Source organism: Coptis chinensis, chromosome 4, assembly GCF_015680905.1.
Source record: "Coptis chinensis isolate HL-2020 chromosome 4, ASM1568090v1, whole genome shotgun sequence".
NCBI lineage: Eukaryota > Viridiplantae > Streptophyta > Magnoliopsida > Ranunculales > Ranunculaceae > Coptis > Coptis chinensis.
In genome coordinates this window covers 96,039,419-96,110,915 of record NC_141459.1, presented here as the reverse complement: position 1 = coordinate 96,110,915, position 71,497 = coordinate 96,039,419, and the positions used below count along the sequence as shown (strand labels likewise).

General features: G+C 35.6%; 5 protein-coding genes, 1 long non-coding RNA gene and 1 pseudogene across 11 annotated transcripts in view; 5 read left to right on the top strand and 2 right to left on the bottom strand.

Moving 5' to 3' along the window:
• The window catches only part of LOC147505922 (uncharacterized), a 2,017-nt gene extending 278 nt beyond the window's left edge, over positions 1 to 1,739 (top strand). The window contains exons 1-3 of the long non-coding RNA XR_015193512.1: positions 1 to 185; positions 350 to 780; positions 1,479 to 1,739. The exon at positions 1 to 185 is cut by the window's left edge and continues 278 nt beyond it. This is a non-coding gene — a long non-coding RNA (uncharacterized LOC147505922). The remainder of the gene's footprint in view (positions 186 to 349; positions 781 to 1,478) is intronic.
• Positions 1,740 to 18,325: 16,586 nt separating this feature from the next.
• On the bottom strand, positions 18,326 to 23,828 carry ABCI19 (P-loop containing nucleoside triphosphate hydrolases superfamily protein). 3 transcript variants are annotated; one of them, XM_086558311.1, is made up of 7 exons: positions 23,614 to 23,828; positions 20,744 to 20,907; positions 20,392 to 20,443; positions 19,801 to 19,937; positions 19,125 to 19,211; positions 18,702 to 19,021; positions 18,326 to 18,624 (listed from the first exon to the last, which is right to left on the bottom strand). In XM_086558311.1, the coding sequence occupies exons 1-6, from the start codon at positions 23,762 to 23,764 to the stop codon at positions 18,737 to 18,739; spliced, it is 876 nt and encodes a 291-aa protein (XP_086414437.1). In that variant the 5' UTR covers positions 23,765 to 23,828; the 3' UTR covers positions 18,326 to 18,624; positions 18,702 to 18,736. The 3 variants fall into 3 exon arrangements, with proteins under 3 accessions (XP_086414437.1, XP_086414439.1, XP_086414438.1); XM_086558313.1 differs by lacking the exon at positions 23,614 to 23,828 and adding an exon at positions 21,856 to 22,087; XM_086558312.1 differs by lacking the exon at positions 19,125 to 19,211 and having other exon boundaries at positions 18,326 to 19,021; positions 23,614 to 23,816.
• A 6,434-nt stretch (positions 23,829 to 30,262) lies between these two features.
• Positions 30,263 to 32,590, top strand: LOC147505920 (uncharacterized). Its single transcript, XM_086604193.1, has 7 exons — positions 30,263 to 31,165; positions 31,255 to 31,413; positions 31,549 to 31,662; positions 31,750 to 31,822; positions 31,904 to 31,999; positions 32,135 to 32,236; positions 32,396 to 32,590. The coding sequence occupies exons 1-6, from the start codon at positions 31,128 to 31,130 to the stop codon at positions 32,225 to 32,227; spliced, it is 573 nt and encodes a 190-aa protein (XP_086460319.1). The 5' UTR covers positions 30,263 to 31,127; the 3' UTR covers positions 32,228 to 32,236; positions 32,396 to 32,590.
• Positions 32,591 to 36,643: 4,053 nt separating this feature from the next.
• On the top strand, positions 36,644 to 42,337 carry ABCI18 (non-intrinsic ABC protein 4). The gene is made up of 3 exons (XM_086558310.1): positions 36,644 to 37,462; positions 41,165 to 41,452; positions 42,049 to 42,337. The coding sequence occupies exons 1-3, from the start codon at positions 36,974 to 36,976 to the stop codon at positions 42,115 to 42,117; spliced, it is 846 nt and encodes a 281-aa protein (XP_086414436.1). The 5' UTR covers positions 36,644 to 36,973; the 3' UTR covers positions 42,118 to 42,337.
• A 361-nt stretch (positions 42,338 to 42,698) lies between these two features.
• LOC147505918 (H/ACA ribonucleoprotein complex subunit 3-like protein) lies at positions 42,699 to 46,280 on the top strand. Its single transcript, XM_086558309.1, has 3 exons — positions 42,699 to 43,122; positions 45,118 to 45,160; positions 45,901 to 46,280. The coding sequence occupies exons 1-3, from the start codon at positions 43,069 to 43,071 to the stop codon at positions 45,996 to 45,998; spliced, it is 195 nt and encodes a 64-aa protein (XP_086414435.1). The 5' UTR covers positions 42,699 to 43,068; the 3' UTR covers positions 45,999 to 46,280.
• Positions 46,281 to 47,663: 1,383 nt separating this feature from the next.
• Positions 47,664 to 54,046, top strand: LOC147505917 (diphthine--ammonia ligase-like; annotated as a pseudogene). The gene is made up of 12 exons (XR_015193511.1): positions 47,664 to 47,862; positions 47,946 to 48,017; positions 48,226 to 48,305; positions 49,142 to 49,367; positions 49,483 to 49,515; positions 50,002 to 50,084; positions 50,161 to 50,233; positions 50,683 to 51,022; positions 51,128 to 51,459; positions 52,084 to 52,421; positions 52,816 to 53,177; positions 53,685 to 54,046. The product of XR_015193511.1 is annotated as a diphthine--ammonia ligase-like (transcript).
• A 1,349-nt stretch (positions 54,047 to 55,395) lies between these two features.
• Positions 55,396 to 61,534, bottom strand: LOC147505916 (Pentatricopeptide repeat (PPR) superfamily protein). 3 transcript variants are annotated; one of them, XM_086558307.1, is made up of 5 exons: positions 59,155 to 61,534; positions 58,992 to 59,063; positions 57,246 to 57,413; positions 57,040 to 57,141; positions 55,396 to 55,574 (listed from the first exon to the last, which is right to left on the bottom strand). In XM_086558307.1, the coding sequence occupies exon 1, from the start codon at positions 61,517 to 61,519 to the stop codon at positions 59,201 to 59,203; it is 2,319 nt and encodes a 772-aa protein (XP_086414433.1). In that variant the 5' UTR covers positions 61,520 to 61,534; the 3' UTR covers positions 55,396 to 55,574; positions 57,040 to 57,141; positions 57,246 to 57,413; positions 58,992 to 59,063; positions 59,155 to 59,200. The 3 variants fall into 3 exon arrangements, with proteins under 3 accessions (XP_086414433.1, XP_086414432.1, XP_086414434.1); XM_086558306.1 differs by having other exon boundaries at positions 57,040 to 57,135; XM_086558308.1 differs by having other exon boundaries at positions 57,040 to 57,135; positions 57,246 to 57,295.
• Between the last annotated feature and the right edge of the window lie 9,963 nt (positions 61,535 to 71,497).

The window sequence follows — 71,497 nt, the reverse complement described above, 5'->3', positions numbered from 1 at the left end:
TCGAACTTAAAATGGGAAGAGGCAATTTTGAGAAGAACGACTCGGTGTTTGCACGAAGGGGTTTTCAAAGCGTGGGAGTGGAAAAAGAAAAAACGAGGTAAAGATGCAGAGAATAATCAAAAGCCAAAAAGATCTCAACTTCAAGCTAATTGTTGCTTTCATAATTACTTTCCCTAAATTCTAAGGTACCCACCGCGAAACCCCAACTGAAATCTCACCCTTTTTCTGTGCTTGTTTGTTATTTGATGTTTTTTATTTCATTACACCTTTTATCAACATGAATTTCGTATTACACTAACACCATACTGATCAAATACTGATATGAATTATTGATTTCTATGGTATTTAGATGGACAAATCGAAAATTGGAGTACTGGTTGGTACATGCATGGGGGCTTATCAGCTTTCAGCAATGGAGTTGAATCTCTTACACTAAAAGGGTTCAAAAAGATCAGTCCTTTCTTCATTCCCTACTCTATCACCAACATGGGATCAGCGCTATTAGCCATTGACCTGGGACTAATGGGTCCTAATTATTCCATCTCAACAACTTGTGCAACTGCAAATTACTGCTTTTTTGTAGCTGCAAATCACATTAGAAGAGGGGAAGCTGATATCATGGTAACAGGGGGGACTGAGGCTGCAGTCATTGCTACTGGGGTTGGTGGGTTCATAGCATGTAGGGCTTTGTCTCAAAGGAATGATGAGCCCCAAAGAGCTTCAAGGCCTTGGGATTAAGATTGCGATGGCTTTGTCATTGGTGAAGGTGCTGGTGTGCTGGTAATAGAATACTCTCATTCTCTGTCTTGAATAATACTGCGTACTAGTGTTGTTTCTATATTTTCTTATGATGGTAATAGCCAGCCATTTGTTTATCAATTTGTGTTCTAATAGTCACAATATGATTAAATTACATCCACCTAGAACTCTCCCCTTGCCTAAATTAGAGGCACTAGTATAGTTGCCAATACACTAGATTATGTATCATCGATTCCAGCTTTATAACTTTATAATAGTTATGACATGAAACATGAGATATAAAAGAATAATTGGGATATGTATCCCCTAGTCAGACTAACAGATATAAAGCCCTTAGGAATGCATTTCAGTTTTGTGCTCAAAGGTCTCTTCCTATTTAGCTTTTATCATGTCCTAAGATTTTATATTCACTTGGGCATAAAACAAATGCAGGTTGACATAGTGGCATACCATTTCTCTGTTTTAAAAAGTTTTTTCCCCCAATGGAATCACGTTATTATCTCTTTTTTTTGGGATTGGAGGTGCGGAAGTTGCACTACATAGACTCGGTATACTATTGAAGATTGTTGTTTATGTAGAAATATCGAAGGGCAACGACTGTTGTTTAGCTAGCATTGTTTTTGGATTCTTATATAATTACATTTTTAGTATACTTATTAAACAAGCTAACATATAATTACATTTTTAGTTTAATAATTCTTCTTCACATTGTTTTTTAGGTTATGAATCAATGGCGTTCGAGAAAGGAAAGAGTTATAAGGAAACACCAGCTTGGTATCTCGCTTAAGTTTGTTTGAGGTGGCGGATCAGTATCATCAGTTGTTTTGCATTTTGTTGGATGAGTTATTTAAATTGAATTATTAGGATTATGCGACTTTGTTCGAGTTGTTTATTATTTTCTTTGTGAATATATCATGTAATATGAACAAGTTGTTGGAGTGATTTATGTTGGTAATAAAAGTATATATGATTCTAGTTTCTGTAATGGAGTTTGATTTGTATGAAAGTATGTATGCATGGGTTTACTGGGTATCTCCAGATTTGTATGAAAATTTGTGGTGCAAAAACATTTGCAGGATATATGCACTATGGGTGCGGAAAAAAAAAGAAAAATGAGACAAGGTTATGACGGTTTTCAAAGAACTGTTGTTACGCATGCTAGTTCTTGACATTTTTTAGTGTTTAGTTCTTGACGTTTTCCTTAAAACTATCATAATCCGATTGACTTCTTGACGGTTTTCCTAGTAAAATTATGACAGTTGAGTAAAAGTTGTCATTGAAACTGACCAAGTTATGACATTTGGAACTGAATTTATGTCATGTAAGTAGGAGTTAAGATGTCGACTTCTCGAGAATCGTCATCAAACTAATGACGGTTTTGTAAAATTTTATGACGGGCTCTATAATGACGATTGTTTTTTTAATGAAAAAACGTCATTAAACCTAATTTATGACAGCTTTTAGCTGTCATTATAAGTGATTTTTTTAGTAGTGAATTTACAAGGTTTCAGTATTGCAATTAACCAATTTGGAGGTACATTACCAGTTTCAATTGCTAATTTCTCAAAGCAACTTACAAAGAATGTATATAGGGATTTAATCAAATTTATGGAAATATTCCTAATGAAATTGGGAATATAAGAAATTTGATTGATTTGGATTTGAGTTCTTATCTTAGCTCGTTAAGAACAACAAATTCATTTAAAAACAGCAAAGAATAAAATACAGAAGGAACATAACTTTTCAAATGAAGAAAAAAATGAGTGAAACCTGGATAATTTCTCACCTTAATTGAAGAAAGAGATGAACCAAATCTCCTTGCGAAATATGTTAATTCAATCACAGTAAAAATCCAAAGAGAGAGAGTTGAGGCAGCTAACTTTCACTTCACATAGAGAGAGTGAGAGAAGCTAATGATTCAAAACTAGGGTTGAATTATTTGAACAGTAGATTTGGCGAATGTTGTGTTTCCCAAATTTGTGTTATCAAGCAGAGGAAAACCTGACAAATGAAATTTGCCAATCGTTTGCCATTGACGAAACAAGCAGCGACAAATTAATATTTTCTCGCTAGTTAGTTTGCCGGTAAATTTTGAAGTGGGAAAATATTTTCCCATTACATATTTGCCCCTCAAGTGGGAAAATTTAACAAGCACGCCCTAAGTCTCACATTCTATCAAATCTTTATATATATATATATATATATATATATATATATATATATATATATATATATATATATATATATATATATATATATATATATATATATTTTATTTATTATAGCTCTACCCTCTTCACTTGAGGAAGCGTTTCTAGAGTGTCCACGTGTCATGACTAATTAAGAAAAAGTATGAGATAAAATAGGAAACAAATATTTATCTTTATCCTTAGATATATATTATAGTTATATCCTTATAGAGATTCTAATTTTTTCTAAACTCTATTACTAAATATAAAAAAGTAAGATATAAATAAGGAAACAATTCCATCTATAGTTTCACAGACTCTCTAACTTTTCCTAAACACTATAGCTAATTATGAAAAAACTATCTCATCTAGAATTTCACCGAATCTCCAACTTTTCCTAAACAATATAGCTAATTACGGGAAAAAAAATAGGATACAAAAAACTAAATTGTTAAAAACAATAACTTCCACCGAAAACGATTTTTCTAAAACCCTTTCGATTTGATGCGCCATCCACTGTGTGATTTAGATATTTATTTAGTTAAGGATTCGAAAAATCACAATTACGGCCACAATAATTACGATGTATTCCAATTCCTTAGATCTATATTATAGTTATACCCTCACCAGTCTATTTTGACTCCAGTTTTTTCTAAACTCTATTACTACTTATAAAAAAGTAGGATATAAATAAGAAAACAATCTCATCTAAAATTTCAGAGAGTCTCTAACTTTTCCTAAATACTATAACTAATTACAGAAAAATAATCCCATATAGAGTTTCACAAAGTCTCTAACTTTTTCTAAACAATATAGCTAATTACGAAAAAAAAAATATGAGACAAAAAACTAAATTGCTAAAAATAATAGTTTCCACCGAAAACAATTTTTCTAAAACCCTTTCGATTTGATGCATCATCCACAATAGGATTTAAACATTTATTCATAGTCAAGAATTTCAAAAATCACTATTCTGACCACAATAATTACGATATATTCCATATATATATATATATATATATATATATATATATATATATATATATATATATATATATATATATATATATATATATATATATATAACGAGATTCAATTAAAGTGGACGTTGGGCTTAAATAAATTATATACCAAACCAAAACAAATTACATGTGGAAAATTAAATTACACAAAAAATAACATCACAAAATATATAATATAAAATGAAAAAAAAAACGAAAACTTGATGCAAATGCATCGAACTAACCTCAAATAATATTTAACGAGAAATCAAAAACTGGATGCAAATGCAAGCATTGAACTAATCTTAAAAAGTAATTAATAGAAAATTGGAATATGGATACAACTGCATTAAACTAACCTCAAAGAATAATTAACGGTAAATCAAAACTTGGATGCAAATACATCAAACTAATATCAAAAAATAATTGTCGGGAAATCGGAAACTGGATGCAAATGCATTGAACTAACACTCAAAGATTAAATTAACGGGAAATCGAAAATTGGATGCAATTGCATTGAACTAACCTCAAAGATAAATTAATTATAAATTAGAAACATTATGCAAATGCGTGTAACTAATCTTAAAGAATAATTAACGGAAAATCGGAAATTATATGCAACTGCACTGAACTAATCTTAAAAGATAAACTGGATGCAAATGTATTGAACTAACCTCAAGAAATAATTAATGGGAAATTGGAAACTGGATGCAAATTCATTGAATTAACCTCAAACAATAATTAACGGGAAATCGGAAACTATATGCAAATGCAATCTTATCAAATAATAAACGAGAAATCGGAAACTGTATGCAAATGCATTAAACTAATCTCACAAAATAATTAACGTGAAATCAGAAACTGGATACAAATACATTGAGCTGACCTCAAAGAACAATTAACAGGGAATTGGAAATTTGATGCAAATGTATTGAACTAACTGCAAATAATAATTAACGAGAAATCGGAAACTAGATGCAACCGCATTGAACTAACCTAAAAAAAAATAACGGGAATCGAAAATTGGATTCAACTGCATTGAACTAACCTCAAAATATAAATAACGGAAAATCAGAAACTGGATGCAAATGCATTGAACTAACCTCAAAACATAGTTGGATTATATGTTGTGAAAATGTTTCGATAAGTATAGTTTTGCATTTAGAATTGTGTTTATCTTATCTCTTTTCTCAGATGATTGGTAACTTCTTGCTATTCAAGTAGTGTCAATATATATGAACTTCGCCTTATTAGGCAATCTCACAAAATTTCAATCAAACTTCTATTATTAAACAACAAAATGAAGTTGGAGGGTTTTATCAAATGTGAGTCTTTTTTTTAATAGAGAGTGAGATTTTCACGTTATAAGAAATTTGGATGAGTGATCAATATAATATTAATATATAATAGTTATGCATATTTGCAAATATTTTTTAGAATAATTAATATAACAATACCCGTTCATAGATAATCTTTGCAGATTTCACATAGTGAGTAATGCATAATTTAAAGAATAATTAACGGGAAATTGGGAACTGGATAATCTTTGATGATCTAACATAGTAAATCAAATATAATTATTTTTTATGTCATGTTTGCAAGGACACTACAGATGGATTAGTAGAAGTTGGTATTACACACCACATTGGATAATTAAAAGGAAATCGAAAATTGTATTCAAATACATAACTGATCTCAAAAAGTAATTAACGGGAAATTGAAAATTTTATGCAAATGCAATAAACTAAACTCAAAAAGTAATTAACTAGAAATTGGAAACTGGATGCAATTGCATTAAATTAACGTCATAGAATAACTAATGAAAAATTAGAAATTGGATGCAAATCCTTGAAAAATATTTAATGGGAAATCGTAAACGGTATGCAAATACATCAAACAAACCTCAAATAATAATTAATGGGAAACCAGAAACTGGATGCAAATGCATTGAACTAAACTCAAAAAATAATTAAGAGAAAATAAAAAACCGAATGCAACTGCATTGAACTAACTTCATAGAATAATTGGTGGGAAATCAGAAACTAAATGCAAATATGCATTGAAATATCCTCAAAGAATAGTTAATGGGAAATCAGAAACTGGATGTAATTGCATTGAACTAACCTCAAAAAACATAAATAATAAAGGTATTTGTTACTTTTAATTTGTTTGTGTTGGGCGGACTCACAAAAAACTATTATTACAATTGTGTCATTGGTTTCAAAAAATCTAAAAAAAAAACAATTATTACAAGTATGTCATTGGTCTCCAAAAAATTGAATTCGAAACCCCAAACTTAAACGACCCGGCTAGGTCGTTTGGACTAAGTCCCAAACGACTTGGCCACACCGTTTGGGACTTAGTCCAAACGACCCGGCCACACCGGTCAAGAGCCCAAAAAATAGAACTTTAAATTTTTTTCAAAGTTCAAATCCCAAACGACATGGCCACACCATCTGGACTGAGTCCAAAACGATGTGGCCATATCGTTTGGGCTTTGGACTTAGAAAAAAATGGCCACACCGTTTGGACTTAGAAAAATCCCCAACGATATGGCCACACCGTTTGGACTAAGTCTCCAACGATATGACCACACCGTTTGGACTTAATCCAAAACGATGTGGCCATGTCGTTTGGAATTTGAACTTTGAAAAAATATAAAGTTATGTTTTTTGGGCTCTTGACCGGTATGGCCGGATCGTTTGGACTAAGTCCCAAACGGTGTGGCCAAGTTGTTTGGGACTTAGTCTAAACGACCTAGCCGGGTCGTTTAAGTTTGGGGTTTCGAATTCAATTTTTTGGAGACCAATGGCATACTTGTAATAATTGTTTTTTTTAGATTTTTTGAAACCAATAACACACTTGTAATAATTGTTTTTTTTGGAGTCTGCCCAACACAAATTGGGGTCCAGCAGTAATAGGACCCATAATAAATTGGATACAAATGCATTAAACTAACCTCAAGAAATAATTAATGGGAAATTGAAAATTTGAAGCAAATTCATTGAAATAAGCTCAAATAATAATTAATTGGGAATCAGGAACTAAATGCAAATGCAATCTTATTAAATAATAAACGAGAAATCGAAAAATGGATGCAAATGCATTAAACTAATCTCACAGAATAGTTAACCATAAATCAAAAACTGGATGCAAATACATTGAACTGACCTTAAAGAATAATTAACATGAAATTGAAAATTGGATGCAAATGTATTGAAATAACCGCAAATAATAATTAACGAGAAATCGGAAACTGGATGCAACTTCATTAAACTAACCTAAAAATAAATAAATAATGGGAATCGGAAATGGGATACAACTGCAATCAACTAACCTCAAAATATAAAATAACTAAAAATCGAACCTGGATGGATATATTAAAACTAATCTCAAAAGTAATTAACGGAGATTGGAACCTAGATGCAAATGCATTGAACTAATCTCAAAGATTAATTAACAGAATATTGAAAACTGGATGCAACTGTATTTAATTAACCTTAATGAATAACTAACGGGAAATTATAAAGTGGATGCAATTTCACTGAACTAACTTCAAATAATAATTAATGGAAAATCGAAACTTGATGAACCGCATTGAACTAACATCAAAGAATAATTAATGAAAATTAGAACTCAATGCAATGTACTACATTGAACTAACTTTAAAGAATAATTAATGGAAAATCGAAAACTTGATGTAAATGCATTGAACTAATAACCCTAAAACATGTTTGTATTATATGTAGGAGAATAAATGTCTCGACAAATATAGTTTTGCATTTTAAGAAGTGTTTATCATAATTTTTTTATTATGATTAAGAATGTCATGCTATTCAAGTAAACTTCAATATTATCTTCGTCACATTGGGCATTCTTACAAAACTTCAATCAAACTTCTATTATTAAACCTAACAACAAAAGAAGTCGATGAGTTTTATCGAGGTTTGATCTTCCTTTTATAGAGAGTGGTCAAAAAAATTTGAATAACTAATTAATATAATTTTCATATCTCATAGTATGTATAGTTCTTTAATATTTTTACAATAATTTAATATAATGACACCCGTTCATAGGACGGGATCGAAAGCTAGTTTTCTACTTATATACTCTCTATTTAATCTATTTCAACAATTTTATTATATTCTTGAAAAAAACTCTATTGGTTTTATAACGATTTGATTTACAAGTATGTATATATCAATCTACAACTATTTATTTTCCATTTATCAGCTTGGCATACACGATTCACTATGCGCTTTATAACATACCACAATTGATAAAAAAAAAATAAAAATAAAATGGCTTTACGGTTTAGGGCCCTTTTTCGACATCAGTAAATCTCAAATCAGCCCTTTGTTCTCGAGTTTGAGTATTATCTTATTATATGGTATGGGGATCACGTCGGGTCTTCCCCGGATAAAAGATGGACTCTTATTGTGTCGCAATCCGTTTGAATGTTTTTTACGCGTCTTCTTTTAGATGATGGCCTCTTTGCGACTCTCTAGTCGACACGTCCCTCTGTTAGTCACACTCAGCAGTCAACATAATCAATCAATCATCTAATCATCTAATCATATTAATAATTTTTAGTGGAGCGAAAAAAGATCCTTGTTTATTTAGAGTTTTCACATTTGGACGGTTTCATATGCTGTATGTTTTTGGTAATAGTCCAACCGTGTTACAAGAAAGTGAAGAAGCCCTTTAACTAAACCTTTCCACAACAGAGTTGGCCGGTGCATCTGAGTCATTCTCATGGAATTTTTAGCAATTTAACCTCCACGTGTATATAATTCCAAAAGTATGCAAACCAAAATATATTTTCTATGTAGGTTGACATTCTAAAATATATAGAAGAGAAATTGGAGATATATCGAATGAGATGGCGGGAAGTATATACCATTCTGGCTGAGCTGGACACTCAAAAGTAATGGGGGAAGAAGAAGACTTGTCTGAGAATAATTGCCTCTCAACTACCTCACTTCTTAACGCGTTTTCCTTTATACTCAAAGTTTATAATATATTCGTATATGTTTTAAAGCTAAAGATTAATGTGGCACTTCTCTAAAGAAAAACAACCCATATTTCAACCAAATTTACGTTTCCTTTGGTATTCAATAGTCAGTATCAAGTAGGCATGGTCGTTTTTTACATCAATCAATCTAGCCTATTGTATAAATTTTTTAATAAACCATCATTCATATTGATGGCAGACTGCAACAGGAATTGTGATCATATAGCAGCGTCCACTTAGACATTCTAGATCTTTGTTGAGAATGTTGTTTTGTGCTAAAAATGGTCATTTATTGGCATACTATGATGACCAATTATTGTTTTCAGTTAAAATCTAAAACGAAATTTCATTGGTTCAGCTTGCTACGTAACTAGAAAGGCTTAAATCAGGCATACATAGGAATTATTATTCTGTTAGAATACTGGGGACTAAATAAATGAAAAGAAGAAGGGAAAATGTTTTGTTACTAAGGTACACAATGGGCTTAATGCGCACCACGAATGTTAATGCATAACAACAACTTATATAAAACCATATACTTAGACAATGACGGTTTCAATGTCTGATTGTCTACCTTCCTTTTTAAGAAAAGGAAGTGAGTTGTCACCCAAACCTTAATTGAAGGGTAAACTTTGATAAGAGTAGGACCACAACATGGGCAACTTGAGTTTTGGGATGTAGTTGCCTTACACTAAGGGAATAGTTGGGACCATACTCAAAGTTTCAAACTTCATTTGAGTAGACCATATGGGATTAACAAATGGGTCTCCAAAGCCCCTGCAATAATTTATGAGTAAACAGAGTTACATGCATTGGTCTATGTATTTTCTAATAACTAATTAATGATAGTTTTTTATATACTAACTCTGCAAAATTTGGATGGCAGTTGTAGATTAGCAACGTTATAGCACCAACTTACACGGATGTACGTGATGATGTAAATAAATCAAACATTCTATATCTGAACGTCGTGGTTGTGGCTTTGACAAGTCCACCAGACTAACTTGGAACGTCGTTTAGTGCTTTTTCCTGAGCATAACAGCTAGTGAAAGGAGGTTGAGCATAACAGCCAGTGAAAGGACTTGGTGGATTTGTTTAGAGCTAATCCTCTTAATTAGTTTCCTTGGTCCCATGTGTTGACATTAATGGAAGTTGAAGCCAGAACAATTGAAATGGACAAGTGCAAAATTATGATAGAAGATAGGAACAGACGATTAATTTGATGTCGAAGGGATGGTTGAATTGAGAGAGTTTAAGACACCCAAATGCAGGGGAAGGATGAAAATTGCAGCAATAAGCTAAGGTCACAATATGAATATAAACATGAAGCATCAAAGCGATAGGGAATGGATATATGCATGGACATGACTGCACGAGGACATTTCAGAAGACATCAGTGTATATGTCTCACTTTTAAACGATGGGCTTGCAATGTGAACACAGGGCTGATTGGAGATGATTAACACCCCATAATCACAACCAAACGCCTCAGCATCCACGTCTCACACACTCCCATATAACATCAATTTAAATCGCAACAAAGAAGTTCCAATCATTTATTTTCGCAAATAGTCCACAATTTTTGATTGAAAAAGAACTCGTTCACACCCACTGCCTTGGTAACAAATACGGCGCCTAGGTTGTCTGCTATCCTGTGATTCCGTGAAGACCAGTTTGTTACCCACCTAATTATGATAACACGCCATTACTATTTAGGGGATTAGGGGGACCCAAACCTATTTCTGTATTTATTTAGGGAGGGGTTAGGCCTCGACATTTGCCACACGTATTTTCTCTAGACTTGCTTCCTAAGGCTCTGTGACTGCCTGCCTGTGATCGACTTCTATACTTTTTTTTTTTTTTTTTCAAAAAGGAAAGAAAAAATACCGTGTTTCACGAGGTCGGTTTTAACCGGGTAAAAAACAGGGAGGTTTTGTGGTAAGGACGGGGTTTACATGTAACTGGACAGTGGGGCTCAGGCACATGTCTTGATTATATTAAGAAGATTAGCCGGAAAAGGGTGAGGATATTAGGAGAAGAGAGACACAGATGACGACTGAAAGAGAAATCTACTGTCGATGAAAATGTCCTTACGTCCACAGAACCAACGGCATCAACAACAATGATCGCTGATGATAAGAAAAAGAAGAGGAAGTAAAACAAGTAATATCAATATATGGACGACAAGACCAGGCCAACTTAGTAAACTTTTGTATATTAGTTAAAGAATGGGACTTAATTAACTAGTCGTTAAGATTGGTATGTCCTAAACACAAACGACGATGATGAATAATATGTTCCTAGTTTCAAAAAAGTTTCAGATATGTCTTGTCCTCGATCGTTATGAAACAGGTAGTTATAAAAAGGTTGTTCCACACCATTTACCTCGGGTCTTTAGTTCCGTTATCTTCAACTCCAAGTTATTGGTTCTTAGAGGTCAACCTGGATTGTAAAGAAGCGTTTTAGTTCTACCTTACAAATGTGATAAGAGAAGAGAAAGGGTTTGGAAATGGGAAATACCAAGTTCGTTGTTGAGCGAACTGCCTACGTATCTATCTCTCGATTTTGGGGGGAGAGTAGAATCAGGTCTGGCGTAGTTCGGGGTATTTATAGCTGGTGAGTGTGGAGATCTATTGAACACGTATACTGACAAACACAAATGTATGGTTGAGATTGAGAAGGAGTGTTGGAATGGCGTTGGTAGGAATTCGGTAATGATGGGGAGTGGTTCAGATGGTTCGTGATTTGCGAATGGAATGTATAAAATCGGCTTTAGCAATGATTGCTTCTAGAAGATAGACTGTGTCATGAGATAGAACGATCTGTGTGAGGATGTGCGAGTTGATCTGTTCTGGAGTGATCTCATAGATCGGGTGTGTGAGCTAATGATGTAGGTCGCTCTGAAGGCAGTTCGGGGAACGAAGTTAGAAATCGGTATAGTATTTCCGCTATGCTGAACACGTGTTTGATATTCTTGAATGAGAATATCACTCCCTCATATGGATATAATCTCATTAACGAAGTCCAAATTTTTAACACTGAAACCAGAAATTGGGAGCCTTGGAAATCCATACTGCTAGGGCTTCTCCCCTAGTCATTCCTCTTAAGGATAGACTTTATGTATTTGGAAGTGGCGGTGATAGATGAGGAAGAGGAAGAGGATGAACATTGTGGCCGTCCTTGGGCTGAATACTACAGCTCCGAATCAAGCGAATGGGCCCTCCTGTTGAAAAACGATGAATTCTCTGATTTCAAGTTTAGTTGGGCTTGAGTGGGTTGATTTGAAAGAGCTTCTGTATTAGGAAATAGGAATCTAATAGTTTGGTGACCTTAGATACTGTTGGAGTTTAAATATTGAAAATATAGTGGTGACAGCCTAACCTGAATCCTAGGTGTCCCTCTTCACCTTCAACTCTCTCTCCAACTTTTCAACCACTTTGAATAATGAAATTTAATTGAAACTACAGTACATCACTTAGATCCATTGTCCCCAAATTCCTCGTTACGCGTTTAAAACCAATTATATTGGCCTAAGGCGTAGGGCATGAAATGGAGCGGGTTTGGGTTGGATTCTCACTCAAAACTCTTTATCATATCCGGATCTATCTGGATTCGGGTTGGATTTCAGATATCCATATCTACTAAAAACACACAAAAAAATAGACTATTTTAATTATTTTCATATATAAACGTAAGATATAAATTATTTTTAGGCATCAAAATATGAATCTTGTTAAAATAGTTTGGGTTTTCGGATATTTGGGTCGGATAATTTAGATTCGGATATGGACTATTCGGATATGGGTCGGATTCGGGTTGATCCCGTACCATTTCCAACCCTACCAAGGCGTCTTGTTCTTCAAAATATCGCATTTAAAATCCGAGATTTTGAAAATCTCCCGTTTATTTTTTATTTTTTTTTTTTTTTTAACCTAAAAGAAAACGCAAGAAGAAAAATAGGTTTTGGAGTTTACTTTTTTGAAAAGTAGGCGTTAGATTGACTTATTGATAAAGTTCTATTTTGCTTTGAACTATTAATACTTTGAAATTTTAAAGTTATTAACTTATTTGTAGTACTTGATTATGCAATTATAGTTGGTAATTAGTAGTATCTTATTTAGGGTCGTGTTTTGGTACTGAATCTAAAACTTTTAATATTTGGATGAGTAATTGATAATTTGATACTTTCATGTATTTGATTTTTTATTTTTTTTTTTTTTTTTTTTTTTTTTTCTATGCCTATTCTTTTTTCCACTCTTATAAAAAATCAAACTCCTTATCTATCGTATTTTTTATCATCAGTTTTTACTGTTTAATTTACGTATTATACGTTTTAAACCCGTTTTACCGTTTTAAACCCATTTTTTATGCCCCACATTTTTTTACGTTTTTTTTGCCATTTTTTTTTCCGAGACGTTCCGTTTAAAACCCGAGCTAAGTTTTTTTTTCAAGTACGTGGTTTTAAACCCGTACCGTACTTGGTGACAGTGCTTGGATCCTTTTTCTCAAGAGTTGTTTTCGTCTATGTGATAAGACCGTTTTTTCAGAAGTCGTTCTTAGTGCATGAAGTGCTTTGATAATTTTGTGTACTTCAATGTACCTATCAATTTTACCCTATGCTTTTTTTCCTCATACTAAACACTGAACTGGAGGGTACAATATAATTGTTGTTGCCAATGTCTATAACAAATCAACAATCGTGTCTATGACCTATTATTAAAGCATTTTGCGTATGCACTTATTTTTACTAGAAAATTTGTTTACTGTGTGTTATTTGTTAGAAATATGGTCTTAATTGTAGCTAAAGAAGAGTAGTTTTTTTGTGGAACGCAAGCGGATGCTAGCAGAAGTCATGAGGAAGATTAGTGAAGCTAGTGCTCGTGCTGGTGCTCAACTTGAAGTTGGTGCTTATATCACCGTCTCTACCCAAAATGTCTCTGCCCATAATTACCGTGTTAAAAAAATGGGGGGTCTTCAAGATGGTAATAGGCTATGTAATTATTTGTTGTTTGTCATTTGTCTTCACCTTTGAATTTGGGATGTTGCTATACTTCCATCTTCGCGATAATTCTAGGTATAGATATTCTGGGCAGAGACGGTGATATCAACACCAGTTTCAACTTGAGCACGAGCACCATCTTCACTAATCCTCCTCATGAATTCTGCTAATATCCTCTTGCATTCCACAAAAAAGCTCCTCTCCTTTAGCTACAATTATTGATACCATATTTCTAACAAATAACACACAGTAAACAAATTTTCCAGTAAAAAGAAGTGCATACGCAAAATGCTTCAAGGAGCAGGGGAAATCATCAATTCAATGAACAACTAACTTCTCTAATATATTATTAGTTTAGATTAGGTATCAATACTTGCATATTAGATTAGGCTTTGTACTTCTTAAGCCTTTTCTCAAAACCCCTGAAAGAATTGGTTCTTGACAAGTTCGACGTTTACTTTCCTAGTTGTGGTGTTTGTATACATTTTGGTCCTAAGATGAGATCAAGCTATTATCCGAGAGTTGTTGAATGCATATGAGTTCCTCTCCAAAAAGGGAATACATTACTTGAAGGGCTCCGATCAAGGAGATATTGTTTTCTTTGAAGGAGTAGAAAATATAGTGCCTAGATTAGTTCACTCAAATTTGCTGGTTACATATGAGAATTTTATCTCCTTTTTTTTATAGGTTATGGAGGCGGTGTGTGTGTGGTGTGGTGTGTGGTCTTACATTATTACATTTCTCACAAATCTATATAAAAACCCGTCTCTCGAACTACCTGAGGTGGCAAGGAGGTGAGTGTGGGTCTCTCTCTCTCTTTGTTTTTTGTTTTATGATAATAAGTGTGTGTATCTTCATATGCATATCTCACTTTTTATTGGTTCGCAGTCACAATACACCCGACTCATTTAATTAGGTCTTGGATTGGCAGTGGGATGTTGTTGAAACAAACAACACCTAAGTTTGAACTAATAGTCACTAATAAAGACCTATATATATAATTAAAAGTAACAATTTATGGGGAAAAAAAACCGTGTTTCTTCACCACTTTTCTTATTAAATACCTTCTTTATCTCTAGACCATATGAGAACCTCCCCCAACAACCAAGTAGCATATTTTCGTCTTCTATTTTTCATAATTAAGAAGCACTTTCCTCACGAATCATCACGTCATTGAAAATTATATAACCAATCAATTTCTTCAATTTGATACTACTTTTTGAATTAGATTTAGAATTCAAATAACTAAAACAAATAAATGATCTAAAGACTTAAAAAAAAATGGTGATTAATTATAGAGTTTTGGCTGGGCCTTCATATATCCAACTGTAACAGTAGTGTTTTTGGGTCGACCGGATTTTTTCTTCTAATTTTATCCTCTTTCATATTTTCTATTTACAATACTCTAATATAATCTTACGTGTAATTTGTTATATTTAACAAGGATAAATATGTAAATGTAAGATTCAAATCTAATTAGAGTGGTCAACAAGTGCGACTGGGATTCTGCTGAAATTCGATGGGCGTTTTTGGTACTAGATTTCGGTTACAATTTGGTTGGGCTTATTTTGACTAGGCTTCGGTTGCAATTTTTTAAAATCAACATTGCCACATAGACTAGACTTTTGTTGGGCTTGTTTTCATGGCTTGGTTAATTGGACAACTCTCAATTTCATGCGCACAGTGCATGCCCAAAGTGCTAGTCATAATAATTCAATAATTCATCGTTTCATACAGAGCCAGAAGTTTCAATAATTCAATATGGATAAAGTGTGTAGGGAATTTTGGTGGCATAGGCATGATAAATCTAAAAGTATCCACACTATTTAGTGAGATAAACTTTGCAAGCCTAAGTCCCTTGAAGGACTAGGTTTCAGGAAATTTTTTGATATGAAAAAAACTCTGTTGGCCAAATAGAGTTAGAAAGCTTTAAAGGATGAGAATTTCATCTGGTTTAAAACTTTTCATGTGACTTACGGAAAAAAATGTATGGGGACAGAACAAAAGTTACCACCTAATGCCTCTTACTTCTGGAGAGGGGTTAATAAAAGTTTTGACTTGGTGCATAAAAGGTCTATCTAGAACATCGGTGATAGATGGTGCTCGCACCTCTGTGTTCAATGATCTTTGGCTTATGTTCCATGATCATCCTATATTGATAAAGGATTTGCACCCACCAGTGGGAATCCAGAAATACTAGAAAGTGAAAAATCTCATGAAGAAGGAAGGATCAACATGGAATGATCAACTTATTAACGAAGTGTTTGATCCTATAGTAGCAGGGCTTATCAAGGGAATACACATCAGACTACAAGATGGAAGGGCAGATGAGTTACTTTGGTGGCCTGCTACTAAAGGAAAATTCTTTGTCAAATCTGCTTTTATTTCATCTGCTCAAAGCAAAGGATTGGGAGGGATGTGACTCTACTTTTCAAGCAAAAACTATCAAGGGAGGGATGTGACTCTACTTTTCAAGCAAAAACTATTAGAAGGATTTGGAGAGCTCGTCTGGCAATAAGGGAACAAGTTTTCATGTGGAAATTATACATAGACATATTGCCATCTGGAGAGAAGATACAGAAAAGGATTAGGAACAATGATACTATGTGTGGTTTTTGCTTCGAGAAAAAAGAAATTGTATAACACATCTTTTTTGAATGTGATTGGGCAAAAGCTTTGTGGTTTGCTTCGCCACTGGGTTTACGAACAGAGGTCAACAGAGGATGGTCCTTTAAAAAATGGGTGGACGAGATCATGGAATAGTATGAAAACAAGGTCCCTGACATAGCAAATTTGGGTGTGTATGCATGCACCCTACTGCAAACTATGTGGGATAATAGCAATCTGGAAAAATTTAATAAAGGAGCAGCGGATATAACTATAATGATTCAATGGGAAAGAAGACTCAAAGCTTTTGACAGGGAGAATCTAAACCCTACTTCTTATGTTAACACTACAATTAGGAATATAAATTCAAAACATAGCACACATGCCTCAACATCTACTAGTAACAATAATAATATAACTACTTTGCATTATCATATAAATAACATCACTCACATGCCTGATTCTGTAAATGTTAGGTTTGACGCTGCTTTCAATAAGATATCTCTATCAGGTGTTGCTACTACTATGGCTTGGAATGAAAAAAGAGTTTTACTCGCTGCTGCAGTGAGGAGATTCACAACAAATTAAAGGATCAGAGGAGTGAACTTTTTGCAGCCAAGGTAGCAATGAAGCAGGCACAACTCTTAGGAGAAGGAAAATTTCTTTTTGAGGATGACAACATCAACATTATCAAAAGTTTGAGCATCCAGGAGTCTAGTATTGTTTGGTCTTTACAAAGCATTACGAAAGTAATTATCAAAACTGCTAATAAATTTAATTTTTTATGTTTTAGATGGTTAAAAAGATGTTTTAATGGTGAGACTTATAATATAGCTAAATGGGCTTATAGCTCCTCTGACCATGAGTACTCTATGAAAATGTTGCTCAGACTTTTAGTGTACCCTTTTAATTCTATAATATATATATTTGCGTGGTAAGTTTTGTACCGGAAAAAAAAAAGGACAGAGCCAGAAGTGGTGGAGTTATCCCATCACTGTGTCTTTTAACTCGAAACTTGGTGCAGTAAACTTCAATATTTCTGTATTCATCTCCTGTTGGGAGTTCAATTTCATTGTACCAAGCAAAACTCTTCCTTGGATGTAGTAAACAAATAGGTTGAGTTACAATAATATGTGCTCTGGCAATCGTTCAAAGGAGTACACTGGATGATCAAAGCATTTGTTCTCAGCTAAATCGTAAGCAAAAATATCCCCAAAGTACCAATACATGGTTTGATTTATAACCGCAACTCTAGTGCTAAACATGATAGTGCCATGGGGTTGATAATAGTTGGGAGATTCTGTAAACTCTAACCATTTTCCTTGATCAACATCAAACATACAAAAGAAGCACTGATTCCAAAGAAGTAAACGAGTTCCAGCACCAGAAACCACATTTCCAGATAAATAGCCAGAGTCCGTAATTTGAGAAGGAGGATCAGGGAGGGCGACCCATGCACGTAATTCAGAGCTGTAGCATTCGGCCCAAGGAAGGCCACAAATTAAAGGGTCATCGATTTGGCCTTCCTCGTCACAAGCACTTCCAAATACTAAAAGTCTATCCTTAATTTCTTCTTATTATCATCAGCGGTCACTGTAGATCTCTCTTCTGCTCGCTCTTAATATTTTGGCTAATCTTCTATACGTGTGCTAATGTTGAGGACCTAACCTAACCTAACCCATCTTTTATGAGACATTGTATGCACTTAACACTTTCGCTCCACAAATTAATTAAGTTGAGAACAAAATCATACCACTTTTGTGGAGCTTAAGAAACAACAATTTCATTGGTTTTCAACCTTCCTGAAGGTTAGAATCACATATTTGATTGTTCCCGAACATATATAAACAACTCAACAACATAAACAAATAGGCAGCAGTAAAATATACGCAGGGCATAATACAATTACCAACATGTTTTTCCAAACTTCTAAACCATCAGAAGAATCAAGATATGGAATTATGCCCGCTGATAAACACCTAAACTCAATGACCATAGTTGCTGTAAGAAGCGACGTGAAAAGAACAATGACCTCAAATAATTCACTCATGCTACCTATATGGAGAAACACCAGAAAGTCAGTTCGACGCTTCTTTATCCGCACAATGTTATTTTTAAAGACGGGATCTGACCTATAGACCTTTGTCCTGAATAACTGAAAACAATATTAGCGGTAGTAGGCCATGTGCCTAGATGATCTGAAAGGAGAGTTATCAAAGGCAGAAGCCTTTTTAAATTGTGGAGAAGCGGCTACAAGTTTCTGTTCCCTCTTGGTTTCAGAGCGGAGCCAGGACTCAACCACAGAAAGAAGATTGCTGGCATTCTTCAATTCAGGAAGCTCAACGAGCTTCTGCGACCTTCTCAATTCTCCATCCTGGATGTACGCTACATCTGTGGCCCATGTCTCCAACCCATCAAATATATGTGTTGCATAGACAATTGTTGCTCCTCTCTGAATGGGAGTTAAAACATCCAAATTAAATGGGAAAGAATTTACTCAATTTAGCAATCAGCATTTCAGAGTTGGCTTAAACCGAGGAACTTATTACACATGCCTGTTCACACTCTTCCTTAAAAAACTCAAGCAAATCCATCCTTGCAACAACATCAAGATCAACTGTAACCTCATCTAACAACAACACCTGAAATTGGGGCTTAGCAATGGTCATAATCACTGCTGAATTAAATTTGAAAGAACATTACAAACCAGTGTATGTACATAGAAGCATAGATTGCCACCATAGTAAAGTTAACTCTGTTTGTAAACCACAACCATGTTACTGGACACCTGGTCATACAAAGTTACAAACAATGTCCGCTAACACCAAAGAAAAAAGAGAAGCACATCCTGAAGAAAGAAGTGAGGACATGATTTTCCATCAAATTGATGATAGCGAAGTACACACACAACCTAGACTAACACATATGAACAGCCTCCTATTATCAACGCATAAGATGAAGTGAAAACTACTAAGATATATTTATTTAAGTCGGGTAAATAATTACATAGAGTCACTTACCTAAATAAGGATAGACCATGACACGAGACTCCTAGCTGTTCAATGTGGGACTAGATTCCCAAACTGATTTCTATTTTCAGCCAAAACCAGACAGATGCATGTGTTTGCTAAGCCCATAAATCATGTATACCCCAGAAGCGCAAAGTAATATGCTCACTCAGTTATAAAAAGCTTCTAGATTTGTGAGTGAGGTAACAAAAGGTTTAACCACCTGAAATGGATGAAGAAGACCCATGCAGATTTGGACTCTGCGTCTCTGTCCATCTGATACTTTATGCATTCGCCACATTAGATCAATATCGAGAAGCTCAATCAGATTCTCCCTCCTAACAGGATCTATGCCTTCAACTGAGCATTTTTAAACAAAAGAAAATTGAAAATCATGAAAGGAGACTATGATCCTAAAACAAACAATATAATTAATATACATATATAAATCAACAAAAAACTCCTTCAATCACCATTCACACATCAAATGAACTATCTTTGCCATTGGCCTCATACAAGTAGTACAGAAAACTGTTTCCAAGAGAGCTAGACGTGTCTATATAACTTACAACTTCAAAAAGTATCACCAACTCTTTGATTAATGATAAAAATGGCATCTCTTAATCATGCATGGAAGATAGCAGCCTTGTTAGTGAACACATTGCAGGAGAGCCCTTAGCACTAGTGAAGTGTTTATGACATGGAAATACATCGTTATCCAACGATAAACACTAGGAATCAACTATCATGCTGTCTAAGGTAAATTGTGGCAACAGTTACTGTATTAAAATGGCATGCAAGAGAGGCATTCTACCTCCAAATATCATGTGCGCAGCAGAGAAATCTCCTTGGAGTGGGATATCACCCTGAAAACAAGCCAACCTTGTAGATTATTTTTGGTACAGATTCACTGTAAGGACGCACAGGTAAAACGAAACAAAAGTAAGACACTTAAGATCATTCATAGTGTTTCTTTTGTCAGGAAAAAGAACATCATTTCAAGAAGAACAATGAGACATTATCAAAGTAATCTACATTTACTGTTTATCTTATCAACAGATTTTTGTTGATTAGTAATACAGAACTAACATTCAACAAAGTACATGTTTATTTTCGCTTCATTGGGATAACATTCAAAGTAATATGAGAAATAGAGAAGAACTCACAGCTGAACCAACAGTTTTGCTCCAAGAGCCTCCCAAATAGGCTAGATCTCCGCTACATACAAGTTGAGTGTCGTGAAAAGCAGAACAATCTAGTACACGCATTTCTACATCTCTTCCTCCAACCATATGCTTGCCTGCTAGAATCTTCAACAAAGTAGTCTTTCCTGCACAAGTGTAATGTAGTAACATTCACATCAATACAAGGGGACCAAGAGACAACGATACTGAACTCATCTGAGTAACTAAGAAGAACAGTTAAATATATAAAATAGAAAGCATTTAAAATTCCTAACTAGAAAGTGTGTGGTTACTCTTATAGTAAAATGAAAGATACATTATAGTGTCTCGTCAACAGTCACCGACTTGGGTCGCAATTTTTTGGAAAGCTTAAAAATCCATTCTATTCAATTTTTGGCAAGGGAAAAATACCACCAGCAAAGTTAGCTATGCTAGCCAATGTACATGATTCTGCTCAAGCCCATAAATTTGTTAGAATACATAATCTTGGCTTTGATCAAAGTATATGTGATTATCCACATAACAACTATGATTATGATAAGCATAACTATGGTTCTGACTTCTTTCACTATGATAGTGATGCTAATAATGCAGGGTCTTCATATGGTCCTTCAAGCTCAAATCTCTCCTATATGAACTATGACTGTGGAAATGAAAACAGTAACAGTGGCTTTTCTGCTGGACCCTCAAGCTCAAGCTTCCAGAATTTAAGTCATGGTTATGATATATACAGTGCAAGACCTTCTGATGGCTCTTCCAGTTCACAATTTGGATATCCCAACTCACAGTTTCCCTCCGTAAATTTTGCATCAAGCTCTTACTGCCCTTCAGCAAATATTGCCTCCCAAGTCTGTACTTATGACTCCGACTCCAAATTGGTATGCCGATACTGGTGCCTCACATCACATTACTCCAAACATTTCAAATATTGGATCTCATGCTCAATACAAGGGAAAAGACAAAGTTCTAGTGGGCAATGACCAAGGTCTGCACATTCTTAACACTGGCTTTTCTAATGTTTATCCTAGAAATTCCAATACATGTTTTCTATAAAAAAAATAATTTGCATGTACTTCAAATGACACACAACTTACTTTCTGGTCATTAATTTGTCACTGATAACAATTGTTCACTCGCATTCCATACAACTGGTTTCTTTTTCAAGCACACTGCCACACAGAACAATATTTCCAAGGCAAGTCTGACAAAGGTCTTTATCCTTTCCTGTTCAGCTGCCACACATCTTCATCTCCTTCAGCACTTTTGAGCAATAAAGCTTCCTTTTCCAATTGGCATCAAAGATAAGGCCATCCATCTTCTCAAATCCTACATCAAGTTCTTAACAGGAATAAACTGGTTGTACAATATAGTACACAGTCTTCTTCATTTTGTAAAGATTGTCAATTAGGTAAAAGACACAAGTTGTCTTTTCCAGTTTCTGTCTCAAAAACTACTTGTCCTTTATATATTTTACATATTTACTTGTAGGGACCCTCCCCTGTATGTTCCATCAGTGGATTTCGATACTTTGCTACTATTGTTGATGATTTCACATGATATTGTTGGATTTACCTTCTTGTTCTCAAATCAGAGTTCTGCAATATATTTGTTCTTTTCAAAACCTATGTTGAAAGCCAACTTGGTATCAATATCAAATGTATAAGAACAGATTGTGGTGGTGAGTTCACTAGTTCTAAATTTCAATCATTGCTAGTTCATTTAAGCATTCAACATCAATTTAACTGTGCCCACACCCCTGAAAAAAATAGTGTTGTTGAAAGAAAACACAGACACCTTCTAGAAATGACTAGAACCTTACTAGCTCAATCTCACGTTCCAACATAGTTTTGGCTTGAGGTTATCCAAACTGTTGCTTTCCTTATCAACAGATTGCCTACACCATCTCTACAAAATATTTGTCCTTGGGAAAATTTATTCAAACAACCTCCAAATTACTCTTTTCTCAAAACATTTGGATGTAGCTGCTTCCCTTGGTTAAGACCTTACTCTCATAACAAACTAGAGATGATAAGTAAACGTTGCATTTTTTATAGGTGTCTGGATCCTACTACAGGTAGAGTTTTTGTTTGTAGGCATGTTTTGTCTTTGATGAAACAGAGTTCCCATACAAGTCAAATATGTCTCTCTCTACTGACACTAACATTTCCTCCATCATTCATCCTTTCCTTAAATCTCGACACAATCACTCTGTACCATCCCATGTTTCTTCTGATTCTTCTCCTATACTCTCAACTTCTTCTCCTTCACCTTCTATTCCTTCAGATCACTTGACTACTCTCTCTTCATCTCAATCTATCTCTCCACCCTATCAATCTTCTATCACTATAAATCCAAGTAATACAGAGTCATTATCAGTCTTAAATGCAAATGACCCCGTTCCCGTCACCAAAAATCATCATGTCATGCAAACAAGATCTAAACATGGAATTTAAAACCAAAAGCCTACACATCGTCAAAAACGTCCTCTACCTTCCTTGTCTTGCTTCTCTTTTACAAAATTAACCACCAACACCAACTACATACACTCAAGCTGTTAAGCATCCAAACTGGAGGTTAGCCATGGCAGATGAATACAATGCTCTTCAAAAGAATAATACATGGGCTTTGGCACCACCAAATGATGTATATAATGACTGCAGTTAAGAGAGTTCTCAGGTATCACCAAAGCCTCCTCTCCAATCATTGGTCATTATAAATATCAATCAGTCATATTATAAACTATTGATAAAACAATACAAATTCCAAACACTATACATCAAATTCAATTAATATCTCAAATGCACAAACATTATAATCAAATCAGGATCAAATAATTAGAAGGAAAAGATTACCGGATCCATTTGCACCAACGAGAAGACAACGAGATCCAGGAGAGATATCGAGATTGAAGTCAGCGAAAATTGGAGGTTGATTATCGTAAGCGAATTGCAAACCACTTACTTGAATGCTTTGATTATTATTGTTATTATTAGCTTTCCCCATTTTTTTTATTTTTTTTAAAGGGAAGAAATGGCAAGTTTTGAATTGGTGTGGTTGGAGAGTTTATATAGTTAACTGTGTAGACCTACGTGTTCTTTAGTTTGAGGTGACACGTGGAGATTTTTTTTTCTTTGGTTTAATTGGGTACTTATTAGCGAGTCCGAATTTGTTCACCAGCTCTAGTGCTGGTAGATACTAGATAATACCAGCGCTCACGTTTAAGGGTGGAATTCGAGCTAAACAAGCCGAGCTTTACTCATGCTGGCTCTCGGCTAATTACACGAGCTTTAAATTGAGCTCGAGCTCTCTCATATAAGAACGAAGCGAGCTCGAAATGAGCTTAAACGAGCCAAGCCCAAGCTAAGCTCCGAGAGCCCCTCGGTTATTGTACACTATAAATATGCTATTTGAACTAAACGAAGCCGAGCTTCATCAAGCTCATTTGTTACACGAAGCTTTTATTTGAGCTCGAGCTCAATATATAACGAAACGAAGGCGAGCTCGAGCCGAGCTTAAACGAGCCAAGCCCAAGCCGAAAGCTCAGAGCCCTCGGTTATTTTACACTATAAATATGCTATTTGAACTAAACGAGCCGAGCTTCATCAAGCTCATTTGTTACACGAGCTTTTATTTGAGCTTGAGCTCGGCTCATATAGTAAACGAGCGAGCTCGAGCTGAGCTTAAACGAGCCAAGCCCAAGTCGAGCTCCGAGCCCTCGGCTCAAATTCCACCCTTACTCATGTTGCACAAACAACTAACAATCACAATTAACATAAAGAACCAATATATTTAAAAAAATATATTTTAATAATAAATATAGAAACGGATTATTCTCAGGAAGCAAACGGACTCTGACTCTCTGACTAGTGAGAAACTCCACTTCTTTAAGGCGTAAGCTTAACAAAGCTTAAAAACTTAACAATCCAACTCCAAATGAATTTTCTTATTAAATATATTTTTTATCTCTATATTATATGATAATCGGACTTCCCAAAACCTCCCCAACAACCGAGTAGCATATTTCCGTATTATTCTTTTCATAACCGAGTAGCACCTCCCTCACGCCCATTGAAAATTATATAACCAGTTCATTCCTTCAATTTTATACTACTTCTTGAATTAGAATTATAATTCAAATAATTAGAACAAATAAATTTCTTCAGACTTAAAAAACCGGTGATTAATCATAGAGTTTTTATATAACCAACCGATCCTTATATCTAAACTACTTTAATGTTTGAGACTCTCATCTACAGTCCCGCAACAGTGAAAAATAATAAATTTTTATGTATCTCTAAAACTCTTGGTCATTTTTTGTTTTGACTATGTTACTCCCTGTTTTTTAGTAGATTGACGATATTACCTTTTGATGTTTTAAGCAAAACGCACAATGTGCGTGCCTCAAACTATAAATAATAAGAGCAACACAAAGTCATAAAGAGCCTCAACTAACTTACTTAAAAGGAGTAGATCCGGTCATCCGGGTCATGGAGCATCATATCGTCTCCCATTTCGTTCGTTAGAAACATTAAAAGGAATTATTTTGAAGAGTATTGGGGAATGTCAGGTGTTATGGTTAGAAACTTAGAATATATATTTTACGAAGGTTTTGTTTTTCTTATATGTTTTTTACTATTATTATTGTTATTACTATTAGTATTTGTATTATTTTATTACTATTGTTATTATATCAGGGTAATGCATGTAGCAATTTGTAAATGGAACTGGATGCTAATTAAGAGTTGTCTACTATATATAATATTGCATATTTGCATTGTGATAACAATTTATTGTCTCTTTAGTCAGACACGAGTGTTTTAGCAGGATTAAAACAGAACCCTTCTCTGATAGGAAAACACTTAACTGGAAGGTACAATATAATTGTTGTTGCCAATATTTAGAACAAATCAACAATTGTATCTATCGCCTGTCATTGAAGCATTTTGCGTATGCATTTCTTTTTACTGGAAAATTTGTTTATTGTGTGTTATTTATTAGAAATATGATCTCAATTGTAGCTAAAGGAGAGCAGTTTTTTGTGGAACGATACTAACATAATTCATGAGGAAGATTAGTGAAGCTAGTGCTCGTGCTCAACTTAGAGCTGGTGCTGATATCATCGTACTCTGCCCAGAATTATCGTGTTCAAAAAATGGGGGGCCTTCAATATGGTAATAAGCTATGTAATTATTTGTTGTTCCTCATTTGTCTTCACATTTGAATTTGGGATGTTGCTATACTTCTATCTTCGAGATAAGAAATGCATCAAGTGAACGTAGTGTGGACGTACTTCTTATCTCGAAGATAGAAGTATAACAACATCCCAAATTCAAATGTGAAGACAAATGACAAACAACAAATAATTACATAGCCTATTACCATCTTGAAGGCCACCCATTTTTGAACACGATAATTATGGGCAGAGACACTCTGGGCAGTAGAGACATTATGGGCAACAGAGACATTTTGGGCGGAGACGGTGATATCATCACCAACTTCAAATTGAGCACCAACACCAGCTCCAAGTTGAGCACGAGCACTAGATTTACTAATCTTCCTCATGAATTATGCTAGTATCCTCTTGCGTTCCACAAAACACTGCTCTCTTTGAGCTACAATTGAGACCATATTTCTAACAAATAACACAAAGTAAACAAATTTTCCAATAAAAAGAAGTGCATACGCAAAATACTTCAAGGAGCAGGGGAAATCATCAATTCGATGAACAACTAACTTCTCTAATTATTAGTTTAGATTAGGTGTCAATACTTGCATATTAGATTAGGCTTTGTACTTCTTAAGCCTTTTCTCAAAACCCATTAAAGAATTGGTTCCTGACAAATTCGATGTTTACTTTCCTAGTTGTGGTGTTTGTATACATTTTGGTCTGAAGATGAGATCGAGCTATTATCCGAGAGTTGTTGAATGCATATGAGTTAGGGGTGGGAATTTAGCCCTAACGACCCTAACCCGGCCCTGACCGACCCGACCCTAAGCCCTATAAAGCCCTCACAACTAAAGCCCTCACAGAGTTTAGGGCCGGCCCGGCCCGGCCCTAATGCCTTCTAGGGCAGGGCTAGGGCTAAGATTCTAAAACATAGGCCCGACCCTAATTCAGCCCTCATTAGCCCGACCCTAACCCGGCCCTAACCAAGCCCTAACCAAGCCCTAACCGGCCCTGTTTCACACTTTCACTATAAATACACATACCATAATTGTCCAACTCTTTGTTAAATATTTTCAATTAAAATAACATTGTCTTTTGTAATTTATCACTTACACCCAAGGGTACTTCCAATAACTTGTCTTATATAACAAAAACTTGTCAACTTAGCAGCCATGAAGAACAATAAGCACTAGCCTAATAAAAAATAAGACTTTATTCCTTTGATCATCAAGTCAAAGTCCATAACTTATTATTCTCAATTTCTTTTCTCACTTATTTCTTATAAATTATATTTTTATTCACATCCAAGTCAAGTCTAAAACTAAAAGTTTCCTTTCACACCATTAAAGCAAAATACAGAGCAGACATTTGTAACATAGAAACCAAAAAACAACATTTGTCAGAAAAATGACATTTGTAATCTCAAACCTTTCTCCATCACTTGTTCAAAAGCCAATATTTTCATTTCCATATACAAAGCTTGAATCACTTTTAAATTAGAAGAAAGGTAATATTATATTTGTTTGAATCTATTATAGAAATAATTTATGATATTACAAATAGTTTAACAACTTTCATGACCCTTAACCAAAACTATTATGTTTCTTCTTTATATCTATTACTTCTTCCTTTAAAATGATAATATAATTATTTGTCTATGTATTTCAATGTTAAATGTAATTTTAGTGAGGTTTTGTACAAGGAAGAACAAATTTCAACTCTCGATGTACTTTAGTTAATTAGATTGTGGATGTGCATTTTAAATTTTTGGACTTATACAGGATTATTACTAGATTGGTTGGACTTTGAGTTTGTAGATTATTGTACATTTTTGTAATATAAATGAGTTTTAAAACTGATGTAGTAAAAAAAAAGAAAATATATAGGCCCGGCCCTAAAGCCCGACCCTAAAGCCCTTAAAGAGGGCTAGGGTCAGGGTCAGGGCTTGAGATTTAGACTTGTGACCCGGCCCTATACTGATTTTAGGGCCGGGCCGACCCGGCCCTAATATTTGAAGGGCTTTAAATGTTTAGGGCCGGGCTAGCCCGACCCGGCCCATTGCCCACCCCTAATATGAGTTCCTCTCCAAAAAGGGAATATATTACTTAAAAGGGCTTCGATCTAGGAGATATTGTTTTCTTTGAAGGAGTATGAAATATGGCGCCTAGATTAGTACGTTCACTCAAATTTGCTAGTTTCATATGAGAATTTTACATTTTATCTTTTATCTTTATCTTTATCTTTATTTTATTTTGTTTTGTTTTTTTGTTTTGTTTTGTTTTTGTTATAGGTTATGGAGGTGTGGTGTGTGGTCTTACATTTTTACATTTCTCACAAATCTATAGTTCGCATAAAATATTCAAGGACATTCTAGATACTATCAAATATAAAAAACCCCCATCTCTCGAACTACCTGAGGTGGCAAGGTGAGCGTGGGCCTCTCTCTCTCTCGCTCTATGTTTTTTGTTTTGCGATAATAAGTGTGGGTGTATCTTTATATGAATATCTCACTTTTATTAGTTACAAGTCACAATACACCTGACTCATTTAATTAGGTATTGGATTGGCAGTGGGATGTTGTTGAAACAAACAACACCTAAGTTTTAACTACTAGTCACTAATAAAAACTTAAATATATAATTAAAAGTAACAATTTATGGGGAAATCGTGTTTCTTCGCCACTTTCCTTATTAAATACATTTTTTTTTTATCTCTAGACTATATGATAGCCAGACTTCCCAGAATCTCCCCCAACAACCGAGTAGCATATTTTCGTTTTCTCTTTTTCATAATTAAGAGGCACTTCTCTCACGAGTCATGCAATTGAAAATTATTTAACCAGTTTTTTTTTTTTTTTTTTTGTAAGTAAGAAAATTTATTAATGAAAGGAATTGTCAAATAAAATACAAGTTACATTCTTTTTCATCTAAATCGATAGTAGGTCCTAAAGGGACTTTCTATCTTAGTTACAAAGTTTGGTCTACTATTGCTCCATACTGAAGTGTTGGGTAATAAGGTGGATCCTTTCCTGGTTGCTGCATCCACACTAAAGTTGCCTTCTCTCCAAACATGGGATAACTTCCAGTGTTGTAAAAATGCAATTGCTCGCTTCCATCTCGCTCTAAACATCTATGGAATTGCATCACTATTGAAGGCCTTTAAAATAGCTTATGAGTCCCCTTCAATCCAAATGCAACCCTAATTCATCTCCACTGCTTTCTCGGCTGCCATGACTATGGATGTGCATTCGGCATGATAACTATCTACCCGACCGAGACCCACATCAAGAACTGCAACCACCGCTAAATCCTTATTCCGACATACTATACCAGCCCCGCTATTACTGGGAACTCCTTGGGCTAATCCATCGGTGTTACATTTGATAACATTGCCCACTGGAGCGACCCAGTGCACTTCTTGGATCAACTGTGTTGGGGCACTTTTCATATGTACATTAAGCCTATCAAGAATGCGAAATTCTTTCATGTCATTGCGTTTTCTTTCTTGTGACAGCCATCGAGACCTTGATCCCCTTAAAAATTTCTCTCTTAATGTTACTCAAGTGAATAGGAATGTCCTCAAAGTGTTCTCTATTACGAGTTTTTGGTACTGGACTTCGGTTGCAATTTGGTTGGGCTTATTTTTACTAGGTGCAATTTTTTTTAAATCAACATTGACACATGGAATGTTGGGGTCGCTTTTGTTAATTGCAGGGAATATTACTTGCTGCTTGTGGTGGTGCAACAGTTGGTAGCTTTTACTACATCGTCTGCTAATTTTACTTCATTTGCTTTTATTTTTTTAATTATTTTTTGTGTGAGCTTGCTTTTTCTTGATGATGTCACTGGCCGTTACACATTCCACACTTTAGATCTTATGTTGTGATTTAAGTTTCTCTGTTCCTGGTTTATCCTTTTAGAAGGCCAAGTTAAGCAGTTTATGCTTTAGGCTTCTTAAATAGATGGATAGTAGGTTGCATCAGTGTTTGTTCCTCAGTTCTAAAAGAAAATGTTTAGGCTTGGATACATAGTTGCTGGATGGCATTTCAGCATGTGATTTGGCAATAAGACCTTTTTGGTTTGACATCTATATATGTCTATTTATACAATCAAGTGTTTCAAGTGGATTTTGATCGTTTTCTTCGATAGATATGATTCGTCGTCTTGCAGATGTGGCAAATACTCAATTTATAACCACAACTTTCCAGCCAGAACTCGTGAAAGTTGTGGACAAGATATATGGGGTAATCCATCAGAATAAAGTGAGCCGTGTAAATGTGATAAAAATGGAGAAGGCTCTAGACTTTATCGAGCATGACCAAATGCCTGATACTTGATTTAGGTGAGCAATTACTGGTATCATTTTTTGCATTTGAGCACATGAGGTTAGGTGATTTATTTGTGGCGCGATACTTTTCGTGCAGGTAAGGGAGAGCACCTTGGCCTTAGGAATAACTCACAATATCTGAACTTGGATAGGGTATAGGATATTTTTCAATTGCACTTACTGTTGTACTTGAGCCATAGCATCAGCTTTGTATTATATAACCATCTTATAATTTGTCTAATCCGTTTGGAACTTCTTGTCCGATCATCTCCAGTTTCAAAGCCATAATCTTGACCTTGTTCTGTAATCTAGACCCCTCCATTGTACAGTGCTACATATTGATTTTCACACCATTGAAATATTAAGGCCGTGGTATATTTCTAGTTTCATGAGTTCTTATACAGGTTGGGTTTTCATTTACACGAGTTGATTCTTGTGTTCTGATTAATTTGAAGAAGACCGTGTTTGGGCTTTTATCTGGAGAATATACAACCATTATTTCCATCAAGTAAATAACGACTCAGTCTGAAGTTTTTCGTATTTTGCACAACTCTATCAACTGCTATCAACTAACGCTATAGCGCAAGTTTTTAGTATTTTGTAGTGTATGAGCAGTGTGAAAGGACTTCAATCTATCTTGTATGGCGTCAACGTGATCAGTTCCAGCTTCTTGTGTTTGTGCATAGGATAAGTGATCATGTTGTGTCATGACTTGCTTACACATTTGAACCGAACAAGTTCTTTAATAGGAGAACGGAATAAAATATAGGAGATTAGTTCTTGAGCTGAGGTAAGTTATCAATGCTTATATTTGAGTGCCTGGCATGATTTTTTGTGATCACCATAACCTATTTTGTAGCGAATCTCCCATGCATGCTGCTGCTACCTACGGCAGTTTCCTTTCAACACAGGTATGAATAATTTGGTGAGCTTATTTGTGTTAGTTATAATTTAACTTTTCATATGCTACGACTTAACAGAATGTATATATATGTTGTAGATATTTATATGCGACTTTTGGAATTGCTCGAGCAAAGTATGCATTTGGTAACCCAGAAAGTTTTACTATTTATACAAAGGATGATGAGAATGTTCGGTATATTCAGAAGTTGACTGAAGAACACGGTGATTGTGTGCTTTTAATTCCTTTCAACACAGGGTAACTGTGCTTATACATTTGCAGTACATATACATTATTTTCATATAATTAAAATTATTTTATTTTATTTTTTTCGATTGGTTATATAATTAAAAGTACTTAATTGAATTTGTATCCACATAACTGGTCATGTAGGGGGCATTGGGTCTTAATGGTTCTTGACATACCATCAATGGAAGTGTACTGGTTGGACTCTTTAAAAGATTTTCAAGGGCCGCCGGATCCAACTTTTAAATTATTAGTAAACATGTGAGTTTAGTCTTTATTGATTGTATTTTTCATTGTATATTTGATTCTATCTTGAAAATAATGAGAATGAAACAAATGCATTTTCAGTGCGATCAAGACATCAAATATGTCCAAAGGAAAGAGAAAGATGAATCCAAATCCAAATTGGAACTATGTGACAGTAAACTTAGTTTCTTTGGAATACAATACAAAGTATCTTCTAATTTGTGTATGTGTTAATGCAAGTATTAATTATGTATAGTGCCCACAACAACAAGGGGGGATTGTATGCGGATATTATGTATTGTGCGTTATGCGAGATTTAGTAGAGGATCCTAGTCCACCAATGAAAAAGAAGGTGACTGTAAAGTAGCATTATTTTTCATATAGTCTTAGCTAGCTTATAAATTGGTGCATTTGTAAATATGGTAGACAATGCATTGTCTGCATTATTCATTTTCATAATATTTATAATATATTTTTCGTCGAACAGGCATTGGAGTTCTCTAGCAAGAAGAGGTACACCATTGAAATAGATGAACTTGGTCTTGAATTATCGACTTTATCTAACAATTTATCTGAGTAGTTAATTTGGGTAAGTTGTCTTCCATATTTTCCCTTTCTTTATGTATATATACTTTTCTTATCGTTTTTTTTTCTTACTTGTACAATATACCCTTCTTGATTCAATTCACTTGCTTTTTAATTTTATATACTAGTCATAGTGGAATGACGACTTCATGATATGATGCAGGTGCCATGGATCGATTAACAGATGAATAGATGGCAGCTAGGTTTTTGGTGTTGGATGTGCGCACAACAAGCCAAGATATTGCTAGGATAGTATTGGTGTTATGTAGTTTTTTATTATTATTATTTTAATTGTGATTCTTTTGGTATTGGAATGACTTCTTTTGTTGGGAGTCAAATTAGATGATAAATACTTGGTTTGATCAATGAAATCAATAGAAGTTAATTGTTTTGAATGTTGTTTCTTTCTTCTCGAGTGGATGTTGTTTTACGTATCATAAAGCGGGGTTAAAGTGATTTTTGGTTGTGATGTTTTGATAAATGTATGTGGATGTTGTTTATGTCATAAAGTAGGTTAATGGGATTTTGGTTTTGACGTATAGGATGCAGGTTAAGAAATGAATACGATCGAATACAAAAATGAGAAAATGTTTTTAAAAAAAATTATTTTCATTTGTCTCACTTTTGGAAAAAGTGACATAATATCTATTAAAAATGACACAACTAGTAAGGGGCTTTTGTGTCACTTTTGACGTACTTGTGTCTCACTCTGGTCCAAAAGTGACACAACTAGTATACTTAATGTGTCACTTTTGACGCATCTTATGTCTCACTTCGGTCCAAAAGTGACACAACTAGTATTAATAATGTCACTTTTGACGTACTTATGTCTCACTCTGGTCCAAAAGTGACACAACTAATATACTCAATGTGTCACTTTTAATGTACTTATGTCTCACTCTGGTCCAAAAGTGACACAACTAGTATATTTAATGTGTCACTTTTGATGTACTTATGTCTCACTCTGGTCTAAAAGTGACACAACTAGTATACTTAATGTGTCACTTTTGACATACTTTTGTCTCACTCTGGTCCAAAAGTGACACAACTAATATACTTAATGTGTCACTTTTAACGAAATTATGTCCTACTCTGGTCCTAAACGGATACAGCTAGTGTCACTTTTGACAAGCACTGTGACACTCTTTCTTAAAAGTAACACAAGAGGCTATTCTTAAGTGTCACTTTTATTAACAAAAAGTGATACATTTAGTAAGGCTTTTGTGTCACTTTTGGTAGAACTTTATGTGTCGGGGGCTTATAGGTCACTTCAGAATTAGTTTCAAAAGTGACACAAGTGACTTCTTGTGTCACTTAAAAAGTGACACAAAAAGCCCTTCTTTTAGTAGTGCGGCGTGTGATTGGGATTCGTGCCTGGAGCAGCCCGTTAGTTTTCTTTTAGGTCTGATTCTTTATTGGAAGAATGTAATAACGTAGTTTACCTTTTGCATGGCATGAGAACATGGTAGTGAGGAATTTTATATTGAGAGTTTGTTTGATGTTTTATTTGGACAGATGATATCTTAATAAAGCAATGGCGGATAATTATTGGGATTATTTTAATTTAAGTTGTTTCTTTTATGACATGACTATTAGGGTTTGTATGTGTAGTATCATCCGTCATAGTCTGGGTTTTTAAACAAGTGAACCTAGTGATGTTTAAGATATTTATATTTCAAATATTCACTTTGTTATTGTTTATAAATTCGGGCTGTGACACAAACGACATGGCCACACCGTCTGGACTGAGTCCAAAACGATGTGGCCATGTCGTTTGGGATTTGGACTTATAAAAAAATGGCCACATCGTTTGGACTTAGAAAAATCCCCAACGATATGGTCACACCGTTTGGACTAAGTCTCCAACGATATGGCCACACCGTTTGGACTTAGTCCAAAACGATGTGGTCATGTCATTTGGGATTTGAACTTTGAAAAAAATTCAAAGTTCTGTTTTTTGGGATCTTGACCGGTGTGACTGGGTCGTTTGGACTAAGTCCCAAACGGTGTGGCCAAGTCGTTTGGGACTTAGTCCAAACGACTCCAGCCGTCGTTTAAGTTTGGGGTTTCAATTCAATTTTTAGAATCAATCAATGGCATACTTGTAATAATTGTTTTTTTTTTTTTTTTTTTGAAACCAATGACACACTTGTGATAATCGTTTTTTTTGGGAGTCCGCCCAACACAAATTGGGGTCCGTCAGTAACAAATACCTTTATCTTTTATCTTTTTTATTTTTATTTTTTTATTTTTATTTTTTTATCTTTTTTTTTGTTATAGGCTATGGAGGTGTGGTGTGTGGTCTTACATTATTACATTTCTCACAAATCTATAGTTACATAAAATATTCAAGGACATTCTAGATACTATCAAATATAAAAAACCCCCATCTCTCGAACTACCTGAGGTGACAAGGTGAGTGTGGGCCTCTCTCTCTCTCTCCCGCTCTCTGTTTTTTGTTTTGCGATAATAAGTGTGGGTGTATCTTTATATGAATATCTCACTTTTATTGGTTGCAAGTCACAATACGCCTGACTCATTTAATTAGGTATTGGATTGGCAGTGGGATGTTGTTGAAACAAACAACACCTAAGTTTTAACTGCTAGTCACTAATAAAAACCTAAATATATAATTAAAAATAACAATTTATGGGGAAAAAAAACATCGTGTTTCTTCACCACTTTCCTTATTAAATACATTTTTTTTATCTCTAGACTAAATGATAGCCATACTTCCCAGAATCTCCCCCAACAACCGAGTAGCATATTTTTGTCTTCTCTTTTTCATAATTAATAAGCACTTCTCTCACGAGTCATGCAATTGAAAATTATTTAACCAGTTTTTTTTTTTTTTTTTTTTTTTTTTTTTTTGTACGCAAGTAAGAAAATTCATTAATGAAAGGAATTGTCAAATAAAATACAAGTTACATTCTTTTTCATCTAAATCGATAGTAGGTCCTAAAGGGACTTTCTATATTAGTTACAAAGTTTGGTCTACTATTGCTCCTGTTAGAAAAAAATGAATTTGCACAAATCCATTAAAATATGAATGAGTAGTTTGTCTCCCCGAGTTACCCCCCATTTGAGATGAAATATGTTTTTCTTGAAACGATGCGTAATGTGAGAAAAACTTTTTCAAAATGATGCACTTGTTGAAACAATTGCATTATGCCAAAAGGTGCGACCTTTCAAATATATGCGGTTCAAACAAAGCTTGATCTGACATGCCGAAAAGGTGTGACCTTCGAAATAGGCACCGGGTTCAAACAACTTTATCTTAAAATGGTGTGTCTTTTGAAACATGTGACTTTTCAAAGAGTTGCTTACTTTTTCCTAAGAGTCATTGTGTTGTTTCGAAGAGGCACCACTCACCTATAAATAGTGGATGAATTTGGAGAGAAAAATACACCAGATCACACAGAGTTCTAATCTTTCTCTTATCCCTCTGTTCTTAGTCAAATACTATGTTGTGTTCACGATTCTATAGTATTGAAGTGCTAGCTTTCTATAGAAGGAAATCCGTTCTATCTTGGGAGGCAGTTTTCCCATCAACCTTCAAGCAATCGCGTGAGGGGAAAATCTGTCTCAAGGACATAGTGTATCTACACTAGGCTCGGATTTAATTAAGAAGTACAAGATACTTACAAGACAAAAGGTTTGTATAGTTTGGTAATTGGTAAAGAGTAAGTGCAATTAAGTTGTATATTCCTAACAGCTCCATACTGAAGTGTTGGGTAATAAGGTGGATCCCTTCCTGGTTGCTGCATCCGCACTAAAGTTGCCTTCTCTCCAAACATGGGATAACTTCCAGTGTTGTAAAAATGCAATTGCTCGCTTCCATCTCGCTGTAAACATCTATGGAATTGCATCGCTATTGAAGGCCTTTAAAATAGCTTATGAGTCCGCTTCAATCCAAATGCAACCCTAATTCATCTCCACTGATTTCTCGGCAGCCATGACTATGGATGTGCATTCGGCATGATAACTATCTACCCGACCGGAGACCCACAAAGAAGAACCGCAAACCACCGCTAAATTCTTATTCCGGATACTATACCGTAGCCGCTATTACCGAACTCCTTGGGCTAATCCATCGGGTGTTACATTTGATAACATTGCCCAATGGAGCGACCCAAAGGCACTTCTTGGATCAATCAGCGTGTTGGGGCACTTTTCATATGTACATTAAGCCTATCAAGAATGCGAAATTCTTTCATGTCATTGCGTTTTCTTTCTTGTGACAGCCATCGAGACCTTGATCCCCTTAAAAATTTCTCTCTTAATGTTACTCAAGTGAATAGGAATGTCCTCAAAGTGTTCTCTATTACGAGTTTTTGGTACTGGACTTCGGTTGCAATTTGGTTGGGCTTATTTTTACTAGGTGCAATTTTTTTTAAATCAACATTGACACATGGAATGTTGGGGTCGCTTTTGTTAATTGAACAACTCTCATTTTCGCGTGCGCAAAATGGTAGTCGTAATAATTCATAGTTTCATAGAGAGGCACACGATTCATCCTGAAGTCCGTTAACTAAACAATCCACTCCCCCAGCCTATCAGTCTCTCCTCTCTCTCTTCTTTCATTTTCATTATTTTTGTCTCCCCTGAACACTTGAAACCCACGTCTTCTGCAACTTGCTTTGCAGATACGTTTAATCTAAATTCACATCAAATTCATCCCCATCTTCAAATTCTAAACAAAAAAAATCCAAACTTTACCATCAAAGAATCAAAATACATTATGTCATCAATTGAAGAAGAAGAAGAAGCATTTGAACACACTCTATTGGTAGTTCGAGAAGTATCTGTATACAAAATACCACCAAGGAGTACAAGTGGTGGTTACAAATGTGGAGAATGGTTACAATCAGATAAGATCTGGAACGGTAGACTACGTGTCGTTTCTTGTAAAGAACGATGCGAGATCCGCTTAGAAGATCCTACTTCTGGTGAATTGTTTGCAGCTTGTTTTGTTTTGCCAGGACAGAGAGACAATGCTGTGGAGACTGTTCTCGATTCTTCTAGATATTTCGTTTTGAAGATTGAGGATGGGAATGGGAAACATGCTTTTATTGGTTTGGGTTTTGCGGAGAGGAATGAGGCTTTTGATTTTAATGTTGCTCTTTCTGATCATGACAAGTATGTTAAGAGGGAGATTGAGAAAGATACTGGGGAGACCAGTGATGATAGTCATATTGATATTCATCCTGCTGTTAATCACAGATTGAAGGTATAACTACTAAACCTATCCTCATTTATCAGTTTCAACTGAATTACTTTGGTTACATAGATGTACTGATGAAATGGTTGCCCGTAGTAGTAAAAGTGCCTCTTAATACTTATATTTATACTTTAGGATTGAATGTGAAAATTATGTGATAGAGAAATAAAGTTAGGCAGAATCTGTTTAGTTGTTAAAAGGGTTGTGAGATTTTAAGGTTGCAACTAGGTTTGGCTAGCAGTTGTTGTATATGGCACTGTATTGTTTAGTTGAATATTCCCAAATTGGGAAGGAGACAGGCGGGATGATTGATGATAGTCATATTGATATTAATTCTGCAGTAAATAACAGATTTAAGGTATACTGACTAAATGATTATTTACGTAATGTATTTTAAAGTATTTAAGAATGAAATAGGCATATGGAGTATATGAGTTTGTTTTAGCAAGAAAATTTTATTGTTTAGGCGATATTTAAGTGAGTTACTTTGAGATGTATTGGTCAAAAGGTTGTCCGTATTAGTAAAAACGATTGGTTTATGGCTTATAAGAAGACATACATTTACATTGAATGTGCATATATGGCATATAACTATATATGAAACGTATGCGGAAGAGAAATAAATGGTAGGCAATTAAGAACTGGTTTATTTGTTAAAGAGTGCTGTTTAGATGAAAGTATAGAGCTAAGTGGTGAGTTTTGAAGGCTGCAATTGTATATGTATAGTGGTAGTTCCGTATGCTGCTGTGTTCATATGATTCGGACTATGTAAGCATAATAGTATCTGTCGTTTGAAGGTCAATGGTCTGATCATCGGAAACTTTATGCAACTAGATTAATTGAAACCAATAAGAGTCTTTCTCTCACAAACTTTTGATCCCCTTTATAAGCTCTTTGAGAAGAAAACTGTCTGCTGCATTGGGGATGGGTTGCTTGATTCCTCTGTCATATGCATGCTACTGTATGATTATGGTGTAGAACCGCCGTAAATGGAACTGAAAAGCTTTAAGCTTAAGTTCATCTATTAGGGTTTAATACCTGATAGCAGGGTTGCTAAGCCCTAGTTAACACTGATTGCAGGGTCTGCAAGCACTAGTTAACTGAATTGATAAGCTGTAAACTTTGGAGCTAAGAAAACTGTGGTTGAATGAAGATCGGTACCAATTTGGACCGCTCTCTGATGAAATAAGGAAATATAGCATAGTATTTAAGTCTCTTATTCTACTTTCCATGTCCAAATCATATTTTCATTGAATGTAATTTGGTTTAGAGGCGTAAAGCTAGCTGTCCTGCATCATGCAGAGTTTGGTACAGCTTACATCTTTTTGTTAATCTTTATTATAACAATTCTTATTGTTCAGGCGATATTCAATTGAATTACTTTGAATCAATTGGTTGCCTCGGAAGACATCTTGATTAAAAGGTTGCCCATTTTAGTAAAATTAAATGGTTACTGGCCTATAAGATACATGTACTTTTAGATTGAATTTGCATAAAAGGTATATATGAAAAAGATGTGGTCAAGAAATAAATGCTATGCAATTAAGAACCGGTTTAGATGTTAAAAATGTGTTATTGAGATGAACATATTGAGTTAAGTGGTGAGCTTGAAAGGCTGCAATAGTGCAATTGTATTTTTGTTTGTTGTGTGTGCTGCTTTGTTGTTTTATTAGCCATGCAGGTTTTTTGTAGTTTAATGGTACTAATCTTTTATTGGAAACTTTATTGATCTAGATTAGTTGAAAGCAATATGAGTCTCTCTCTCTCTCCTAGATTCAAACTGTTAATCACTTGAATAAGCAGCCTTGAAAAAGAAAACCATGTGCTGCATTAGTTGTTTGATTCCACTGTATTATCGGTGCAACTGAATGATTGTATAACCAAAAGAACCACCTTAAATGGAAACTGAATTGACAAGTTAAATTTTAAATGAATGAAGATCAGTACCAGACTACAAGTGGACATCTTTCTATTGAAATTATGAAATGTAGCATGTTGTTTAACTCTCGAAGCCGAGTTGGGTAACTCCTACATTCATTTGTACTCTATTTGTTTCTCAGATCCTCCAGTTGGGAGGTGTATAGGTGTGTGTGCGGGGTGGGGGCGACTTTTGTTGGGTGCCCCAAAAAACCGTACGTGTGGGTCCAGCTTGTGCCATTTAAGTAGATAATATAGTGGAAACAATCAATAAAACTCTAATCATTGCATACATTCAGATTTGTGGGTCCTCAGAAAAGCTTTTTGCAAGGTGCTCAAAGTTGCTCTGAGGCCTCAAGTTAAAGGAATGGGCTGGAGGGGTATTTGCGTTCAGTAATTAAAAATACAAAAGGATATGGAGCATGTGGAAACCTGGCGGGGCAAGATTGTCATAGAGTCTTTGTCTTGAGAAAAAGGAAGAGGCTGCGTTTGATAACACAGGAAAACCTTAAGTTAATTGCAGGGAATATAAATTGGGGGAAGAAATATTTCATGCCTCAAGGAAGGGAAATTGTATCGCCATGGATTTCGTACACCTTGACATGCAAACACATGTTTCACTTCCACATTATGAATGGAATTATCAAAACAGCTTTATGTGCTAAGTTCAGGTTACTATATGGTTGGATGCTGGTTATTGAGAAAGTATGTAAGGGTACATAACTTTTATCGATTAAAAAAAAGTGTGTAAAGGGTACATCCCACTCTTACTCCCTTCCTTTCTGAGGGACCAATGTTAAAAAGATAACACACTGAGGGTTGCGCCTTGAGGCACCTTAAGCCTTTTGGGAGATCAGCGTACTGAGGCTTATGCCTCAATGACAGAGTAACACAAGATATTGAAAACTCAGTGTTTTTTATTTTATTTTTCCGTTTTTTTACATTTTCTACTTTGACCCTCAATTTCTGTTCAAAGGACAAAATAACCTTATTCATCTGGAGAATTGTTCAATTTCAAGAACTAAGTATCTTTTTGCCATTGAGATGTGATTGACGCCTAAGCCTCGAGCCTCCCAGAGGCAGGCTCCCTTGAGGTTCATGCATTTTTTAGAACACTGAGACCCAGATAATGTCCATGCTCAACCGATCTAACTGCACATTGTCTACCCCATCTGTGAAAGATCTAGTCATGAAACATAATCCTGATTCTTTAAATTTTAACCCTCTGAAGTTCTCCCTAAATCTGAAAAATTGCCTGTGTTAGCTGGTTTTTTATGTGAAAGATCGTGAGGTTCATGCAGTTTTTAAAACACGGTGTGGGGCCTAGATAGTGTCCACAGTCGACCACTTTAACTGCACAATGTCTTCCCCATCTGTCAATAATATCGTCAGGAAGCATAATCCTGATTCTTTTAATTTTAATTTTGTGAAGTTCTCCCTGAATCTGAAAAGTTTCCGTGTAAAATTGAACTGTTACTGAAACTTCATATAGTGAATTAACTTTGTAACTGGCTGTTTTTTTTATATTGAACTTACTGTATCTTGGTTGTCTACCATGTATTCTATTTGGTATTATTCACGGGGACTGGGAGTAAAAGTAGGGAGTGTACTCTACGGCTGAAGAAAAGTTTCTGTATTTTCTTATTGATCAATGTTAGGAGTTCATGTATTGTTTTAAGATCACTTTACAATGATATTATGTCATTATATTACATCTTCCTGTAAGTATTGGTACACAATATCTGCTGATCTCTTTTGAGATGAACCTGACTTTTTAACGGTTTTCAATTTAAGGAGGGTGAAACCATCCGGATAAATGTTAAGAACAAACCGTCTAGTGGAACTGGCATGCTTTCAGCCGCTGGGTTGTCAGGGAGTGTTTCTAGCAGTGCAATGCCCAAAGCCTTGCCCATTCCACCACCATCCAGTGGGGCTGTAAAACTTAGATCCCCTCTTCCACCACCGCCCAATGATCCCGCTGCCACTCGGAAGACTTCTGGTGGTCATGATGTTGAACTCAAGGGTCCCAAGGAAAATGCAAGGCGTACCACGGATCCCCTCTCTGATCTTTCTCAAATTGAGGTGAGCTTTCCATAGATCCTTATTTCTTATTTGGTATTGGGTTTTTCACGCGCTGAAACACATTTGGAGTTTCATGTGTCCAATCAGGCTTAAATTTGCATCATAAATTTGCTTATCTTTTATTGTATATGATGAATTAGCGTATGTTGATTGGCAATGAACAATGTCTTTAATCTTGGAATAGTATTTGACGGATAATATGGGAACAATGTAATTTACACCCCTGACTCTTGGAGATGTTGGAAACAGCTCCGAAACTTTCACGTCTGCCTTATTTTCTCTTTTAACTGCTTTTTTGTTCCTTGTCAATGGTTATAAATTTCACAGACCTAGGATCCCTTCCTCCTGAAATCTTTTGTCTTCTACACAATTGAATCCATGCTCTGATGGATAAGTAAAAACATACCAATTATTAAAGTAATACACATTTAGCTTGTTATATAATTTATTTACCAATTTATTATTAACTTTAGCTCACAATTTGAGTAATGAGGTTAAGTATTTTGTAACTTCTGCACATGATGTTCCAGTTGCTTACTTTTTCTGTGTGACAAATGTACAACATTCATCCTTACAAATGATTTTTGTGATTGCAGAGAAGCCTCCCTTCCAAAACAGTGTCTGAATCAGCAAAGAGCACAGCATCAGGATGGGCAGCGTTTTAAGACTTGTCTGAGCTGCTGCCGGATACAACTGAGTTTTTTTGCTTTCCCCCTTTCCTTTTGATAGAAAGAAAAGTGAGAGGAAAAGAGCGGGCTGGAAGTAAATTAAATGGAAGAAAATGTAATTTTTAAATAATAATGGGAACACGATTTGTATTATCTCTGGTCTTGTGTGGATCAAGAGCTATTTTGTAATACTATATATACAGAGACTTACTTTTCATTTGTTTGCGTTTTGTTTCAGTAACTTGAACAATAACAAGTCTAGCCAGATTAAGAAAAACTGCCAACAAAAAATCTGTCTTTCTGAGACAGTCAAACTAAGTAACAGGTTCTCTTGGTTATTGAACCAATTGACCGCATATATAACTTTAAACAGGATTGTGAAGAATCTTAGGCTGAGTCCAATGGCTCTTTACTCTGCATCTCTATCCTTCCAAAAAAAGTGTTATAGGGATAGAGAGGAGGTTTCGCTGAATCAATGGTCTGAACAATCTTATGCTATTTTATTTGAACTGGTGCGCAAACCACTCCACTTCAAATGGCGCCGTATGAAATTGTTTTTAAATTCCACACCATCAATTGGGTTTTTACAAATCACGTGGAATGCACTCTCCATTTCTTGATAATACTCTCTATATATAGAGTTAAATGCGGATAGTGAGAGAAAACAACCACAACTCCCACCGATTTTGAGGGAATGCGAAGCCATTGCACCCAGCCTTAGAAAGCTTGAAATGTTCAGTTGTGTACGTTAGCGGTTAGCCATCATTGGGCTTGGGCCTAATGCGCAACTGGGTACCCAAGTAAGGAAAAGAGCACGCACATGTGTGGCACGTGCTGTAAATCATTCCATAGGGTTTTGACTTTTAAGGGTTTAAGTTGCAAAGGCTTCTTCTCTCTTTCTGTTGTGCCATTTGACAGAGAAACGAGACCCTTGCTAAAGAAAAGAATATGTATCTCCAGTTTTACATCAACGAAGATGGTAATAAAGTCTACACCACCAAGGTAAACTACTTCTTCTTATTCTCCAGCAGCTCATATGTTGAATAACTAGACTTGTATTGGTTGAAACATGCTTTGCAACTTGTATATATTGATGGGGTGGTTTCTTGTTAGCTCATGTTTTGAGTTATCTGAGTTTATTTCTTGGAGTTTCAGCTTTAGATATTTAGGAAATCGAGTTGCTAAGTGAGTCTTTAAGATAAGATTTACCATATCTCCGGCAGTGCTATTCACTTGAGTCATATTCTGATGTCTCTCTGCTATAGTAGCTACACGCTCCAATATTCTTTCATCTTTTATTTCATATTTAGAAGAACAACCTGAAAATAAAACTTAGCTTTCTTTACTGGAGAGTTGGCGTTTCTTTCATTTTGAAAAGGAAATATAAAGTCAAAACTGTTGAGCCTATTAAAGAACAACATGTTAGGGACTCCTATATTCTTGTGATTTGCTTTGTTGGTCTGGCTTAACTTGTTTTTTGCGGGTTGGGAAGGTTCTCAGTTTTCTGTACCCTGATTTTGATCTTGAATCTTTTTTTTTTTTTTGGACTATATCACATTCTTTTAAGCTGCACTATATCTGGGAGGAGAGTAATAAATTTTGCTGTGTTTGACAATTCATTATTATTGCTAAATGTTCATATTATAAAAATAAGAATTCAAGTGCATGATTATTATCTCAAGTTAAGGCATTTAAAAGGTCACCTATTATAAGGGCGGTGTGCGTGTTTAAAGTTTGTCTTATGTGATCATTTGTTTTTTTAAAGATTATCTTGGTAAGTATAAATTGGAGTAGAAAAAGAGAAAACAAGCATATAGTTATGACTTGATGCAGAACAACTCATACATGTTTTCTAATTTACTAATCTGTCTCTGAGAAAGTATAACATTGTTGTGATGGACGCATATTTCCTTGAGATGTCCTTAGCAAATAATTTGAGATCTTGTTGCATAGCTAGTAATTCGCGAATTATAAGGTTTTTAAGTAATAAAACGAATAAGTCGGCGAATTTTTGAATGATTCGGTTTAATTTGCGAATTGGTTGGGCCGGGATTATAATTGCCTAATTATAATGTCCGGATTTTTGAAATTCAAAAAAACGGGTCGGGCCTTAGTTGGAACTTGGAAAGTAGAAAGAACTGGAAACTTTTAGAATTCGGAAATGGAAAGTCTCCCATAAAAATCTCAACCGAACCTGTTTCCTTCTTCCCCTCTTCATCTTTCATCCCTTTCAAGCAATGGTTCTAGCCTCCAACTTCAGATTGACCAGCGGGTTCTGGTGCCATCAGTAGCTAGTGATCCATCCAATTCCGCAGTTGATTAACCAATCCCACGTGGAGATTCTTTAAATTGGTTAATTCACTTGATTGTAGGAAGAGATATATATAAACTTCCGCGATCAACCCGCATGTTGTGCTCAGTGGAGTCAGTGCTCTTGAGGATTAAATCCACATCTTATTTCTAAACTTCTTTACAATTGATTAATAATATATCTTGCAAGTAGTTGAAGTTGAACCTTCAGCAAATAACACATCATAGGAAGGAAGGGAACCTTTTCTTATCTTGTTTAATGGTTGGAAGAAATGTACTTTTATTTCAATCATGGTTTGAATTACATGAAATCTTGGTTGGACTGTATCCATGTTTATTTTCATGTCAGTAAATTTCAACTTAGTATTAATTTGTTCATGAATAAAATTTTTAAAAGGAAAAAAAAAGAAAACCCACTATATATAATTATATATCAAAATTTAAATGAAAATATATATAGCCAATTTCAAAAAGAATGCATTCAGATTATACCCGTTTAAAACACTTAATCATATTTTTTGTCGTTAGTGTTTTTGGACTGAATATTTATAAGTATTATTGTTAAACATTTCAATCGTAGGCAAATAATTTCCGTGATCGAACTTTTGCCGTCCACGAATTTACTAGCTATGTCGCGGTTGATCCATAAATAACTATAATTGACCTTTATTGTGTTTCTACTCACAGAAGGAGTCACCACTTGGGCTGGCAACACAATCTGCTCATCCAGGTATCACTTTTTCCAATCTCATGACACCATATAAATTTTACATCTCACATGTAATTATATGTTTATGATCACAAGGAATTGATATATGTGGTAGATGCTCTGGTGACAATCTCGCTTAGTCTAGGCGTCTGCGCAGGTCTTCAAAGTCTTAACCCTATTTCTGGGGGTCCCATCCATATGTCCAGTACTATGGCCTTTTAGGTTTAAGCCTTCTCTGTTCGTAAATGTTCAGATCTCTCAGATATGCTAGGGCAAATAAGTTTAAGCCTAACCCATAAACAATTTGAGGTCCGAGTCCAATATTTATTTTCTGAAGATGTATGAATCCTTCAAAGTTAGAACAGGTGGACTGTTGAGCTCGAACATCCAGCCTTTCTAGGGAGGGAACAATACCAGTAGCTCACCCAGTTGACATTAGAAGAACCATATGGAATACATAAATAATTCAGAACACACATGTCTCCTTCTAGCGTGGCTGTAAAAACATTCTGCATTGTTAATAGTGTCAACTCTCAACTTCAGCTGTCCATCACGTGATATACTGTATCGCTTGGCTATCCTAAATTTTATTAAGTTCGGTGAGAAAGAAGATATGCCTCTCCTAGGCCCCAACAAACTTACCTGCAAGTACATACTTATCGTTTATCACTGAATTTTAGCGGCAGTCTTTTAGCTCTTTTTTTGCTACAGCGCTTTTGCTTTCGTTTGAAGAATGAGTTCATCTCTTTTTTTTTGTGCAGCTCGATTTTCCCCAGATGACAAGTACTCGAGGCAGAGAATTATTCTGAAGAAAAGGTTTGGATTGCTGCCAACGCAAAAACCAGCACTAAAGTACTGAATACTCGGTTTGTTAGCCTTACCAAATGTGGTTGGAAGATCTTGTCTCTGTGTATCAGAGTTATGCGTAGTATGCGTAGTATGGACTTCATATGTATGGCAAAGTTGTTTTTAGTTTCTTCATTCGGTGACCTAATGCGATGCAGAAATCTCCTTCACTTTTCAGTGTGTAATGACAACATATGATTTAGTCTTAAGTTAGTATCGACATACTGTTGAAAAGCAGCCAATATACTTGGTGTTATGTCCTGGCGTTTTAGTTATTCTATGGATTTGATTCAAATTCTAAGCCTACTTCATGCGATGAGATTCAATCATTGGTAACACGGATCGCATATTATGTAACTCAGTCCGAAAGTAACATCGTCAGACATTGGAATCAATCACTTTAAATATATGTCCAAGGAAAAAGTTTATGGACACCAGTGGGTGTATGTGGGTATATTGAAGTATGAAATTGATACATATCAAGTCCAAATTCTAGAAGAAAAAAAGGCATAGAAGGCTAGAAGCTCAGAAGTCTCAATTTTGGGTTCCACGATGTTGACGAATCGTTGGTGGAGTGAGAAGTCACCTAAGTAGTAATCATGCATTGGGCATAATCACTTTGCACTGCGAATATTCCAACTTCTAATTCTGGGCCCAATATATTTATCGACAAATGCCTACAAATAATGCGAGAGATCCATCTCTTAAACCTGACGTTGAACTCTTTTTCAGTCTTTACTGGTGCCTGGTGGGTGGGGAACCAGACTTGTTATTGCTTTTGAATTGGAGATCATGTACTGCAGACTGCTGTTGTATAATCACTATGTCACAATGACAAGTCTCGAATTGGTGGTAGCAAATACCCAAAGATGCTCTAAGGGGCTATTTGTTTTTTTGGGTTAAGTTATAAGAGTGTTTTATAATACTATGTGTTATAAGAGGGAAAAACAAACCAAAAAAATGTTCAAAATCACTGGGCCACATCTTATAAGAGATTATAAGACCTCAAGGTCTTATAAAAGCATTTCCAATGCAAGTGAAAATAATCTCCCACTTATCACTACCACCTCTGCACTACGGTGAAAAACAAGGTAAAACTGTGCAATGCAAAGGTGAATAAAATATCTTGGACGGGATGTTAGATTAAATCGCGGAGGCTTTTTTGATCAAGAACGTAACATCCCGTCCGTTGATTTTGTCCGGTTAAAAAACCGAAAAAACACGCGAGACAGAATGAAACATTACATCCGAAAAAAAAATCGAAAAAAACACACGAGATGAAATCCAACATCCCGTCCGAAGTTAACAAGTCAGGCACCATCTCGGTGAAAGATTTCACCTTGAAATCAACTGGGGACTAAAATCACCAGTTTTTCACCTCTTCATTGCACAGCTATTTTCCAACAAAATTGGTGACTATAGTCACAAACCTCCTTTATTCACCTGCATTGCAAATGCTCTAAGAGGCAAAAACAAATGACCCCTAAGTCTTACCCCCCTGCCCCTGCCCCTGCAGTCTAAGGAAGGAAGTTGGCATCGTTGAGTTGGATTTCAAAAGTTATTACGTCCCATCGGCCCAATTAGTCAAAGCCCAAGTCCAAGTCCAAGTCCAAGCCCTTACAGCGTTGTTCTTTCCAAAGCTTTGAAACAAGTATAATAAGCGGAAGCGAGACTTTCCAGGGCTTCAACACTCTCCTTATTATTAAGCTTCTTCCTCGTTTTTGGGTCTGACGAGTCTGGAATAACTTTTTAATAATCAAATAATATTAATATAAAAGCTAGTTTTAACGGTTAAAAAAATGAAGGTAGTTGGACTAGTTAGTGGCGGGAAAGACAGTTGTTATGCTATGATGAAGTGCCTCGAATATGGGCATGAGGTATTACCCAATCTCCTTTTCTTCCAAAAAGATTACTTCTTTACTCAAATTTTTTATTTTCACAAATTTTCTTTCTCTGATAGATTGTTGCATTGGCTAATTTAATGCCGCTCGATGACGCTGTTGATGAATTGGATAGCCACATGTATCAAACTGTAATAAGTTGTTCAATGCATTCTCGAGTTTGCCTACTTTTTCTTATAATAGTTGGTGTCATCACTGTGGGCAAACAATCTCTTTGTTGGAGTACGGATAATTTTATGTTATCATTTGAATGAATGAATGAATGAAACTCGACTTTACTGTAGTTTTTTTCAGGTAAACTAGTCTATACTCTAAACCATGTATCTTTTCTATCTTTAGGTTGGTCACCAGATTGTGGTAAGCTACGCAGAATGCATGGGATTGCCATTGTTTCGAAGGCGGATACATGGATCTACGAGGTAAGATACAACTCTTTTGTTAATACGAAACGTCATGTTGGTTGAAATTGCTTTTTTGCACAAGCATAATGTGTTTCTTGTATGGGAGACTCTTGTGCTCTTACAATGGAACAATATCCAGTATTCGTTACATTTATTTGCAGCTTTCTGATACTTTGCGAACATTTGATATTGCTTTTACCAAAAGTATTTTCCTGGATCAACCCTCTAAGTCATACATCATCATGAGTGTTGTCTTTGCACACATGCTGAGTAGATTAGTGATAATGTGGAAGTTTTAATGGAACATTAAGTTATCATCCGCAATTTCAATCTACTTTATTTTATTTAATTTTTGCTCCGTTACTGATAAAACAGTAAAAGAATGAAACAAAAATGGAAGAAAAAGAGTGAAATTTATTGGCAATTTTGAATAATATCTTTGGAATTTATTAAGTGGTTATATGAGTCCCTCATGTAGAGTTTATTAAACTGAATACTTTGTCCTGAGCCTCGAATGGGTATTTAATTGTGTTACTATGTCCCAACAAGACCAAATGCTTCCAGGTTGTTAGTCTTTGAGGAATTCATCTGTCCCGTCCATTGTGAGATTGAATCCATCTCTCATAGGGTCAGAAGACGCTGGTCATGCATTGAAAGAGAGTATAAAGTTCTCTGCATATAATATCTGGAAATCATCCTGTATACTTGTTTGAAATATATTCTTTTTCATACGGTGGTAGCATCCTCTTTTTCTAATTGGCATTGTATAGTAGACATGATTTCTTCTTTTCTTCTTTTCTTCTCTAATTTCCTTGAACACTTGCTTATAAATCTTATGTAATACTGTCACATAGGCATCAAAAACTTAGCTACAGAATGACTCGTGGTGATGAGGTTGAAGATATGCTTATTTTAATAAGTGAAGTGAAACGACAAGTACCCTCCATAACAGCAGTTTCTTCTGGTGCTATTGCTTCTGATTACCAAAGGCTACGCGTGGAAAACGTTTGTTCAAGGTTAGGGCTTGTTTCATTGGCATATTTATGGAAACAAGATCAATCTCTGCTCCTTCAAGAAATGGTAATCCTTCAGAAATTATTTTGACGATGCTTTCTTCTTATACTTGAAGGATTCTGCTTATAGTTATCATATATATATTTGGCTAATAGTATTTGTCTTCTGCGATCATAAACAGATATCAAAGGGAATTGCCGCTATCCTTGTAAAGGTAAACCTACTAATCCAACATTTTATTACTTTGTTTACAAGTATATATTTGATACTTTTTTCTAAAATTATTCAATTATTGCCTAGCAATTTTACTCGTTTCTTTGCATCACTTGTTTGCTAAGACGACTAGACCGGAACTTTTTAAAGATTTGAACATTTAAGGCGTGTTGTTCATTCATGACTTTTGCACTGGACGTGTCTTTACTGGAAAATAACATTTCCTAACCTTTCCTATTGTTCTTTTAGTTTGTATATCTGTGATCAGTTTCCTCTCACTACCATGTATTCTTGATTATAGGTGCTCCTTGGTTTCATTGATCAGTTAAAAGAAAAAGTCAAATATTTGCATTGATTGCCTGTAGTTCTTACCCTATCAAGTCCACAGTCGTCCTTGCAGCTATTTCTCCTGTGTACCAATTGGTTGATTGATTTCCTCATTCGGTGTAGATTATAAAAATTAAATTGAGCTTTTGAAATGTCGCAGGTTGCAGCCCTAGGGCTGGACCCTGCAAAGCACTTGGGAAAAGAAATTGCCTACATGCAGCAGCATCTGCTTCGCCTGAAAGAGTATGTGAGGGTGGACTATCTTACTTGGTAATGGATTGAAAGGAGTCTATCTGAAATCTCTGTGTTTTCTCCGCAGGCTTTATGGTAGCAATGTATGTGGGGAAGGTGGAGAGTATGAAACACTGACGTTTGACTGCCCTCTTTTTACAGTGTGTCTCAACTTCTACTTTCTCCAATCATATTACTGCCGTTTCTTCTTTCTTCCAACATACATGAGATGTTTTGCTGGAAATTTCCGAATTCTTTCTTCATTGAGAGATAATAACATTGTAACTTAGTGTCGTAGGGACAACATTTGTATTTACCTATGTTACATGGACACGCCATATTTTTAAAATAACCCGTGTCGGATAGGTATTCACATGTCCGTGTATGGACACATATTGTACGGGATATACCTTAATATTTTTATATTTTGCATGTCAGACACTTCGTATCCGTGTCGGGTATGGACACACGTGTCCGTGTCAATGTAACTTAGGAATTTACTGTCAGAATTTTCTGCTCTTATGTTATTGTGTTAAGATTGGATCGCCATTTGGAATGAAGTCTTTAAATTCTATAAAAACTTTGTGGTATTTAACTTCCGCAATTTCAGACTGCTCGAGTTGTGCTCGATGGTTTTGAAGTTGTGCTGCACTCCTCGGATTCCATAGCCCCTGTTGGAGTTCTTCACCCCACTACTTTTCATTTGGAACACAAAATTGGACCCACTTCTTCCTGCAGTAACAAATGGAATGGCGTCTCAAATGAAATGGGATTCATATTTGAAGTTCAAGGAGACTTTGTAGCGAACAGTGAGCCCAACTGCAAGTCTCAAGTTTTAGCCTCTGATTTTACTCTGCCAACAACTTCTAAGCTGCACATTTCAAAAACTAAACACAATAATACATTTTCAATGGGATGTTGGGTTCATGATCCACGTGGAACTTCAGAAGGTAATTAAATTTCAGAAAAAATAAATCATCTCCCCTATCATGTTGTACTTGAAATTTGCATCAGCTTGAACTAATTCCCGATGTTTTTCAAATTTCCATTAACAGGTTTGCAGAAGGATCTGGCTACTATTCTCAAGGCAATTGAGTCAGAACTTATTAAGGATGGTTTTGGCTGGCTGAATGTTCTCTACATACATCTTTACATTGCTAATATGAATGATTTTACTTTGGCGAATGAAACATATGTCAGTTTTATTACGGAGGAGGAGTGTCACTTGGGCGTTCCTTCCCGCAGTACAATTGAACTGCCACTGTTGCAAGTGGGTTTGGGCAGAGCGTATGTTGAAGTTCTTGTAGCAAATGACCAGAGCAAGAAAGTTTTGCACGTCCAAAGTATTTCTTGCTGGGCACCTAGTTGTATTGGACCATACAGCCAGGTAAAGGGAACATGATATTTAATTTACGGTAGTCACAGCATGATAATTTTGTAGTGTTGGTATCCTAGTGGGAAGCTTCCTTGAGGATCTTAGAGATGCTCTTGTGAACTTAATCTTCCTATTAAATCTTTTCCGGCTTCATAATGTTGACACTTGAATGAGAGCACAGAACCTCATATCTGAAGACCAATCTGGCCATGATTGTCTATCAGTAATTCAGTGTCACCCTACACTATATTTTAGTGAGTAAAGGTTTGGCTGAATCAACTTAATATTCAGGTTAAAATTTTCACAACAAAGGATCCAGTGCCTACCCCCGCCCCCACACACACAAACCCTTTTTCCTTTCATTTTCCCATTAGCAGTGCACAAACACTCTTAAGAATATTTTTGGTGTGTTTGTGTTAACTTTTGAATTTTAATGCATGTTTGTAATATTGTTACACACCCTTGAATAAATCACTCTCAAATTTGTTTTCTTGCATTGACAACCATAAAGTGATACCGTATAAATATACAATATAGTGCCCATCTGCATCAAACACAGTTTATCATTACCAAAACAGTTTTTTTCATTTTTTAATTTCCCCTTAAAACATCAAAAGTCACTTTTTATTTTTTCAGGCAGTGTTACACAAAGAGATACTTTACATGGCTGGCCAATTGGGACTTGATCCACCTACGATGAAGCTTTGCTCTGGAGGGGCTTCTGCAGAAATGGAACAAGCATTAGAAAACTGTGATGCAGTAGCCAGGAGTTTCAAGTGTTCTCTAGCTTCGTCCACAATTCTTTTTGTCGTTTACTGTTCAGCAGCACTCGCTTCCTCTCAGAAAATAGAAATTCAGTCCAAGCTTGAGGCATTCCTCGAGCAAAGAAGTGCTTCTGACCTTGACAGCAATTTTATGTGTAAATCTTTTGACCCCATGGTCATATATGTTCTTGCACCGAACCTGCCAAAAAGGTACCATAGTTACATTACTCATTACTGGTAGTCTGGTAGTACTGGTATATTGATCTTTATTCTTGGGTTCACAAGAAAAGTCACATGTAGGTCATATTTTAGTTTATGTAATTTTTATCTTCAACTGAAAATTCTTGATTTGTCTGTTATTGGTATTAAATGAATCACTCAGAACATGGGAATTAGATGAAACTTCCCAATAATTGAATTATGAAGATTAATACTATGGAGAAAATGTTGATCTTCATAAAGCGTGAGTCCTGAGGTACCTGTCACTATATAAAAAAAGGATTATAAACAACAGACAAAGATAACAATATACCCTTGGGATATCTTGCTCTTGGGAAATATTAGGTAGGTAACATGTTTTCTGTCTTATTTAATTCTCTTGCAGTGCACTTGTGGAAGTAAAACCCACACTCTATGTTCAAGAAGATGACAAGATGGAATGTGTGAGTGATACAGAGGATTAAGCCCTCTGTAACTTCCCAAAGTTACTGGGGCTTTCAACATGTAGCTTCCATTGGTTCTTGCTGTCAGAAATATGTTATCAATAAAAAGATATGTGCTGTTACCCTGAGTATCAATGAGGAACATGCTTCAAATATCTGTTGCGAATCTTTAGTCGCCATGCAAGATCATGGAGACTGTCAGTATATCGAATCCCAGAAGCGCATAAAACAAATTACAAGGTTCTGCATTTATCTTCTTGATAAGATCCTTCTAGAAAGTTATTTCTCTTGGGGAGACATTACGGTCAGTTTCTTTTCCTTCCCAAATTTCTTCTTTGTTTTTATCTGCAAAGCTTTTTATTCAACTTGACTATGCGATTGGTTATGTCACTCCTCAAATAATTGGAAACTCAACTTCTTAGCACTGCATTTTATTTGTTTCGGATGCAATTGCTTACTTTTGAAGGGCATTTAAACGTTAATTTAAATTATGGGCTTCTCTAATTTTTTTAGGGCCTTTTAAATAGTCAATGTCTTTTGTCCATCAAACTGAAGATGAAGAAACGCTGATGTCTGATTACAGTGCTTATCAGATGCCAATTTCGAAATAAGTTAGATAATGAGAAACAAAACAAGTTTGATCAGAATTAACTCTAGGGTTGCGTAAAGTTGGCCTGAGCTGTTTGACTGACCTGTAATTAATGTTCTTTTCCCCCCTCTTATTGTACTGTGGTTTCTTCCATTTTTCAACTGTAAATATGGTTTCTTCCATTTTTCAACTGTAAAACATGTGAGGTCTTTTCTTTTGCAGAGTCTGAGATTCTACTTCTCTACATGCCTTGATATGTCCACAGATGCGTTGTTCATCATCTTCACAGATGCATTCAATGAATTTGCAGAGATAAGTCAGAGGATCAAGACGGGGACAAAGCCTATGTTCAACCTTGTTCCTGTCTTGGGCGCCTGGTAAATCTGCTGTGTCCATGGATGATTTGATCACTTGTGAACTATTTGCATCCAAACTGTAAAAGTTTCTGTTAAGAGTTGAAGGACGAAGCTTGATTTCTTGCACTTATCAGACTGATAAGATGCCCAAGGGGAAGGAAAATCAAGTTGAGTGGCAAAAAGCAAGCACCATATACATGCCTCAAGGTGAGCAACTATACTCAGCTATAGGAACTGCAGTATTTTGCCAATCTATGTATACGTGCTACCGAGTCCTGATCTTCATAATCAATGGATATCAACCGGGACAGAAGATCAGTGCAAATGGATTTGATGATTATTCCAAACACAGGGTTTTGGTGTGCCCACTTTTCAGACTTGCTAAAAGATATTGAGCAGAGATGATTATTCAAAACATGGTATCATCTGTTGGGGCCTGGCACATCAAAGTACATCAGGGTTTCTTCATTTTCAAATTCCTACCCCTTTTCTTTTTCAATCAGTTTTTTGTAAACAATTCATCGGGTTTTGTGTACTGATGTCGTTAGTGTACAAAGAACATGTACGAAGTTGAATAGTGAATTTGTTTCTGACCAGATTTATGATTTACAAGAGAAACCCTTTAATTTAAGTACTCAATTTCTTAGGTCCTTTGTATGACCAGAGCATGTCTAACCTTACCTTTGCTCTGCTCTGGTCATAGTTGCGCCAAATGTTATAAAATGATAAACGTGTTATAGGTCAAAACAACTCAAGCTGAATCTCGAGGGATTTCCGTTGAAGACTCATAGTTCTTCCTTACCAGGATTCCAAGAAAGACTACATGGTCTAATACAAATCAACTGATTAACCGTTTCGAAACAGTTTAGTGAATGTCTTGTTTTGTTACTCAAAAATGAGTCATAGAACTTGATACCATACGAGTTGCACGCGCGAGGATAGCCAATTGTGAAATGTGAAACCAGTAAATCTGTCCTGTGGTTACTTGATACTATTATTCTAGACCTGTGGATACACTATTTTTACTATAACCATTTTTTTTGGATAAAAACTCCATAGATATATTCATATTAAAACATGCATAATTGCATCCGGACAGTACATATAATAGTTCTTTATAACTGATTCTATCATGTCTGGACCTGCGTGATCAGTAACTCTTTGATGCTGGCGGGTTCGATCATCAGTAACTCTTTGATGTATCATCCAGAGACCTCACCTGCGGCACCTGAAAGCTAATTTTAGAACACAAGAAGCAATAAAATTCACCGCATAACATGAAGACTAGTTGCAAAAGAAGTTCAAAGCTAATCCACTTAAGTCAGCACATCAGTTAGCTAGTTCCAGAAAATTGGATGCTAAATTATTTGAAAATATCAAGAATGGACATAACATTTTTGGCTGATGATATTACTTTTTAGCTCTTTTAGTCCTTCCTATGAAAATAATGAATGAAGTAAAGAATAGAGTGGATGACAGATTAATGCTAAAAGCACATCAGTTTAGATGTCCTAAGCCTAACCAACTAGAATCCCTCGACTGCAACTTGAAAATGGACTAAGACAAAGTACGCAAGATTTCAAGGTATTCAAATATTTATTAGTTTACCAATCAGCATAGTAAACAGAAGTCAAAATCCCACCTTCGGTTCAGACAGAATCAAGTTCCATTCTTCTTTGCCTTGCTCAGTCATCACCAGAACGGTGCCTCTGCCTAAACTCTTGTTAGCTATGGCGAGCTCATTCAACAGTGATCCCTAAACACAATGACATTACTGAATGAGAGACTACAGAGTCATGAAAAAAAAAAATTTGCCAATCAGTATGCAAGAGTATTGAACATGCCTTGCTAGGTTCTTCTATCAGCAAAGAATAGCAGTAGATTTTCCTTTTCCATAGAACATTCATAGAAACCAAAGAATCCAAAATAACATAGTAATCATGCTTATACGCAGTGTTTAGTTTTCTCATAGTAATAATGCTTAATTTTGGAGTTCTTACTTGTTGTTTAGGGATGTTATTACTACCACTTCCTTTCCTTTCGTAAGTTCAGTATTGATACAAAAGAAATGCATGTGAACATAATAGTATAGTCATTTTGGATAACATCGGAAAGTGTGAAAGATCCCTCCAGCATTAGCAAGTCAGTTGCATGTGGGATATCATTTAGATGAACATAATGATAGTTTACTGATTACATGAGAATGTTCTTTAACAAAATGGGTAGCTGTAATACTCTAATTGCAAACAACCTGGTTAAGCGGGTAGTCGGACATGTGATATTCTTTGGAAGTTCGCCATTAGGTTGAATGAGCTGATCCTTGTACGTACAGATGACAATTTTGACCAGAGCACCAAAATAAGATGTTTTTCCTTAAAACTCTACTTCTGCCAGAAGGATCTTGATACTTAATAGTGTGTTTAGCAAGTTAGGTTAAACTGATACTAAGTGGTTCAAGTGTTTAACAAATAAATGAACTTGGCTAGTTGTACTATAATAGCAATTTCTATACTGACACTGGTTTGACCATGTTACCTAGCTACCAGCGGCCCTTGTTAGTATCAAATCTTATGCTCTCATTTGGTAGAAAGACCTGCAAAACAACGCTCTGCACAATCTACTTTCTTTGGTGAGCACTGTAGACCAAGCTACACTGAATAATTCCAAAGACGACCTTTTCCAAGTTACTCTAATCTAATTTTATTAGTCTTTTTTATTGCTGAGACCTCCCATGCATACATGACCAATTGAGAAGAAGACACCTTGTTTTCGTAGGAGCATATCCATTCTAATTGATAAAAAAGCTGGCTTCCACTACTCTATAGGGTGGAGGACCCCCATATTAATCATTTTAGATTCAAGAGAACTTTCTTGTCCCTAGGTAACCCTACCCTTCATGCCTCCACAGTTGGATGGGTAACCAGAGGCCTTGCATTTTTCATTTTTCTTTTTCCTACAATCATTAATATATTCTTTCTTACCACGTAAGAAAATGATCAAAACGCTCACATCTAGACCAGTGATGCAAAAAACATGAGTTTCAGTCTTAACATATTTCTATCCATCCTTAACTAAAAGCAAGTTGAAATACAAAACACAGTGGCGTTTTCTGAGAGAACTGAGATCATGATAAAGTGATAATATATGTTTATGCTGCATATGCATTATATAGAGCAACAGAACAGATGTTTTCTAAACAGGAAGTGGAGTCATAAACATACCAGCTTATCTCTTCCACCCAAGAATCAGGGTATGGTTTTTTTCAACAACTTCACTTCTTCCCTTCCTCAAAGAATCAAACTTTTCAAAAATTGCATCTGGAACTTGCCAAAGCATCATTCGAAATATAAGCATCCCACCAAAACATACACAAACTGAAACTAGTCTAGGACCAATTGTCCAATTCCTACAGAGATTGCATGGTTACCTGAATCAGCTACGTCCAAGATAACCAAAGGCAACATGCCAAGCTATCATCTGTCACACCATATAGTGCCAACCCGTCAAGACATATAAGCAGTAGAGTGGTAAGTAGCAGAGCCAGCGGCTTAGCATATGGATGGACTGATAACACTGCATTGACCAGATGTGCTAGCTGTTTGTACAGAGAAACTTCTTATACAATATTTTCTGATGATCTCAATGATTTTGAAACATGATCAATGTATATGTAAAGGAGAACTAAGAAAAATAATGACGTGAACGAGCCAGGCAGAGCAAAAAACTATAATCTTTTGTTAGAAAACTGAACACTTTCTTGTGGTTGATCTACAATATCCAATAAATTACATGCTTACAATCTCACATTAAGCTTTGAAATCTGATACTGAAAACGTAAAATAAGTATTCCACGTCTTAATACTTCATTTGGATAATGATTCAATTGCAGTCTTAAATCTATAAAATCGTACAATAATACGAGAGCTCAATATACAGTCATGTGCACATGAATTTTTGAAACCAAATGAAAGTCTTAGCATATAGCCATACATACCAGTATACCACATTATAATACTTAACATGGGGATCCGTCAGCACAAACTTAACATGGGCATTGGTCAGATCTTTAATTACATAATATTCATCACTATTCCGATACAGATAATGAATCGTGTATTACGAGTTGACATTAACAAAATCAGATCCTATCCGCATTTATCTAACCTGGATCCACCCATTTAACACTTTATTTTGGACCATGTCATTGTAATAGCCAGTAGCCACTAAGCGCCAATAACAATACTAAAAACTCATAACAAAAATAGACTTTACCCTTATTTGCAATATCCATAAAACAAATTATGGAATTTTTGGAGGGATAACCAGAATTTGCTGACATCACAAGTTACTCAACAGCAATTAAAAGACTTGACTTTCTTGAATCAGGCTCTACTAGTTCATGTTAGGTTAAGATGATTGCATGGCATGGTGCGTCAATACAAAGCATGTGAAAGGGCAAAGAAAAAAAGTAGAGCACGTCCATGTTGAAGAGAAGAAAGGTGGACACATGGTGGAGAGACAAGTAATTGCAATCAGACCACTAACTGAACTGAAGGGGCTCTCCCAACAGAGGCCCTACAAAGGTTGTCTGGTTCATCCTGTCCTTCGTATCGATGCTGCTCTTTTACATTTCTACTTGTCTATCACATGAATTTATTTATTTTTGTGTTCATTTCCAAAATTTCTGGCTCAAAAGCTTACTGTTTGATTACAAACCTATAAACAACCAGGTTGCTGAATATTAATGACAAGAAGGAAGGTGTAAATTAGTATGGAAGGTCTTAGTGACATGGAGTGAATGAGTGGTGAGAAGTTTAACAGAGGAAGGTATGGAAAATGGAAGAAGAGTAGTGCAAAACTTATTAACCAAAGATGCAAGCCAAAATCTCACCAAGAAAGGACGTGGTCATCTGCAGCTGTCCTATACCAATTGATATATATAGGTACCACAGGCACCATGGAGATGCATGTTTCTAATTCTACAGATAATTATATGGGTCATTCAACATAGGTAAATTCTTCAGCTAGATGGCAATATGGAAGGAAAATCTTCTTTTGGCAATTGTTGACAAGTCGTTTTATAGTCCATGAATTTGCTTCCTATGGGGAAATGCTGAATAACAGTAAACATGATGAAAATGACTAATCTTGATTGTGCAAATTAAAATTTTACCTGTAAATCTACAACTTCGTTGTGTAAAGAAAAGTTTTTGTATGGCACAGACGAGACAGTTGTGACAATAATCTGCAATTAAACCACAAACATAACAGAATTTTAGGTAAGACTTTTCACATATGACTTTGCACTTCAGAACTATTTTGAATAGAATGATTACCATTCGATTGACAAGATACTCAAACTATTGCGAGAATTTGTTAGGTTCACCAATAATCCTTGCAAGAGCAGACACCATCCTTGAAACTGTGAAACCTGTTATTATCCCTCACAATTATTTCCCTTCCAGTCAACTTTGAAATCACCTTAATAGCAGCATGGCAATCTCCACACACCCTGAGGTTCTTCACCACCCTGATAACTGACCCTGCTTCACTGACAATTAGTGCAAAAGCAATTGCCAGCTTCTCACTATGCGTACCCACCATCTCCTCTTTCTCTTCCTCTTCAACATCTCTCAAGACAAAACTCTTATCAGCTAGATATCCTAGAATTCTCATCTTCTTCCCCAGTTCTCCCAGTAAACCGTGAATTTTAGCTAGACACTTGTGAGACCGATCCCCAGCTACAAATCGATGAATTTTGCCACCATACTCTACCCAACTGCACCCAGTTGTCTTCTTCACTCCCCTGATATTCATGTCTCCCATGATTCTGGAAGCATCTTGCCACCTTCCAGCTGTTGCATAAATATTAGACAGTAATGCATAGTTACCAGAGTTCTGTGGTTCGAGCTCAAAGAGTTTGTAGGCCGCGTGCTCCCCTATCTCTACTTGTCTGTAAATTCTACTAGCATTCAAGAGAGCCCCATAAACTCCTGCATGTGGTGCCATAGGCATTTCATCGACCAATCTCTTGGCTTCATTCAGTTCACCCACTCGACCTAACAAATCGACCATGCATGCATAATGATCTACAGATGGAGCTTTGATTGACTCAAAAATCTGTCGTCCTTCTTTCACTAATCCTGCATGACTGCATGCCGTCAATAAGCCAATATATGTAATTCGGTCTGGCTCGATAGCTTCGTCTTTCATCTTCAACATCGTCTCAATGGCCTCGGTTGCATAGCCATGCCCTGCAAACCCAGCTATCAATGAATTGTAGGAAACAACATCTCTTGCTTGCATTTCACAGAAAATCCTCTTAGCATCTCCCATGCTCCCACATCTTGAGTACATTGAAATCAGCGAGTTATAACCCGTTAAGCTAAGATTGATATGATTTTCAGTAATGAAGCTCGTAACCCACTTACCCAATTCTAGAGCACCCAGATGCCCACAGGCGGAGATAACGCTCACCATGGTTACTTCATCTGGTTTTAGATATTTTTCCATTGTCATTTCTCTAAAGAGCTCAACTGCCAAAGCTGACTGTCCATTTTGAGAATAGCCTGCAATCATTGAATTCCATGAAACGACATTCTTTTCAGGCATCTCATCGAATAGCTTCCTCGCTGATTCTATGTCACCCATTCTTGTATATGCTGAAATCATTGCATTCCAAGACACTGCAGTCCTATGTGTTCCCATCTCCTCGAAAATCTGTACCGCAGTTGTGATATCCCCACATTTGGCATACATGTCAAGGAGTGCCGTCTTGACAAAGAAATTCAGATTGGCCTTCCTCCAGTCAAGTGATCCTACAAGAGATTTGACAAGATGAGGATCACCTTGTTCTGAACACGAACAAATAACAGTGACCCACGTTGTGTCATCCGGTTGAATCCTGGCATCTTCTCTCATTTCCTTAAACAACTCAATAGCCTGTTCTACAAACCCCTCCTGCGCATAACCGGAAATCATTGCATTCCAAGACACCACACTTTTCTCAGGCATCATATCAAAATACATCCTAGCATTTTCTAAATCACCACATTTAGCACAACCACTAACCATAGCAGTCCAAGAAACAACATTCTTTTCAGGCATCAAACTAAACAACCCAACAGCATCATCTTTATAACCCCATTTCCAATACCCAGACACCATAGAATTCCAATCAGCAATAGCTCTTTCAGGCATTTCATCAAAAACTTTTCTACCCAACTCTAGAAACCCATTCTTCACATACATATCCATAATAGCATTCCTTACATAAGCATCACAATCAAAAGCCGTCTTCAAAACATGACCATGAACATTCCCTACACTCTTTCCAGCCATTTTAATCAATATAGGATACACAAACGCATCCATTTCAAAATAAGCTTGCACCCTCATTTGCTTGAAGAGCAAGTAAACATCTTTTTCAACACCCCCACCTAAACTATAGTAGAATTTAAGCATGTGAGTGAAAATAAACACATTGGGACGTAAAACAGAGTCGAAAACAGTACGGGTGTAAGATAACGGAGCGTGAAGTTGAGTGCATTGGCAAATGAGTAAGGAGATATAGTAGTTGGATTGATGAAGTGAGTGTGTGATGATTTGTGCATGGATTTGTTTAAGTTGTTTTAGAGTTGTTAGTGAGTTTGTTGATGATAGTAATGTGCCAATTCTAGGTATCACCTCGTTTCTTGACATTGTTTGCAGTGAAGAAGAGAACGGGTTTGAAAATGGAAAGCTTTAAGTATCCGTAATGGAAAATATTATGGCAGTTGTTTCAAATTTCGATAAATATTGCGATATTTAGACCACCAATTCTTAATATTTAGAATTTGTGATTATTGATATTGATGAAATGTTAATCCTATACACACTATTTTAAAAGTCTAGTATTCAAACTTTATTCCATTTTTTGTTTTTGAGAAATTGACATGTTTTGTGAAAATGTTAAAAACTCTCAATGGTCTTAAAAAAACTAACCAAAAAACTAACTTACATATCTAATCAAGTGAGCGGAGCGAATGTTCTGGGCCGAGAGGGGTATGTGGACAAAAAATCATTTGGTTGGTTTATGCCTGTCTGTCCTCATCCTTCATCTCTTCTCTTCGCCCTCTTCCTTTCCATGCCCTCTCCACTCTCCCTCTCTTGAGTCTCTTCTCATGCCCCCACTACATAGCAGTATACTAATATATAATGAGAAAACTTATCGTTGATTATTAGTTCCCGTATTTTCTATCTTAAACAAATCTTTTTTATATATATATTATAGCTCTCCCCTCCTCAATTGAGGAAGCGTTACTAGAGTGTCCATGTGTCCAGACTAATTATGATAAATCAGGAGGAAAAAGCTGCGAAAACTAAGAAGAGTCGCACGAAATTAAAACGAAAACCCATAACCTCTTTCTTTTCCACTCACTCATTCAAAACCCCAAAACCTCTTACTTCTCCGCTCACTCATTCAAGCTCTCTAAGTCTATCAACGTAACTAGGGGGATTACGAGAAAGATGGAGAAAAAAACTACCAAAAAAATTGAGAAAAACTTGCCTAGAGAAAAACTACTCCAACTCAAAATGGAAACCCAACAAAACCCACGACTCTCGCACGAACTGATCTCTCTCTCCTACTCTCTCTTCTCTACCAACCAACCTAAATCTCAAAACCCTAACTCTGAAAGTCGAATCAGTCCCTCGAATTGACCTCTCTCCTCTCTTCTCACTACATCCTCTTTGCAACTAAATCCCTAAGTCTCTTATTTGATCTCGAGACAGCAGACAACCTGTTCTATTCCCTTGATTTTTTGGTTGATAGATTTGAGGTTAGTTCTTTCTTCTCCTTTTCATTCCATCAACTATCAATTTTGCGTTTTTCAAAGTTCAATATTGCAGGTTTAGGTCATCACTTGGGGAGTTTAATTTATTCACATAATCAAGTTTCTTCTCAATACAAAGATTCTGGGATCAACATTTTTGTACAACTTTAAAACTTGTATCAGTTTAAATTACCAAATGGAAAGGCAAAATTAAGATTTTAAACAGAAATGCACGTAACGGATCTAAGATGTAAGCTTCTAAGAAGTACCCACTTATAATTCCATCTTATACTACACATATTTTGATGAGCTATATTTCTTTTTAATCTAGCCCAATATGAGACTATTGATTCCTTCCTTTAACCTTTTTCTCAACTGATGTAAAATTTTTCATTTTTTAGCTCTTCAAACTTGAAGATGTAGCAATGGGCATTTGGATTAAACAATTTAAGAAGAGTGGTCAAGACGTACATTACATCAATGATGATCGGTTTTATAATACTGGGTGTGAATCAGATTATATTCTCGCACATTACCAAAACCCAAGAATGATGTTATGCCTCTAGGAGAAGTTGCAAAAAGAACATCAAGCTCACTGTTGTTACTAAACATATTTTTTAGCAGGTGCCAGCTAACTTACTTGGGATGAAGTGCCTACCAGAGAACTGGGTGCAAAGCTACCAAAAACCATATATTCATTTTATATGAAGATCCTGAACCTTGATGTTGAACTCAACTCCTTGACAAGAGAGTTTTAGGACTTCCTGACTTCCATATGAATGAGCAATGTCTTGCATATGAAGTGTATCAGATAAGAGCTATGCGTCGTCACCTATTTCCTGGTAAGTAGGGGGTGGGGAGAGTATTGAGAATGCAATTTGTCACACAAATAGGTTGACTTTTGGTCTTTTGCTTTTCTACCACAAAATATCATAAAAATAAAAAACAATAACTTTTGCAAGGGCATTGGTCATTTAAGTTTTATGATTATAGAAAGACAATAAATAAGATACCAACGAAAGCTTTCTTTTAGTACATTTTTACTGCAAGGAGAAATAGAAAACAGTGTTTGCATCTGTTGTACCTGTCCTTACGAAAACCTTGAGCGCACGATCATTATAACGTTGAACTTTTTTTTTATTGGACCTTGACTTGGGCATCATAGTTTGAGATTTGAGTTAATATCATTTTTTCTTCTTGCAGATATATCATGGCTGGGAGCAGTTGAGGCTTCCTTTGCTTCACCATAGCTGATTCGTGGTGTCGGGTTCCAAATATTTTGTGCTTCTGGTACATTCTTTTGCATTAACCTCTGTTGTTTATGCACATGTCACCAATCCTCACCTTTGTTTTAACCCTCAAATTTAGTTTTCAGGTGAAGTTGCACAAGGTCAATCTCGTGATTGGCCTGTGATAGTTCATAGCTCTTATTATGCCCTCACTCATTCAGACTTGTCACCTTGAAGGCGCATACACATGTTAAGGTTCTAAGCGATATTCTTCTCCGCCAAAGTAATTTCAAAGTTTTTTTTAGGTAAAATAGTTGCCAATTAGTAAGACCTAATAAGAAGGGTTTTGAAGAGAATGCTTATTTTGCTCTTGATTACCATAGGGTGGATATATATATAAACACACATCAATCCCTATTGTTTGTACAAGACATTTTTGTCAAATACACAAAGTCCAAGCCAGTAATTTGATGTTATATGTTCAAGTCCTGTATATACCTGTTGTGAAATTAATAGTGCTGGAATCCACTATTATCTGTGGAATTTTCTACTTTTGCTCTAATATTGAGTTTTTTTTTACTCCGATTATACTTTACTTTTTTTAAGTGTTCTTTCATTGAATGTCCTCAGATTTCAGAATTACGACATTCCTTTGCATGGTTAGTAATTTTCAGACATTATTCGGAGCACCTAGCTCTTGGTTTACAGTAATCAATAGTCACTACTTTATTGTTCTTCAACAGTGAGTAAACCAGCTTTTACTATATTGATTTAGTGCCATTATGACTTTTTATTGTTCTTCAACGATCATACCACTTATATGAGACACAATACATAATATTGCGTAAACATTCGAATACTTTTACCTACCAGCTCCTTAAGCCTTTTTCCATTTTCTCTTTTGCAAATAGTAATTTTAGATAAGGCTAGGGGTTTAGTCGTCTATAATTGCAACATACAATGAATTGACTTGACCTATGACTTTCTTCTAAATTTACATCCCTTGCATTGAGTGCTTATAGGGATGTAATTTCTTTAAAAAGTAAGAGAGTTTATGTATTTAATTTCTTCTGTAGCTGTGACCTTCACATCTATCTCTCTTCTATTTAATGTGGATATATCAAAGTTTTTGATACTTAATCATAGTCAAATTTCCAACATTCAGAAAAATTGTTTAGGGGAATGGTGTTGCTTCAACATATATGTAGGGCACTATGGCTAATCAATATTACATATTGAAAGTTGAATGGGATGTCATAATATGTATTGGTCTAATATCATAAATACTAATGCGACGATGTATTTTAAGTTTGATTTTAACTTCTTAAGCAATTTTGTAATCTTTGTCTCCTCATTTACTTTAAATTGATAATTCAGTAATTAGCCGCAATGATTGAAAAAGTTTAGGTGGGACTTGGACACTTGGTACATATCTTAATTGTTTACCTTCTATTAGCCGGAGATTTTAAATTACTGAAACTGAATGGTTCAAAAATAATGTACCTGATGACATATTGTTGATGACATTTTACTATATATAATCTATTGCACAAGCTTACCGACACAAGTAATGCTATATTGAGACCTTAGAGGAATGGAGATATGGGGGTAGCGCAACTATCATGAGTATTGTGGAAACAAAATGGTGGAATCTTTTAACTTACAAAGAGAGTTTAGACTGAAAATCAGTATCTCAATAGTTAACTGTTATTTTTGGGCTTAGTCATGCATGAGAGACATAATGATGAGATTAACTTAATCCTGCTGGAGTTCATAGCTACAACAACATTTTAATTAAAGGATTTAATTGAAGGAATTTGTTAGGTGGAGATTGATTTCAAGGATCTTATTAAGTACTACAATGATGAAGACCAGCGGCGGGTTTAAAATGTTCTTTTGTTCGCTATAACTTGACTTTGAAAGGTACATGTATTGGCTCATGGAATTTGTAGATAAATAGGCTCACAGGAACTGGCACCCACGCACTCAAGCATGACTTCTTACAACATCTTCATCATCTGTTATTGCAAGCTCAGTGACTTAGATGGTGTTTGGGAATTTTTTGAACTCATCTCTATTTATGTCTATTGTTTCTGTTGTGTTTGTGTGTGTGTGAGTGCGGCCAAAATTTGGGAATCTTTCTCACAATGAACTGAAGATTTTATCTTTGTAATATATTTTGTCACCGTAATGAATATTATTTTATTATTATTTATTTTTCAAAGGCAAGTTTGTGCAACCAGCAGTTTGGATAGTGGTGTTAGCCACATAGGCACATAATATCCAAAAAGGTTGAAACAACAACAATACAGGAAACAAGACAAGCATTGGATTAATAATCATAGTAATCATAGTCATATATCTATGTACATATGAATTTGGTTGGGTTCATTCAAACTTTTTATTTTAATTAGTACAAGTATGTGTTACAAGTTATTCTAATTTTTTGGCAAAATTGATTTATTGTCAAGAGATTTGGGGATAATGTTATATGCGTGTTGGGAAAAATATTAAATAGGGCCGTGTGAGTATTAGGATAAAATATTTCACCACATTGAGGTGCATGAAGGGCACTACATGTTCAGCTCAAAATTACTTCTGTGTTTATAATGGTATTCGTATTTTTAATCTAATTTAATTTAATTTTTTATATTTATATTGGAATGCCTTGCTATGTATTTTGATATGAGTTGCATCAATTCATCATCGTGCTTGATTATAAGTTAGTGATTTTTTCAAATGTTATATAGTTTTACACTTTGGTAATCCTGAAGTTTCAAAATGATACTGACAAACGTTCAGACAATATAATTAAACTTATTATATCCAACCAATAAAAAATATTTTACTCCTACATACCTACGTACCAAATGTAATGACAACTACGATTATATAGTGTTTGTCTTTTAGCTATTTACAAAGTTCTTGAAAATTGCTTTCAATTGAATCTTTGCTTTGACTTGAGTAAAACTTATGGAAAAATATAATTTACATATCTCATATATAGCTTTGCATTATTATAAATTTTTTTTTCAAAATAAAAAAATAAAAAATAATCATATATAACTGCACCCGTTCGTAGGACGGGTTCGAAAACTAGTTTAAACTTTAGGTTAAATCTATGGTGCGTAGGAGAGAGAGAAAGTAAAGGTGAATATGGGCCACTCACACACAGAGATTGAGGGTGTATTGCTCCACAAGGTATTGGATCTATGTCCTTTTAGGCTGCGCACCCATACATCCTGCGCACTCGAAAGTTTCACCCCCTAAATGTTCATTGCGAGGGTACATATCTAATTACAGATCCCGTGCTTTTAAGTTAAAGTCAAAAGTGTAAACCAACGGACGCACCGTTTCGATATATATCCCGTACTAAACCCATATATATATACGTCACTTATATTTCGATGCTGGTTAGCTAGATATACCACGAGATATATCAGCATTGACTGGAATTATTGTACAAAACCCTAGTAAGGGAGTCGTTTAATGACAAGGATGAAAATGAGGACGTTGATTTCATTGTTGATTGTTTTTGTGATTACTTTATCATCTAATTCTTGTAATGCTTCATCAACTGTTCAACCTATTACAAATCAAATCCATCGATTTGCTGCATTACAACTTTTCAACAACCCCATATCAAGGTTTTTAATTTATTAATTTTGAGATGATGTCACTAGTTATTTCTTAATTTGCATTTTCTAATTTTGTTTTTCTTATTCACAAGTTTAGAGGAAACGTATGAGGCTTTAGGAACATTTAAGGTTCTTGGCATAGAAACAGATGTTGATTTAACAACAGGCTAGTCGGACATGACTTTTAAGTACAGATGACAATTTTGACCAGAGCACCAAAATAAGATGTTTTTCCTTAAAACTTTACACTTATACCAGAAGGATCTTGATACTCAATAGTGTGTTTTAGCAAGTTAGGTTAAACTGATACTAAGTGGTTCAAGTGTTTAACAAATAAATGAACCCGGCTACATAGTTTACTCACTTTCATTTCTATTTTCCCCTCCTCCCTCTGCATCTGACCAATTTGGATCATAAATTGGTATTGCTGTTTCTTCAATACCAGTCCAATTCCACACATGCTCAACTAAGTCCCTTTGAAGATTAGTAGGTGTAACTTCATTTCTGATTTTATTTATTGTTTAAATCATTTGATAGACAAAATGATAACCATCATCTTCCTGATAGAGCTCAGGTATTTTTTCATTCCTCTGAACTTTCCAATTCCATACTCCACTTTCACGTTCATTCTCAACAATCATATTATGCATTATAATGCATGCCTTCATTATGTCCCTAAGAACAACAACACTATGTCAACACGCAGAAGCCTTAATAATATGACATCTTGCCTACAAAACTCCAAAACATCCTTTCAATATCTTTTTTTGCAGCTTCTTGACGTTGACTAATGATCTTTTCATGATTATATCTTGGATAACAAATGGATTGAAAAAATGTGCCCCATTTTGGGTAAATACCATTAACAAGATACTATCCCATATCGTAGGCATTACCATTCACATTAAAATTAACAGTAGGAGCCTCACCTTGCTCTAATGAATGATTCAAAAACATGAGAACGATGAAGCACGTTAATCTCATTATGCGAACCTGGTAAGCTGAAAAAGCAATACCAGACGTAATAATGTTTGTCTGAAACAGTTTCAAGTACCAAAATTGGTTCCTTCTTGTACCCCACATGTTGTCCAGCCCATCCAGTTGGACAATTCTTCCACACATAGTGCACACAGTCGGTTGATCCAAACATTCCTGGAAAACCTTTCCGCATTTTCAGCTAATATCCTAGTCGTGTCGGCCTCAGTTAGTAATCTCAAGTACTCTTCCTCAAACACTGTGATTATTGCAGCACACCAACGCTTCATAGATATAGTTATTGTGGAATCTCCAAGTTGAGTTGAATCAAATGAACAACCAGTTGTTAATTGTTCAACTGCAGCTAATCCCTTCTGCAACAATTTTCAACATATACGTAAAAAGCTCACAAAAATGGAAGTAATCGTCGAATGCTACAACAATTTTCAACATATATGTAAAAAGCTCTCTTTGCATCATGTACCTTCACCTATACTTATGAAAAGGCCACCTATAAGGTGTTGTGAAGTAATCCCTCAGTATAGCTTGTTTATGTACATCACCACCATCTCTAAACGTATATGCTCTGCCCATCACAGATCTATCGTGTTTGTTTGTATCCACATCTTCAATGGCTACTTGAGTCATTAATGCCCCAGCAATGTATAATAACTGTTGCCTCCTCCTCCTTCGCCTCATTATATCATTATGCTCATCTCTTACTTTTTCCATGTAATCATCTTCAGTGGTAATACCAGAAGACAAACTATTACTACTAGATCCCCATAATTAAACTTTGGTTGATTGCAATTTTATCTTGTCTAGACATTTTTTTCAATATTTAGCTTGGTTGTGGGGAAAAAAATGGTTGTTTGTTTGATCTAAAAGAAGTGTAAAACGAACTATGTAAGGTAAGGTTGCATGTGATAGCTAGATTTTGGTCCACACTCCAATTGACAACACATTTTATTCAAATGTACCATAGTGATAGCTAGATTTTTGTTCACTCTCCAATTGATAACACATTCTATCTAAATGTATCATAGTGATCAACACATACCCTCAACAATCTTAATGTATGGACCACCATCAATAAGTTCAATGCATGGAAGGCGCAGTGTGATGGACCTATTAACCAGATGGGATGTTTCATTCCGTCTTGGTCTACACAATACATAGTTGTTTCTAAAATATGCAAAACTCAGAGATACAACAAAAATCTTGAAAAACATCCAAGTCTAACACAAAAACTCTATACAAAACCAACTTATAATTCCTGAATTTTTTTTTTGCCATAACCTCCTTTGTTTTATTGACATATTCATATCCAAAACCTGCAAATATTTTCCTAAATAATAAATAAGTTATTACAAACAACAATCCCAAACACCATATTACAAGTAATGGTACACAATTATTACAAACAATAAGAATTTAACTACAAATAACTATTGAGACCTCCTCCCCCTACGAGAAGGCTGGCTCAAAGAGCTCCCCCCCTACGTCGTTGTCGCCTCTCTGGTTGAGGTTGAGCTTGAGGTGTGGCACTTCTAGCATTCTCCAACTCTTGCACACGTCTCTGAAGTTGCAAAGTTTGATTTCGATCTTGCTGTAAGTACTCAAAACTTTGACGAAAGGACTCCATGAACGACTCATGCATGGCATAACTCAGAGAGCTGTATGTAGTTAAGGAGCTCCAACCTTACTTCCTCCTGTTTAACAAAACAAATGCATGTTACATGTTATAGTGAATAATAATAACAAATCATAATAAATTTAAATCATACTAACCATGGCTAATTGCTCAAACTGTTCTGACAAATCTTTGACCAATGCAATGCGGCATTTGCTGGTGGAATATGTATGCTCATCTCTTGCCCCTGATAATTAATCATGCTCTAGTGCCAAATGTTAGACTCATCAAATATTTGTGGAGTTCTCTGTGGCATCTCAATATCATGAAACACCCTGGGCTGTGATTGTGGCAACTCCATTCCTTCTGGGAAATGAATGTCAGGCCTCAATGATTCGGAAGTAACCCCTTCAAAGTTGGTTCCCCGGTATAACGCACCTAGCAAGAGACCTCGACCAACCCTCTTCCAATACAAGTCATAGTCTCCCATAAAAATATAAGCTGCTACGTTCGGCCAATCATTTGGGTTTACTCTATAGTGTGTAAGAGTTGCAGGAAGAATATCAGAGGGTGTCATATCTATGGGTGGTGGGTAAGGTATAACAATCTCTCTAGATACTTGATGCCAACATCGGTCCCCAAGGTACCATGCATTTAATATCAGGCGACCCCCTACAAGTATCACTCTACAACAATATCACTTTCACGAAAAAAAACCTTTCCCTATGACACATATATGACAATCTACGGTATTCAGTGTTCTTTGGAACATCTAGAATATCCTCATAAAGGGTCTGAAAGATGAAGGAAGAGGCCCAGGGTTGCCAATCAATTCGTGTAGCTCCTAAAAGCTCAATCTGTTGACAAATGTTATGAATATTGTGAGATAGATCATTATACCCCTCTGCCTACGATGAAGCCCCCATGCTTGAATATGTGAAATCAAGTCATGAGTGTCATTCTCTTGCAACCTCTTCAACACAGGATGCATTACATGCAAAATAGTCGTACTACTAATACTAAATCAATAGATAAAATACAATATCAACATAAATATAAACATGTCAACATTAAATAAATGAGATGAAACAATAACTTAATAAATAAGACTTACCGGTATAATCCAAACAAAGCCGCACAAATTGCCTTTAGTGGCTTTAGTCTCAACTGCGAGGTCTAGCAAACGGTTAAGGTATGCCAGGATCGATTGACCCCAGTCATAATCCCATATCCTCTCTACATCTAAGACAACGACCATCCACCCGATACGTAAGAAACTATCAGAGTATCCAAATAGTACCGCAACAACAAAGTAAAAGAGGAAGGCACGTACATATTCTTCGATCGACTCAATGCCAATATGATAGTCTTTCGGTTTATCTTTTAGCCTA

Coding starts and splice junctions, on each gene's coding strand:
- ABCI19 (XM_086558311.1), bottom strand. CDS start 23,764: ATGGGGAAAGCTAATAATAACAATAATAATCAAAGCATTCAAGTAAGT. Junction 19,938..20,391: donor TGCGCACATGATATTTGGAG/GTAGAATGCCTC, acceptor AAAAATGCTCAG/TTGAAGGCATAGATCCTGTT. Junction 19,212..19,800: donor GTCTTCTTCATCCATTTCAG/GTGGTTAAACCT, acceptor CCCCAATTTCAG/GTGTTGTTGTTAGATGAGGT.
- LOC147505920 (XM_086604193.1), top strand. CDS start 31,128: ATGCTGCTGCTACCTACGGCAGTTTCCTTTCAACACAG. Junction 31,823..31,903: donor CAAATTGGAACTATGTGACA/GTAAACTTAGTT, acceptor AATTATGTATAG/TGCCCACAACAACAAGGGGG. Junction 32,000..32,134: donor GTCCACCAATGAAAAAGAAG/GTGACTGTAAAG, acceptor TTCGTCGAACAG/GCATTGGAGTTCTCTAGCAA.
- ABCI18 (XM_086558310.1), top strand. CDS start 36,974: ATGTCATCAATTGAAGAAGAAGAAGAAGCATTTGAACACACTCTATTG. Junction 37,463..41,164: donor CTGTTAATCACAGATTGAAG/GTATAACTACTA, acceptor TTTCAATTTAAG/GAGGGTGAAACCATCCGGAT. Junction 41,453..42,048: donor CTGATCTTTCTCAAATTGAG/GTGAGCTTTCCA, acceptor TTGTGATTGCAG/AGAAGCCTCCCTTCCAAAAC.
- LOC147505918 (XM_086558309.1), top strand. CDS start 43,069: ATGTATCTCCAGTTTTACATCAACGAAGATGGTAATAAAGTCTACACC. Junction 43,123..45,117: donor ATAAAGTCTACACCACCAAG/GTAAACTACTTC, acceptor TTCTACTCACAG/AAGGAGTCACCACTTGGGCT. Junction 45,161..45,900: donor AACACAATCTGCTCATCCAG/GTATCACTTTTT, acceptor TTTTTTGTGCAG/CTCGATTTTCCCCAGATGAC.
- LOC147505916 (XM_086558307.1), bottom strand. CDS start 61,519: ATGTCAAGAAACGAGGTGATACCTAGAATTGGCACATTACTATCATCA.